The sequence below is a fragment of the Mytilus edulis genome, chromosome 14 (assembly GCF_963676685.1).
Source record: "Mytilus edulis chromosome 14, xbMytEdul2.2, whole genome shotgun sequence".
Taxonomy (NCBI): Eukaryota; Metazoa; Mollusca; class Bivalvia; order Mytilida; family Mytilidae; genus Mytilus; species Mytilus edulis.
The window spans coordinates 31,895,061-31,967,149 of NC_092357.1; the positions used below are offsets into that span (position 1 = coordinate 31,895,061).

At 32.5% G+C, this 72,089-nt stretch overlaps 4 protein-coding genes and 2 long non-coding RNA genes across 6 annotated transcripts in view; 5 read left to right on the top strand and 1 right to left on the bottom strand.

The window, feature by feature from the left end:
- Positions 1-173, top strand: part of LOC139502494 (prolyl 4-hydroxylase subunit alpha-1-like) — a 17,294-nt gene extending 17,121 nt beyond the window's left edge. Inside the window, exon 14 of the mRNA XM_071291978.1 lies at positions 1-173. This exon is cut by the window's left edge and continues 69 nt beyond it. Within this exon, the coding sequence (XP_071148079.1) occupies positions 1-26 (26 nt within the window). The 3' untranslated portion in view covers positions 27-173.
- A 12,296-nt stretch (positions 174-12,469) lies between these two features.
- Positions 12,470-19,309, top strand: LOC139502415 (microfibril-associated glycoprotein 4-like). Its single transcript, XM_071291866.1, has 5 exons — positions 12,470-12,646; positions 13,317-13,441; positions 14,338-14,434; positions 15,872-16,036; positions 18,420-19,309. Exons 1-5 carry the CDS (start codon positions 12,574-12,576, stop codon positions 18,680-18,682), a joined length of 723 nt encoding a protein of 240 aa, XP_071147967.1. The 5' UTR covers positions 12,470-12,573; the 3' UTR covers positions 18,683-19,309.
- A 1,791-nt stretch (positions 19,310-21,100) lies between these two features.
- On the bottom strand, positions 21,101-45,378 carry LOC139502414 (prolyl 4-hydroxylase subunit alpha-1-like). The gene is made up of 14 exons (XM_071291865.1): positions 45,091-45,378; positions 43,137-43,288; positions 37,886-38,034; positions 36,942-37,130; positions 35,845-35,896; positions 34,865-35,019; positions 34,045-34,209; positions 32,663-32,727; positions 31,471-31,588; positions 29,928-29,978; positions 28,491-28,559; positions 27,082-27,150; positions 24,120-24,216; positions 21,101-21,316 (listed from the first exon to the last, which is right to left on the bottom strand). Exons 1-14 carry the CDS (start codon positions 45,279-45,281, stop codon positions 21,231-21,233), a joined length of 1,608 nt encoding a protein of 535 aa, XP_071147966.1. The 5' UTR covers positions 45,282-45,378; the 3' UTR covers positions 21,101-21,230.
- Positions 45,379-52,398: 7,020 nt separating this feature from the next.
- On the top strand, positions 52,399-62,801 carry LOC139503868 (cytochrome b-c1 complex subunit 7-like). Its single transcript, XM_071293828.1, has 4 exons — positions 52,399-52,552; positions 58,357-58,419; positions 61,052-61,218; positions 62,516-62,801. The coding sequence occupies exons 1-4, from the start codon at positions 52,456-52,458 to the stop codon at positions 62,666-62,668; spliced, it is 480 nt and encodes a 159-aa protein (XP_071149929.1). The 5' UTR covers positions 52,399-52,455; the 3' UTR covers positions 62,669-62,801.
- A 5,220-nt stretch (positions 62,802-68,021) lies between these two features.
- Positions 68,022-69,681, top strand: LOC139503869 (uncharacterized). Its single transcript, XR_011659208.1, has 2 exons — positions 68,022-68,328; positions 69,363-69,681. It is a non-coding gene; the product is annotated as an uncharacterized lncRNA (long non-coding RNA).
- Positions 69,682-70,036: 355 nt separating this feature from the next.
- LOC139502853 (uncharacterized) lies at positions 70,037-72,058 on the top strand. Its single transcript, XR_011658958.1, has 2 exons — positions 70,037-70,583; positions 71,554-72,058. It is a non-coding gene; the product is annotated as an uncharacterized lncRNA (long non-coding RNA).
- The last annotated feature ends 31 nt before the right edge of the window (positions 72,059-72,089 follow it).

The window sequence follows — 72,089 nt, forward strand, 5'->3', positions numbered from 1 at the left end:
AACATGTACAAGATACACATTTATAGCATACTAACACTACTATTTTATCTAATAGTCTGTAGCTGATAATCAAAACTTAAATACACTGAAAGGTTGAACATGTTAATTTCAAAAGCACTAGAACACACCCGTGATATCGCGGGTCCGTGACTGAATTAAAGTTTATAACTATGCGTAAGCCTTATTTTAGTATTGGTTTTGTCATCTGATAAAGTCATGCCGATTATAAGATACACAGTTTTCTCTGCTTTCAAACTCTTTCTGTGTGAACCCATCGACCTTAAACTTATCAAGTATTGGTAATATTAATTATTTGGAAAACAAAAGGTCCTGGAATGGAGTATTGTTTAATCAACAGCAGTGTCCTATATTAGTTATAAATAATTGAATTCTTTGATTCGCTGTTTTAAGTCATGCCCGCTAACAAATTGAAAACTGTACCTATACGCCTTATTTAAGTCCAGATTTTTAGTATTCGTATTGTTATCTTAGAAAGTCTTACTGATTAAAATACTACAATAGGGAACGATTTCACAATTATTGAATTTAGTAGTGTCAACCCTGTGATTATGACCCGTGTATATAGCAAAATCCTAAACACACCGTTAAACTTTGGTGGTGCGCCTGTCAGATGCGGAACATACAGATAAGATAATAGGTAACAGGTGAATATACTATTGGTATCGGTATCGGGTTCGACCCGGAACTTGTTAATTATTGGCAATATTAATTATGTGGAAAACAAAAGGGTCTGGATTGGTGTGATTTTTAATCTACACCATTGTCCTATATTAGCTATATATAAAGTTGAATTCTTTGATTTGTCGTTTTTACCCGATGAAGGCTGACACATTGGACCTCGTTATTTTAGTATTATAGATATGCTATATGTGTGCATCGTTCTTTAACATCTGTTTCTTTACTTGTTAAATCCTGTAATATAAATATAAGAAGTTTTTTTTGGCTTTGCCATATTTATTTTGTATACTTTATTCTTAATGATATCGCATGAATATGCATATAATTATCAGAATGAGGTAAGAGTCATTTTCCTGGCAACTGAACCGATAAACAATACAGCAGGGGAACATAGAACTTAACGGTCCGTCTGTAAATATCAGTTGTATTCGTTGTATCCATATTAATGCATCTAATAATCCATAATAAAAAGAACTCATCAGAGCCTTGGAACAAATGAAGTGTTCCATAGGATATTCGTACAAAACGTGTACTATAATGAAATTAAGAATGAACACAAATGCGGCTTTTTTTTTTTAAGACGGAAACCGTCTAAAATTTAACTAAAATGCTAAAATTGTGAAGATATCAGTAATTTAGCACGACTTAATGATGCTAGTACCGGATATATGTGCATTGTATTGTCAAAAACAGCCCATACTTATGTAGCAGAAGCATACTGTCCAATAAATAGCTTAAAGATAACATTTTAACATTTTGTAAAACTACTATATTTTGGGGCCAAAAATGGGGTCTTACTGAACCTACTCCTTTGTTTAAACGTACACACTCAACAAACATTAAAAAAAATCAAATATATAAAAAGAAGATGTGGTATGATTGCCGATGAGAAAACTCTCCACAAGAGACCAAATGACACAGAAATTGATGACTACAGGTCACCATACGGCCTTAGTCAATGCGTCAAGTCAATGCCTCATTGTCAACTGTAAAGGTACCGAAATGACAAATGTAAAACAATTCAAACGATAATGGCCTAATTATCTACAAAAAAGGAACATAACACAAATGTGTAACACATCAACAAACGACAACCACTGATTTCATGCATCGACTTGGGACAGGCACATACATACAGAATGTGGCGGGGTTAAACATGCTTTCGGAAATTTTAAAGTTAGAAAAAACCTTTTATGAAAATTTATATAAAAGTACAAATCCTAATGAAAATGAAATAAAAAAATATATAACAGAAACAATCGTGGATAAAACTCTTTCTCATGAGGAAACTCAAAATCTAGAAGGGGAGCTTACCATAAAAGAATGTACAGAAGCTATTAAATCTATGAAACTAAATAAATCACCAGGCATCGACGGGCTCAGTGTAGAATTTTATCGAACCTTCTGGACAAATTTAAAAGAAATTGTTGTTAAAGTTTTTAACACATGCTATCAAAAGGAAGAAATGAGCACACTACAAAAAATAGGAGTAGTCTCTTTATTATATAAAAAAGGAAACCCACTTCTTTTAGACAACTATAGACCAATTACTTTACTCAATGTTGATACAAAACTTATTGCATATTCTTTAGCACAACGTCTTAAGGTAGCACTACAGTCAGAACTTTCTGACTCCAACCAACACTCTTTAAAGATTAATTCCTCCAAAACTACTCAATGGATTTTTAAAATCTTTAGCTCATTATAAAGGTGAAATATTAATTCTTCTTAATCTGTAGATAAATTAATTTTTGATATGATTAATCTCAAATTATAGCTCCTTAATTGCCAAAAAAGTGGTCTTCCAAATCGGATGAAAATGACACATTCAGGTCAAATGGTAGTGAAAAATTGTTTTCATCGCTTTAATCAACCATACACTATAAACAAAACTGTGTCTCAGATTTTTGATATATGCCTCCATTAAGAAGATATATTGATTTAACTGCTGGGTACCAAACCTCATTTCACCTTTCATCTTTGGACAACTATAAATTCATTTAGAAACAAATTATCCAAAAACTGGGACACGGTATTGTAGAAAATACTCCCTTTAATCACATATATCAAATTCAAACCAAAAGGGGTACCAATGAAGTTTCAATTTTCATTTTTTACTAACAATTCTCATGAAAAATTGTTCAGAGAAATTACCTAAAAACTGAATATCCCCCTTAGAACCCCTATAAATGCATCATTAATACAAAAGTTCCACTGAGAACACCCAGGAGTGTTCTGACACCATTATTTTATCAATATAACCACACACTTTGCGTCTTTGATGCTCTAATACTGTAAATTTTGAATTATATGTACACTGACCAACACTAACTTAGCATTTGGCGGGAGTTTGACGTCACAGATTTGACCAACATCTGTGATGTAGTAATTAAATATAGACAAAGCTCCGCCTCTATCCAGACAGTCTAAGATAAGAGAATAACAGGAATGACAAGCTGCATATAAACAATTTTTAACATCATTATATTCACTATAAAGAATGATTTCATTTGTATTTTAAAAAGAAATATACTGTGAAATTAGCTAGAACATTAAAATTGTGCAATAAAAGAAATGTTTAGAAAAAAGATCAAGACCATCCCCTTGCTGAAAATAGATTGCCTCACATGATTAATGAGTTTTATGGAATTTAAAAATTTCACATAAACTTAAAATTGGTTCAAGTGCCTGAAACTCCTAAAAAAAGACAGATTCAGAGACATATACTTTTTGTTAGTAGTAAGAACCTTAAAAGTTTCAAGTTTGTCAGAGGCTTTCAAAGATACTTTCACACTCTTATCCTATATATACATGTAGTTTTGTTCATTTTGGTAAGATTTTTTTCCCTTTAGATTTTCTCCTTTTTAATAACTTTCCCTTTTCTCTGTTTACTTCAAAGTTACATGAATTACCTTTGTTGCAATACACATGATACAATGAGATAAGATCACACTATTTTTCTTGTGGTCAGTGATTAACAGCTGGACACTGGCATCAACAGATGATTGACATATTAGCCCCTCCTAAAGGCCTATATATTTAGATTAATTACCATGTGCCTTTATTTACATAATTTCATTATCAATTTACTCCCTGTTGTGATATGATAATGATTTTTAGATTTTTACAAACTGTGCAGAATAATACTTACTTTAAAATTATGTGATAAAAAAAATATCTTTAAAAAATCACTGTTAGACTGTAGTGCTACTTTAAACCAATACTAACTAAAATCATCCATAGTGACCAAAACGGTTACATAAAAAATAGGTATATTGGCTTCAACATTCGTCAAATTCAAGACATAATAGACCATGCAGAATACTTTAATATTGAAGGAGCATTGCTCTTCATAGATTTTTCCAAGGCCTTTGCCTCATTGGAATTGCCATTTATGTATGAAGCACTCAAGAAATTTGGCCTTCCAAATTCTTTTATTAAATGGGTTAAAACTCTGTACAAAGACATAACTGGTTGTATGTTAAATAATGGGTGGGTCTCATCACCATATAACATTAAACGTGGTATTAGACAAGGCTGCCCGTTAAGTTCCCTGATTTTTATTATTGCTGTAGAAATTTTGTCCTGCAGAATAAGACAAGATAACAACATCAAAGGTTTTCAAATTAAGCTAGATACTAAAACGCACAGTTTAAAGATTTCTCAATTAGCTGACGACACAACACTTTTTCTAAAATCAAAAGATGAAGTACGTCACACTCTTAATATTATTGAAATCTTTGGAACACTGTCAGGTTTAAAATTAAATAGATCCAAAACTGAGGGCATTTGGTTAGGAAAATTAAAACATTGTAAAGATAAGTTTGAAAATATAACATGGAATAAAGGACCAATAAAAAGTCTAGGAGTTTATTTTGGAACAGATCGAGCTGAATGTGATAAGCTGAATACTGAAAAAATAATACAGAAATGTGACAAATTTATAAGTAATTGGAAAAAAAAGAAATCTTACAATGATAGGTAAAATAACAGTTGTAAAATCTCTTCTTATACCAAACCTTACATATTTAGCTTCTGTCCCAAACCTACCACATGAATTCATTCAACAGTTTAAAACAATTTTATATGGGATGGTAAACGAGAAAAAGTCAAACGAACCACACTAAGCAAAAATACTACTGAGGGAGGGCTTAAGATGACAGATATAGATAATTATATAACTGCACTACAAATAGCATGGATCAAAAGACTTACTGCAGATGATTTTGCTAACTGGAAAGTAATTCCGACATTTTACTTTAATAAATTTGGTGCTAATTTCATGCTACTTTACATGAATCTAGACAACATTTACTCAATACAAAATCTTCATAAAACTTTACCAAAATTCTACTTAGAAATTGTAAAGTCTTGGTTCAAAGTACAAAATTTAAATAATACCAAACTCAATATGAATTTTAAAAACATTAGACAACAAATCTTATGGGGAAACAAACTGATAAAATTTCAAGGAAAATGTTTAGTTTTTATAAATTGGGTAAAAGAAGGTATTATATATGTTAATGATATAATTGACCAAATGGTAATATCTCTCAAGAAATAATATCTAATAAAATATCCTCAAAATCCAATTTAATGTTTGAAATTTCAAAACTTAAATACGCTATACCAAATGAATGGCTCAAGGTATTTAAATCAGAAAAATTAATAAAATCAAAAGTAAAAAATAAACTTAACCTTTGCATTAATACTAAAGAACAAAATAAGATAATAAGTTAACAAGTAATGGAAACAAAACAGATATACACACACATTAATAGTGGAAATGAAGACACGCCTTCAGGTTTCTTTAAATGGAAACGTGTCTTAAATTTAGATTCTTTAATTCCAATTAAATCAATGCTAAACTTTGTATTTACTTATTTAAAAGATAACAGATTAAAAATATTTAAATGGAAATTGCTGCATCATATCCTTCCTTGTAACCAACTGCTTTTTCAATGGAAGATAAAAGAAGACAGTAAATGTGACTTATGTAATGTAACAGAAGATTATAAACATTTTTTTCTAGAATGTCATTACTTTAAAACTTTTTGGGAAAAGATCAAAATACTATTGAATAAAGTTAAAATAGGTCATCATATCCTAAACTACAGAAATCTCATTATAGGATATAAAATCAGTGATATTAATTATTATGATATAAATCTGTTGGTGACACTCATCACATTTTCTATCCACAAGTGCACCCACAGTTCAAATTATAAAACTACAAATTTTGATGTGTATGCCCTGTTCAAAAAAGATTTTTTGAACTACTTAAATATTTCGACACTTTCAGGTGGTAAACATGGTAAAATTTTGAAAGAAGTAAGTTTGTACAAATAATTATTATTCTTGCATATATGTTATATTCTATATTTAAGCAGCAATACATGTGTCTCAATATTATTTAATCTTAAAACCACGTGCTGTGGACTTCGTCATGATCATGATCAGCGACAGTGGTAAAAGATTTAACCCCTACTATTCTTGAAGCATCCTTCATGTAATATATCACATATTCATAAATAAATAAACTTATATAATGTACTTCAATTCGCAACCAAGTATGTACACCTACATAATTAATATATATAACAAACTGCTTCTCGCTTCGAATGTTAATTTGCCTCCATCGTGTGATCCTTGATCAATAGTTCATGACCAGGTCAACTAGCATACATACAGAGTCAAGGCGGTTCACGAATGTAATTTTTCCGGAAATTAATTTCTGTAGTAATCTGTATACATAATATTGTTACATGTAAATCTAACCTTCTATTATCATTATTTATTTACTGAACAATCTTACTGTTTGTTCAGTAAAACTAACACTACAGGGGTGCCCTGTCAAATGCTGTAGACATGGTATTCATTATAACAGCAATAGTGCAATAAATCAGATTTTAGATAATAAAAAAAAACATGCTTTCGGAACCTCCCTCCCCCTAACCTGGGACGGTGATGTAACAGTAGATCATAAGAACGAACTTTAAAAATCAGTTGAAAAAGGATTAACTCATCAAACCTCATATACATTAAAACCCAAAATTATAGTCTGCTTCAAGAGTATTCAAAAGTAATCAGGTTATGGTTGCCTATTTATAAGAACATGAGGGATCGACAAGTGTTAATTTATATCACGTTAAAACATTGTTATGTCCTCCTTCTATTGTTACACCCGTTCTTTATTTCAGTGATTGGACTATCATTTACCTGTAAAAAACCATTATGTCACCTTTAACTGTCCAATAATTTTAAGAATAGCCCACCTCTTTCTTAAAAATATTAGACACCTGAAAGTAGCATAACTGGTGAATCTTACAGGTAAATTGCAGTTCAATCACTGAAATAAACAAAAACCTATTAATTACCCCACCTGTTTCATCATGTGAAAAAAACATACAACCAAAGAACAAATGACAATTAAAAATTTTGTTTTTACTTAAATTAAAAGAAGTCTTCCAATTCAACAATTTTGTGCCTCATCAAAACGGTTTCTTGAGAAAGAAATCACTTTCAATATGATTTTAACACTACCAATACTTATATCACAGCCATTTTTCTCATGTTCATGGGTTGTCTCTTTTAGCAGGAATTAAATTGGTTGATAATGCTTGTTACTGTTGCTTTTATGAATTTCTTTTTCCAAAAGATCTAGATGTTTCCTTGTCCGTCTTTGTTTATCAAAATTGACTTCTGGTGTTGCTCTTATTCTTCCTTACATTATTTTTAGCTACAATGAAAAAAGCAAGAAAGTAATGAGTCTAACGTTTGATAGATAATGCCGCAATACAAGGGCCATAAACAACCTAAACCTTATCCTGTGTACAAAGTGCAAATCTAGAACTTCCTTCATGAATTAGGGGACTATAATAAAAAAATATATATAATTTTCAGGTTTCGGCGTTGATTTACAAGTTGTTGTTTTTTAAGTCTGATATTTTTGCTTAAATATGAATATAATGCAATACTTCGCTTATGAACGACGATGAAAATGAGAAGCAGAATAAAGGAAGACATTACCGCATTTTATCTGTCAAACAAACCAAGTGTGTGTCCGATTCGCACTTTATTCGCAGTGATCGTTTAATAAAAGGTTTATTTTCAAAAGAAAATCGAGACAAAATTACATATCGGTAACATTTAAAAAACGCAAGGGTCTCAATACACAAACAAACGAAAAAAAAGCGACACGACCTTGCAGAAAGAAAAAAAAACAGAAAAGAGAAAAAGAGGGGTGATATTCAGGTGGTATCTTTTGGGTAAACAATAACAATCCACTGGAAATCCCAACAAAAGAATATAACTGATTGCATGTTGTTGTCTCTTTATGTTGTTCATATTAATTATATATTCGAAATAAAATCGACTGCGGTGCAATCGATATGGTTTAACAAGAACCTGTCTTCATATGCTATTCTTTTTTTTTCTCATACACCTAGTAAAAAATAAAACCCGAGAAGAAACAAGAAACTAATAGGAAAGGATTACATTTTGAAAATTATATATATAAAACTTACCCTTATTTGCTGGTTTGACTATATCATCTTTGTAATCCACACTGAAATAATGTATCTGAATAATTTCGGAGTACACATTTGATTTTAATCCAAAGTTTAAAACAACACAATCACTACAATCTAATTACGATATCTCTTTCTTCGTTTTTGCATTTAGGATTTACTTTCATCACTTTATCCTTTTTGAAACACAAAAAGCATGTAAAGGTGTTCACGGAAACTATGCGCGGAATTATGAGTAATCCTTGCGGACGCAAAAATTATTATACTCATATCCTGTGTCTTATTGTTCATGTAGCAATACATGTTGTTTACCTTCAGCTGTACTTTCATTTTGTCTATTTATCGAAGTAAAAATACTGTTTAAAGGGGCCAACATGTAGGATAAATTTAAATGTAAAGAAAATTTATTCACAAAAACAATTTTCCTACTTAATGAAAATAAATATTTGCTTGTTTTTTCTTTTGTTTTACCTTTTTCGACGTGTTAACAATGTTTTAAGTAAGATACAAGCCTCTAACAGTCCATTCTTCAAAATATTGACCAAATATTGTCCAATATCTTACAGAATAGACTGTTGTCAGCTAATTTCCCTTTTGGAAAAGGATGTACTTATATGTTACAAATATGTATTTAGATAGAATTGGATGAATTTAAATGATACGTCTACTTATATGTCTAAATGTATAAAAAACATGGTTTGTAACACATTTTAGCGTCGTTTGTTATGCACAACATTTTTGATGTTATTTATTCATTATTATTCATTTATTAAAATAAGAACTCGAGATCCACAACCGTATATTTATATTATGTTGCGAAAACAGAATTAATTATTCAGTTCTTAAAAAATTAAGATTTCAGTTTATAACGCTTCATTGAATATTGTATTGTTTGTCATTGATTTATACTAAGTAGTGCAATCAATCATCTATGTTCAAAACATTACCTTTCTAATTGAGAATAGTGTACAATAAGCAATATTATCACGTTTTGATTGGTTTAAAGCCTTCACGGGGGAAACCCCATGAATCCGTAGGGGTTAGTAAATTTCATATGGGGTACATAACGTCACATCTATTGTTAATGGTGATGTCATCTATACATGCTATTGTGTTTCGTTGTTTATTTTGCAACAAAACGCAGGAGAAAAAGTCCAGCATCAGAGTACTATGGCCTCACCCTATATGGATTTTACTAACCCTCTATGGATCCGTTAAGGGTCAGTAGCGAACCATATAGCTTATAACAGCATGTCTGTGCAAGACATGTTGAATGATTATGTTCCAATTATTATTATGCGACTGATCATTAAAGATTTTCATATTTCTACTTGAACAAAACTTTTAAAGGGACAACTTTAACTATTTAAGGCAATTCCTAAACTGATGGATTCGTAATTCAAGAAACAAAAAGAAATCTTACACCCCTTAAAACTCGTCTCCTTGACCAAAACGTAATTCTCCAAAATTCCCAATATATACTCCTGGTCAAGTGGCGCAACCAGTTACTTATATTTGAGTGTGCTTCTGATAAAGTGAACTTATATATCATGCATACTAGTTCAAATCCATGAAATATTGTCCTTTCAATTATGTATAATCAAGTGGTTGTGCATGACGAAAAACAACCCTTTGAATGGTATAGATGATTAACAAGCGTTTCAAAGCAAGCATTTGTAAATTCCACATGTTATTAACTATTCATACTAAAGTTTACATAATATCGGAAAAACTATTTCATAGACGAAACATGTGATGGAAGTTTTGATGAAAGGCTTGGCTTTCATAATTTTCGTAACTTTGTACCATCAATATAGATGTTTATTGGAGGAATTTTGTGAACAAGATGACATCGAATGCCGCTATCCCAACAACATAGATGGTATTAGCCATATACAGAATGAGAGAAGTCAGCTATCTAATATACTCCGTCGGTTACAGCAGCTTAGTTTGATAGAATGTGTTAAGGAATGTTTTTTGACATCATGGTGCGTCGCTATAAATTATAGAAAGAATTGGAAAATATGTGATGTACTTGGTCTACCTACTGCTGGGGAAAATCTGCAGACCGAAGCAGGGAGTATCTATACTAAACGATCATCATGGTCTAAGGTAACTTAAGGTTTCATTTTTTTTTAATTGACAATGCTTTGATATTGTATATCCTTTTTGATTCAATTGTTCGAAGATATAACAAATACGAATTTATTTGAATGATAATTCGTTGTCATCTCTATAAAATTAGCAAGCTATTCATGTTAATTAGCTATATCGATTACTTAATTCAAGACTTAATTTTTAAATGAGAAAACAATCAAAATTGCTTTAATAATACATGTATCCTAAACGAAACAAATAGTCCTAGGGTCCAGTTTCACGAAGCTATCCCAAGACCCGTCATAGTTATATATCTTAGGAAATGTCTTGTTATCTTCGTATGACTATCCTAGAACACCTCGACTCAAAGCTGTCTTCGGATGATCTTAGTTTTAAAAGGTGTCCTAAACCTGTCGCAAATTCTTTAAATATAAATATTTACATGGATTTATGGAAAAATTCATGTAAATGTAGCAGGTATGATCAATGATTTTCTAAACGCATTGATTAATATTCCATAATTAGATAATATAGAATAAAACATTAGTGTAGTTTATATGAAAAGTTTATGAATATCATATCAATATACACATAAAAATTCAAATACAAATTTGAGAGAGAAAAAAAAACAATAGTCTAATGATTTATTTTTTGTACAAGTGAGTTTAAATCAGTTTGGCACTGTATCAGTTAAAATAAGGTTGAAGAATAAAATCAAGCATTCTTGATATAAATACATCGAATGCTCATTGTTGATAATCCGTCAACCTATAAAGATTTAGTTACGGAGAGGAAAAGAAGATTAGATTATTAAATAATAATTACATAACTTGCAAAATGAATAGAAAAATAAGTGTACTTTATATAAATACACGTATGACTAGCCTAGGACCTTCATACGATTTTCAGAAAAAATTCAAATTTGCTATGCTTAATATAACTCTTTTTATAATTATTGTATCGGTACATTTGTTTATTTTTGTACAGTCTGTAGCCGGATCCTGTGCAGACCATACTTGTTTTGAGGGAGAAAAATGTTCAAAACTAAGAACTGGTGGAAATAATTGTACACCTGCATGTAAGTGCAAATAGCAACAACATATTAGTCCACGTCTATTGTTTATACGAATTTCGATCTCCATTTTCCTTGAAAGTTTTAGTTCGAATAGGAGGGGCGAATAAAACCAGAAGGACAGTTAAACTCATAGATCGAAAATAAACAGACAACGCCATGGTTAAAAATGAAAAAGACAATCAGACAAATAATAGTATACAAGACACAGCATATAAAAAAAGACTAAGCAACACGAACCTAACCAAACACTGGGGTGATCTCATGTGCTCCAGAAGTGTGAGCAGATCCTGCTTTAAAGGATATCCATTTTGCATAACACTGATCTATACATCTGATCTAAAAAAAAAATGTATGCGCGTTGATTCGAAAGAAATATTTGGATACTGATGACTAAATTTTAAACAGATGTACCGTATAGCGAGTTATTTATGCTGGGTGTTTATTTTTGCTTATTTTGTCGGGTCATGGTAAATCGCTATTATAAACACCGCAAAAAAATTATGCACACGTTCAATACTTTTTTTAGCTAAAGCGTTTGATAAACTATCTATTTTATTTTTGTTCCACAAATAAATAATGGTTTGCGATAATTTACACATTATTCACTGTCAAGTGTTAATTAGTTTATTGGTTACGTTATAAAATATTATAAAATAAATAATAATATAAGAGTGTCAGATACACTGTCAGTTATTTTGTTCATATGAATAAGTGTCAAATTATAAGTCATTTATAATAATTTTATAATAATTTTATAATCTAATTTGTACATCCAAGGTCCGGTCAATTTCATAACTATAAACAATAACATTTGCATGAAGATTTATTTACCTTTGACAAATAACTACGTACCGATATTGTATTGATTAACTGTATCAACAAATAATTAATAAATAAGATGGCATGCAACTGCAACTACTTCAGTATCCTCCAAAAAAAAACGCCAAAATATTTTGTATACTTTGTTGCCCCTATATCGCACAATCTTACAGCCGCGAAAATAATCTGCTATACGGTATTTGAACATTATATAATACTCCAAAATGTTTATGTCTATTTTCAGATTGTAAAGATCCTGTCCCGATAACAGATAACTCTGTTTGTATTGAAACGTTTGGCTTATATAGAAATCTGAAAGCTGGAAATCAATTTAAATGTAATGCAGGATATTACATGAAAGGACCTCCCTTCATAGTATGTAATGAGAAGGGGAAATGGAATAAGATGTTCACGTGTTCTGATAACGGTAAGTTGTCTATATGTCTTTGTATATCTCTTCTTTACGTAATCGCCTCTGTACTTGTACATCTCTTCATTGTGTTATTTTACTATGGCAAATTAATGCCATATTGTGTTTCTTATTAAAATATCTGGGTTTATTTTAGATATTTTAAAAGATCACAAAACAATGTTGATTGCTGTATATGTGACATTTTTACCTTTTATGTCTGTTTGTTTAGTTCACACATCGTTTTCAATTTAATGATATTTGATGGGACTGTCATACTTGTAAGTGAGAGGATTAGCTGGCTATAATCCCCCATTTTCTACATGAGAAAATGCCTGTACCAGGACAGGAGTATGAACGTTGTTATCCATTCGTTTGATATGTATTATTATTTAATTATAATATTAGATTAGAGAATTTCCGTTTTGATTTTCCTCGGAGTTCAGTATTTTCGTGGTTTTACTTTTTTCCACTGCTTTTTTCTGATTTGTTAAAAACTTAAAAAACTAGTTTGCTGGTTATTACAAAATGTTATTTTTTTCTAATCCAGATTTATAACGTTATCTATTAAAACCCTATGACAAAAAGCAAGGCAGCAGTTTGTCATAATTTTCTTGTTTTTCAAAATAAAAATAAATCATTTATGAAATCAACAAAAGATAAACAGAAATGAATATATGTTTTACAGAATTTGTTCCACGTGATTGTAGCGACTTTCCACAAGGAAGTATATCAGGAGTTTACACAATTTACCCAAAAGATACAAAATTCGATGTTTACTGCGACATGGAAACAGCAGGATTTGGATGGACGGTACGTAAAGTAAAGGTGTAACAATATAACATACTATCATTATTATCATTATCATAATTATTATTATTATTATTATTATTATTATTATTATTATTATTAGTAGTATTATTAGGTACATTTTTGATACCAATATTATTGTTATCTCTCAGAACAAAATATAAAACAATCAGTTTTGTTTCGATAAATATGTGTTTTAATCGTCGGATTTAGAGAGTATAAGTTTTTCAATTCTTTAAAACCGCATGTTTACCTCATCAAAAGACAGTTTTTGTAAAGTGTTCTCACTTTTAAGATTGACATTAAAACACACAAGTTTGTAGATTCAGCATAACGCAGCGTAATGTCTGAAATCGAGCGTGCACTTGAAATATAAGGATTTTCAAATATTCTTCTACAATATTTTTTTTTCAATAGCAGTAGTACAATTGAAATGACAATATAACTTTCGCTTTCCCCATAGGATCGATATTTATGATTATAACTCTAAAATGTAATCACACACCTTAATATCATTTACAACACAAGAAGTTTGCATAATGCATAATTTATTCATCCCAAAATATTATAGAATCATCGCAGAGGTATATAGTGTCTTGTAATTATCAATTCGATAACAAAAGTTTCTTTCGTTTTAAGTAATCCACCTTTAACTACCACTTCTTTATGAATCTAAAGTTTCACGCGGATTATTTTCCCTAATCCTCGAGTTATCTTTCTCTGATCATCCGAAAGTCCGAAAGTCCGATCATTCATCTACTTTCGAGTTATCTGCTTTGATTTGATAAAAAATCAGTTTTAAATTAAATACACAATACTCAATATACGCATTGAAGAATTGAAAAAAGTCATTGATACATGTAATTAATTGCTTGGGCTTGTTTTATTTTTGCTTATAGGTTTTCCAAAGGAGAATAAACGGCACTGTCAATTTTTTCAGAGGATGGTCCGATTACGAGGATGGATTCGGAAATTTGAAATCAGAATTTTGGCTAGGTATTTCCTTTTTTTCTTTTCCATATTTTCAAAAATAAGTCGAATTAAAGGACGAATATGGTACGTCATTGTCCATCTGCCTTTCATCTGTAGATAAATTTGTCATACAAATTTCGTTAAAATACTCAAATGTGTTTATGGAATTTCAACACAACATAGAAATTGATAGAGAAAGCTTCTTTCGTTTTTAAATTTTGTCTTTGTTAAATTAAGCTTTCTTTTACCAATGCACTAGTATGCTTGAATTAAATAGACACACATTCCGTTATAGTTTTTCTTTCGTTTTTAAGGTAAAAAGGTAACAATTTTAGCTGTATGAAAAATTTGAAGAAAATCACTTGCCGGCAAATTCTTAATGGCTTATATCTCGAAAACAAGTACTTAAGGGTGTTCGCCTGTCATATTTTGGACTTTTTGTCTGATTTTCAAAAACCTCATGTTTCATGTGTTATATCCATTTAAAGATTCAGATTCAATATTTTATTAGAGTCTCACCACTCGCAATACATATAATATAATCATCATAATATATACATTGAATAAAACAATAATTTTATGAAATTTTTTCAAAAACCTCATGTTTCATGTGTTATATCCATTTAAAGATTCAGATTCAATATTTTATTAGAGTCTCACCACTCGCAATACATATAATATAATCATCATAATATATACATTGAATAAAACAATAATTTTATGAATTAAAACACAAGTGCCATTCTATAAAGAATTAATGCCTTAAAACTTTTTGCCCATTGGCCCTCATTTTTCTTTCTATAAATTGTTTACATGTTTAATTATAATTCATCTTTTAAAAGTTGTATAAAATCTTTGTTATTTTTAATAGTTTTTAAGAACTTAAACTCGTCAATGTGTTGCTATGAAAAGTCAAGAGAGAACATTATCCCGCTAAATTTGCAATGGCTAATATCTCGAAAACTAGCACATTGACTTATATTTTGCTCTTTTAGATCCTTTATTTATTCCCTATAAATATATACTAGTGCTAAGAAAAGCTTGTTATTTTGAAACTGAAAAGTGATCTTTCTTAACCAGTTATTGTTTTCTGCAATAAGTTCCTTTATCTGTAAACATTCTTTTTATACATGTAACTGTGACAGTTGTTTAAAAAGCTTGTTCATTTGAAACCGAGTAGCAAAATCCTTATCATTAAGCTTCACTGCTATTTTCCTAACTTTAACAAAAATCTTTTGGTTTCACAAGCTTGGTTTGGAATATACCTTGCATGTCATGAAACACATGCAATTGCCTAGAAAAATAGTGATTAAGCCGTCATAACATCTTATCTCGAGGCGATTCCGCTATGATGAAAAAGTAGCCGGGGATATTCATATTGTACAACCTTGCATTCTCATAGCATTATTTACAATCTATATCTTTTAGGATTGGAATAATTGAGTTTTTACTTTTGAACAGGAAATAAGTTTATCCATCTCCTTACATCTACTGCAAGATACAAGCTTTACGTTCACCTTGAAGATTTTGATGGGAATTCACGAAACGCAGAGTACAGCAAATTTAGTATCGGAGATGCTGTCAGCAATTACATTTTGAATATTGACGGTTATAGCGGAGATGCAGGTGAGAATTTCCACCTAATCATTTTCTGGAATGATACTAATACGCATTAATGAGGGTATTAAGTATAGATAATAACATGCAATTTTCCATATCTTCCCGAGACCCTCATATCTGCCCGAGGCTTAAGCATGCCCAATATGGAAAAGACATGTTATAATCTTTTTATCACATATTTAAGTTCTTTAGAAAAGAGAGAAAAAAACGTACAATTATAACAATTAAAAAGAAACATAAAAGTTAAAATTTTAAACATTACATCTCAAAAGTGTTATTAATTGTCGTGAAGGATTAAATGACGTCACGTGACGTTATTTGGAATTGGGGCATAATAACAAATAAAATCTTTTTTTAGCCCGGGCAATTTTGAGGTTATTACATAAACGGAGATGCTGTCAATAATTATATTTTGAATGTCGAAGGATATAGCGGAAATGCAGGTGAGAATGTCCACCTAATCTTTTCTGTAATGATACTAATACGCATTAATGACAGTAGTAGGTATAGATAATAACATGACATTTTCCATATTGGCCCTGGTATCATCTCGAGACTCCCATAACGGCCCGAGGCTTTAGCAGTGCCAATACGGAAAAGACATGTTATAATCTTTTTATCACATATTTAAGTTCTTTAGAAGAGAGAGTTCAATTATAACAATTAAAATGAAAAATAACAGGTAAAATCTTAAACACTTCATCTCTAAAGTGTTATCAGTTGTCGTAAAGGATGCAATGACGTCACGTGACGTGACGTCATTTGTAATCGGAGCATAATAACCAATAAACTCTTTTTGGCCCCGGGCAATTTTGAGGTAATTTCATATGCGGAGATGCTGTCAATAATTATATTTTGAATGTCGAAGGATATAGCGGAAAAGCAGGTGAGAATTTCCACCTAATCTTTTCTGGAATGATACTTATACGCATTAATGAGAGTAGGTATGCCCTTTATCGTCAGTCGGTCAAACTCTCATTTTCGGTTACCGTAAGCGTCAAACTGGTTATAATTTTACCGTAATTCGTTAAAATATCCATGTCGTTATTCTTCAGATGTCTCATATAATTATCGTTACCGTAATTTTTGGGAACAAAATAACGTTATTCGTCAAAATCAATCGATTTTTATATCGTTTTGAAGAAAGTGATCATTCTTATCGTCGTTTGCCAAAAGTTACCGTTAACGTTAACTTGCAAGGTATCCCTATTACAGACCTCATTAATGCTATGTTATCATTGATATGTACACAGATGCCCTACTTGCACTTTCATTTTCTATGTTCAGTGGACCGTAAAGTTAGGGTAAAAAGCTTTTGATTTTGTCTTTTGATTGCGGACTTCCCTTTTTGAATTTTCCTCGGAGCTTGGTACTTTTGTTATTTAACTTTATTTTTAGCAAGTCAAATATTTAGAGCTAACTTTAGGTAACTTCAAGCAATTGTTTTAATGTATGATATTAATTCACTGTTTTAAAGTCTAACTGACCATAAGTTAACTCATTATCCGTACCCTAAAATGAAAACTACATCGCGTCATTGGTTGACTTTTTATTTTGTGTTTGACGTTGTCAGCCAATCGACGATTTTTTTGGTGTAGGTTTTTGAAAATATTACCCAGAACGTAATACATTTAAAAACGGCAAATTCGTGTTGTGTACTTGTGCTTCCGTTTAATAATCATATTGTTAAATGAAAGTGATGCATTTTTTAGAAGTCATGTTCTTGCCTTTGTTATTTTTGTATTGTTCTTTTTTTTATTAAATTTTACTTCATTTATATGTTTTTGAGTTTTATGTGACGTCGATTTTTACTAAACTAGAGCACAACTGTATCTAGGGAGTAGCGGAGGGCCAGCATCGGGTAAGATATGTTCTTGCTGCGTTGAAAACCAATTTGAGGTCTTCAGATGTTGTCTGCACATTGAACGTCTTGTTGTCTCTATGACATGTTCCCAATCTTTATTCTTAATTTTATTCAGAAAATATAACTTGTACCAGGAGGAACTAAAATCTCGTTATGATCGTTATAGTCTTATCAACTTTTGGAATTTCGAAGGCGAATGACTGCACTAATGTCGTAATATTCTTCATGTTTCTCATTTACCGTGATACACCACACGACTGGTGCCACATGTGGAGCAAGATCGGCCTACCCTTCCGGAGAACCTGAGATCACCCCCAGTTTTTGATGGGGTTCGTGTTGCTTAATCTATACTTTTCTATGTTGTGTCTTCTGTACTATTATTTGTCTGTTTGTCTTTTTATTTTTAGCAATGGCGTTGTCACTTTGTTTTCGATCTATGAGTTTGACTGTCCCTCTGATATATTTCGTCCATTTTTTAAGCCCTTCACATGTTAATTTTAGTAATTGTTTGTTTCTTCTTTATAGGAGATAGCCTGTTGTATCGTGGCAAACAAAACCATAGCGGCATGATGTTTTCCACCATCGACAGAGATAACGACAGATATATATCCAACTGTGCATCTGTGTATAAGGGAGCATGGTGGTACAACGCATGTTATAGGGCTAATTTGAATGGAGAATATTTAAGAGGACATTACTCCACTTTTGGCAATGGGATCACATGGTGGACATGGAAAGGATTTCATTATTCGCTGAAGTCAACTAAACTTTTGATTAAACGACATTAAGAGACGTTTTATGAGTTCAAATTTATATATTCGACAAAAAAAGTACGCTTTCTTGAAGTGGGCAATGCACATATTTTCATAATAATACGCAAACCGTTAAGCAGATTTATTAAGTGGCTCGAGGGTATAAATCCATTTTTGTAATAAAGGATTTCGCTATTATTTTTTCTATAAAGGATCTTAATCATATACTTAATAAAAAAAAATGGTCACTGTTCATTTAAACTCACAATCTGCCTTCGAAAGAAGCATGCATTTTCGTTTAGGTACTTTTTTCTGTTGAGTTAATAGGAGAAAAAGAGGTAATACCATACAAACAAAAAAATAGAACTAAACTACAGAAATCGCTTAAATTTTATAACTGTTTAGTTTAAGTACAGCTTTTTTAAGAAAAAAATTATAGGTCGCTGTTGAGTTAAAAAAAAGATATTTCAATTTAAATGCAAAAAATGGCAATTTTGCACCAAAGCGAAATGATTTGAAGCTTTTTTAATGATAAAACATTCTAAAAGTCATCTGGGTCCAACACGAGTCCATGTTTTTGGTTAATTTTTTAACAATAACATTAAGTGACAACTAATAGTGTAATAAATCAAATTTGTAATGAAAAAAACGTTTAAAATCTTGCTAAAATTATGTACCCTAAAGTCTCTTTAAGTCGGTTTCACATTAAAAAAAATACGACTAAGATTGGTCATAAGTCAATACAATTCACTGTACCTACGATCAATCGTTTTATGAGTTTTGAACACATTTCATAAATTAAATCAATATTTCATAAATAAAGGAATTCAAAAAGATATATGAGCAGTTTCATTATGTTTCGACCGATGAAGAATTTTTTCATTTTGTGTATATGGTTGGTGCAAAATAAAGTGTCTCCAACACTAATAGACCTAACTAAAAATTGGTATGGCCTACACGTACTAGGTACTATAAAAATAGCATCATGATTATAGATCGTCAGATTATCGGAATTCCAATGGGGACTAACTGTGCACCACTTATTGCGGACCTGTTTTTGTATTGTTATGAGTTACAATTTATGACAAAAATAAGCAAAGACCCATCGAAACAACATCTGATAAACAAATTTAATAATACTTTTAGATATTTGGATGATATTTTGGCTCTCAATAATGACGACTTCAGTATGTATATTAATGAAATTTATCCTGTTGAACTTACTTTAAATAAAGCTAATACTAACAATGACCACTGCCCTTTTCTCGATCTTGATATCTATATCACTAATGGAAAGCTGAATACTAAAATTTATGATAAAAGGGATGATTTTTCATTTCCTATCGTTAATTATCCGTTTTTAGATGGTGACGTTCCCTTGTCACCATCTTACGGTGTTTATATATCTCAACTTGTACGATTCGCTCGTGTATGTAACAATGTTTTCGATTTTAACGAGAGAAATTTATGTATTACTGAAAAATTATTACACCAGGGTTTTCGATATCACAAACTAGTCAAAACATTTACTAAATTTTATCATCGGTATAAAGACATCATTCGTAAATATAGCTCAACATGCAGACTTCTAATACGTTCAGGTATTTCACATCCAATTTTTTATGGTAATATTCTTTATAAAGCACAAAGGTGTCAGTATTCACCTCAGAAACTTACAAAACCTTTGAATAGACTTATTAAGAAGGGATATAATTACGATACTGTTGTCAAGTCATTAAAGATTGCATATTTTGGCGTTAATATTGAGTCACTGATAAGGTCTTTGCATCGGAACTAAACACATTTATTCTAAAAACAGTTGTTGGCATGACACGGGTTATGTTCTTCTCATATATGTTATGATGGTATGATACTAAACCCCTAACGGGAAGGATTGTGCCTGATGTTCATATGATGAAATCATAATCTTTCAGTCAGTTTAATTGAAGTCTGGAGCTGGCATGTCAGTTAACTGCTAGTAGTCTGTTGTTATTTGTGTATTATTGTCATTTTGTTTATTTTCTTTGGTTACATCTTCTGACATCAGACTCGGATTTCTCTTGAACTGAATTTTAATGTGCGTATTGTTATGCGTTTACTTTACTACATTGGTTAGAGGTATAGGGGAGGGTTGAGATCTCACAAACATGTTAAACCCCGCCGCATTTTTGCGCCTGTCCCAAGTCAGGAGCCTCTGGCCTTTGTTAGTCTTGTATTATTTTAATTTTAGTTTCTTGTGTACAATTTGGAAATTAGTATGGCGTTCATTATCACTGGACTAGTATATATTTGTTTAGGGGCCAGCTGAAGGACACCTTCGGGTGCGGGAATTTCTCGCTACATTGAAGACCTGTTGGTGACCCTCTGCTGTTGTTTTTTTATTTGGTCGGGTTGTTGTCTCTTTGACACATTCCCCATTTCCATTCTCAATTTTATTTATAACATAATACATAATCAATGTTATATTTGTTTAATGATAATTTTACATGTTTCAGTAGCAAATAGTTGTGAATAATGAAAACTGATATTTCTTTTTTAACAAATCATATAAAGCATAAACAAGTAGCTTATATTACTACATATTTCAAAGTCTTCTTTCTTTTGATTTCTTTTTCAATCCGCATGGTCTTTTAAACATCTGTCCGCGTTCTCGTATCCACTTGTTACTCACTGAAATTTATAGATTTGTTATAAGAAATAAAATCACAGTTTAATCCATTCTGAAAGACATAGAACAAAATATAATTGAAAGTACGTTTGCATTAGCAATATTCCATTACTGGGACAATAGTTGATAGTGGACATTTCGTTCTGTACATGTAGGGTATCATCACTCAATGCTAATGCTTATGACACTAAGGCCGAGTTCACATTGACCTAAACTCGGTGTTGTGTTAGTGTAACTCACACATAAACTAAACATAATTACGTTCCCATTGATAAAACTCACACATAAACTAAACATAATTACGTTCCCATTGATAAAACTCAATGTTTACATGTAGTTTAAATCATGTTTTGTCTACATGAAGTCGATAGTCGATGTAGGCCTTGTGTAGGGTCAGAACTTTAATTTTCTCCTGTACATTTAAAAAAGAACAATTTTTATATAAAATTGATACTTATAACATTTATTAATAAAGTACTACAGAAATATTTGTCTAAACTTGATATATTTATTTGTTATAAAAACACTTTACGTAGACTTATTAACCCCTAATCAAGACTCAACCATCATCATTGCCGAACACATAATTCATTTGAAAAGGTCTTCCCGAATCGATTGGACGTACACACTGACAGAAATATTTGCCACTGGTCTTTATACTCAAACAACGATTCACTCATACGTGCATAACTGAAAAAAGGGTGAGGTTAATTGTTTGTTTGTGTAGTTTCTCAGATCCGTTAAAATACAATAAGAAATAAAATTAAAAAAATATTACCCCTTCCCTTTGCCAAATACTCCTTGGAGAAAAAATACCATTTGAAACAAACAGAAAATATAGAAATGTAGTGATCCTTAACATCGCAATTCTTTTTCTTCGTCTGTTAGCACGCTGATGGCGAGCCTACGTTTTTAATGCATAATCGAGACATCTTTAAACTACTGAAAATCATCCAAAATGACTTTCTTAAAGGAGCAACCACTTTACTTAAAAAAAGGGGGGAGGGGGGGGGGGGGGGTCTGAGTCCGATTTTTTTTCTCGCGCGAAAGTTTATTATTAGTTTTTTTTCGATGGTACCAATTTAATATTTAACACTTTAATGTATGGGGAAACTTTGGATTCATAATATTTGTTCATTCTAATCATCTGAATGACCCGATTTTTTAAATCAAATTGTGGAAAAATCCATCCCCCTTTTTGTTTAAAGTCAAATGGTCGTTCCCTAAGTGCTAGAAAAATTTGAATTTGGTTCTACGTAATGATCATTTAAATGACATATAGTTTACAAGTGTGAACAAGTATTATGTACAAGTATCTAAACAAGGTTTATAGATGTGAACAAATTTAATGTGAAACTAGTGTACATTACATTAAACCAAATGTAAACATGTTTACTGTGCACTGCGTTTGGTGTGAACACGGCCTTAGATGAATACTAAAGTACATATCATTTTTTTTTCGAAATATAGTGCGGGTTAAATAAAGAAAATTATTATAAAATAAAGGGTTGTAACTCCTTCAGGCAAACTTTACATTCGATGAATTTGGGTGCAGTTGGTCACCAAGAACGTCATGCTGTTATCCGCTCAGTGTCAGTGAAGATATAGCACGAACATAAATACTATCGTATAAATGTATTTCTGTTTCTTAATTTTGCATTGTTAATTTCGGAAATGTGTAGGAAACCTAGGTACAACAACCTCAGGCAAGTTTTACCTTAGATGCATTTATCGATATTATCAAGGTGCAGTAAGTCATATAGTTCCTCACGTTTTCATTAACTCAGTGTCAGTACATATGAATACTATAGAATATAACATATTTCCTTTTGTTTTGTTCAATTAAGAAATGTTGACGATATTTAGGTCCAACTTCCTCAGGTAATCTTTACCTCCGATGAATTGGCTATACTATTCAGGTGCAGCTGATCATCAAGTACTAGTGTAATGCACGATTTCATTTATAAAACTATGGTTTCAAATGAATAGGTTTATGTGTTCGTCATAGAGGTTTTTCCCGAATCATATGTTATATTAAAATTTTGTCTTTGGCAATTCACAATTTTACAATAACAGCATTCCCTGCCAAAGACAAAATTTTAATATAACACATATAAAAAGACATTTTCTATTTTGTATCTCTTTCCTGGTTCAGATTTAGGTTTTTTGTTGATTTGTTAAACAAGAAAATACCAATATTCATGTCTGATAAAAACGCTAACGGGCATACGATTCAGGGGAGGTTATAACGTTGGTTATGTTAATGTTATCTTTTCTGACGTTAAACTTTGACATATTGCGCTCAAGAACCATTTTTCAACTGAATTTTACAAGTAGCTAGAAAACAAGTACACAAAACCTTCTTTTCGAAATTGCTTTTTGCTTGTAATCAAATTAATGGTATCAATTTTCTTGCACCAGATGCGCATTTCGACAATACATGTCTCTTCAGTGATGCTCGTGGCCAAAATATTTGAAATCCAAAGCTTACATAAAAGATGAAGAGCTATAATCCAAAAGGTCCAAAAAGTATAGCCAAATCCGTGAAAGGAATCAGAGCTTTGCACGAGGGAGATACATTCCTTAATTCATAATAATTTCTATCATTTTGTAACAGCTTTTTTTTATGTGGGCACATTATTTGTACCATGTTTTATAATAATAAAAAAAAGATGAACAATTTCACATGATATTTTCAAATAAGACAAATATACCACAAAAAATGCTAGGTTTTTTTTAATCATGAAACTTCTACAATAATTGAATTGTTTTACACAATCGTCGAATAATATTTTGCATACTTACCCCATTTAGAACCAACAAGAACAGGACAACCAGCATGCAACATGCGTTGGTCTATCTCCCCGTTTAATTCCAAGTTATACCAAAAAGCTGCACTACCCTGAGAAGATTAATATGATTTGATTACTATTAGATAAAATAGAGATACCGATGAGATATTCAAACTCATAAGTTGAATAACTAACAGAGCCATATAAAAATCGACAAACGATGAAACGACAAAAATTATTTGCAAAACATAACAACGAAAATCAAGACTGAGCAATACCAACTGCTTCAAAAACAGTGGAAATCATAGGTGCTTTACAAATGGTTGAAAGAACATGTTTTACATGTGTTATCTACCGTGTCCTTCTTTTTTATAAGTCATATCAAGTCAGTTAGTATTACTCAATAGCGATTGGTACTCGACTCTTGTCTAGTCCTAGGACATGACCTAATATATATACGACTATAAAAGAGGGACAAAAGATACCAGAAGGACATTCAAACTCATAAATCGAAAATAAACTGACAACGCCATGGCTAAAAATGAAAAAGACAAACAGGGATGATTTCAACTTCACCAGAATATAGGTCATGTAAATGGTCCAACTGAGAAACTTAACCGAATAAGAATTTTTGAATTTTGAGCACGTTTTCCACGACAAAGGACAGATAATTCTATTATCTGTATGAGCAACATAAGCAGAAGCACTTACAACTTAAATATAATATAAAAGCAACTCGATTCACCTTTTAAACAGACCAGAACAAAAACACTTATGCCATGTATACACTGTTTATTTCAATTTTGCATTATATAAACAAATAACAACGTCTTATGCTGTTTTCACTGCATACAAGAAGTATTTGGACCATAACCTGAATGAGGTATATACTATTTCGTTGACTTCAACTGATTGATTCATTGCATTATTTACTCTAAAATACAAACAACAACATGCATGGACTGAAAGAAAGAATTGCCATCCAATAGACTAGTCCCATATAAATTTTTCTGGTCACATTTTGACATGCTAGTCCCCAGCATGCGATCAGTTTGTTTAGATTTTGTTCAGATCTGCAGTCAATTGAGTTTTATATTTGCTCCGTGTTGAATGATTCAATGTGATTCTGAGATGAAGAACAGCATTAAAGCCGATTTGTTTTGTTTTTAGTGTGTTTTGTCCTGTGCATGCACTGGTTTGTGTGTCATGGACAAGTATCCCTTTTGGATTTTTTTTTTTTGTTATCCGAAAAACAAATCAAAATATTTATGTTTTGTATTCTCTATTTCTGATCGATTTTAAGATGTTTAATTTAGTGGATTTAGCTGAGTCAATATCTATTCATACACTTCAGGTTATATACGATACACGAATGGTGAGACTTAGAGTGTAATAAACAAAACAAAAACGATGGGTAACATATTTTCATTCTAATTTGAAAGACATAATCCCATATGGGAGTGTAATCATGATTCAATTGGTGATCATGAATTACAAATTTTTTTTCCAGCTAATGGTTTGATATCTGCTTTAATTGAAAACATAATGATTAGTGAACGATTCTTTAAAAGTAAAACCTAAGCAACAATCAATGATAATATATGTAGAAGATTCACTTGTATTTGACTGTACTGTTAGTATGATAGTTTCATTTTGTTTTCCAACTACGCAGAAATATAGCATACCAGTCGCTATCTTTGTATATTGTGTTTTGTGAATTGGTTATTTTTCTGGTCCTTTTATTATATGTTATTGTCTACTTCAATTAAGTTTGAATATCCCTTTGATGTGTTTGTCCGACTTTAATACATATGAAGAGGTGTATAATACTTTTTTATTTAATTATTCATCCCATATGTTCTTATTTCTGTGAAATCACTTGTGTTAAAACGTCTTTTGATTGGAGTAAACCATTTCAAATCTATAGTGTGTCTTTCTATGTTGTGATGTTACACTATTGTTTCAGATAAGGTTGAAGGTCTGGTATCATTAAAACGTTTAAACCTCATTTTCGAAGGCCGTATTGTAACAAGTGCTTGCTTACGTCAACACTATTGTACTCTAGGGGATAATTGTGTTCTTAGCAATTGCACCACATAAAACTCCTCCTTTTATTGTGTCTTCACTTGTTTAACATTATATTCAAATTATCTGAGCTTTTACTTTAGGTTTGGGTGAAGGTTGGAGCCTGGTAAAACGTTAAGACCCGTTCCATTTGTTTACACCTGTCCTAAATCAGGAATCTAATGTTCTGTAGTTGTCGTTTGTTTATGTTGCGTATAAGTGTTTCTCGTTCCTCGTTTTTTATATAAATTAGACCGTTTGTTTCTCAGTTTGAATGGTTTTACACTAAAAATGTATGGGGCCCTTTATAGCTTGTTGTTCGGTGTGAGCCAAGGCTACGTGTTGAAGACCATGCTTTGACCTATAATGGTTTACGTTTATAAATTGTGACTTGGATAGAAAGTTGTCTAATTGTCACTCATACTACATTTTCTTATATCTATGTTTGCCTATTTATCAAATTGAACTCTTAAGGTTTCACTTTGTCTGAGTTTTTTTTCCATTTATCTTATATCTAATGTGTAAAATGATACAAGACTGAACAACACGAACCAATCAAATCCGACTGGTGATCTTAGAAATTATCTCTTTTAAACTTAAGATATAATTGAACGTTTGTTGCTGTAATTATGAAGCCTGCTATGAGGACGTAAAATCACAAAAATACTGAACTCCGAGGAAAATTGAAATCGAAGTTCCTAATCAAATGGCAAAATCAAATGATAAAACACATCAAACGAATGAACAACAACTGTCATATTCCTGACTTGGTACAGGCCTTTTAAATGAAGAAAATGGTAGATTGAACCTGGTTTTATAGAGCTAAACCTCTCACTGTATGACAGTCGCATCAAATTCCATTATAATTACAACGATGTGTGAACAAAACAGACATTTTGACATAAACTTACCTTCTGAACAGGAATTCTTGTCTTTATGTTGGGAAACACTGTCGCTCCACCATACATCACATGTGATAGCTGTAGAATACAACAGTAAACAATGAATCTATACTTGTTCATGAAATATTCAGTAAATGAAACATTGAATACTTATTTGTTTGTGTTTGTTATGCAAGATTTGTTTTCGGCAGTCACAGCAATTAACCATCATTTTTCATATTACAATTATCATCGAATTTCATATAAAAAAGAAGATGTGGTATGATTGCCAATGAGACTCTCTACAAGAAACCAAAATGACACAAAATTAACAACTGTAGGTCACCGTTCGGTCTTCAACAATGAGAAAAGCCCAAACAATTTCAGGTTACCAGAATAATGAAAACTACATGTTATAAATTCCATGCGTGCGACGCGCTTTTCTGCAGTTAACCTTTAAACTTATCGTGTTAATTTTGAATTGAAATCATCTTTAAATCAGACAGAATTGTATGCACGACCGTTTTTGTCCACTGGTATATACCAGTATTTGTTTGCTCCGATTAGCTGATGCTACGTAAATAGAGCACCTCAATTTTTTGACTATATAATCAATGCAAACCAATATGGTACATTTAACATATACATAAGCACTCTGAATTAATCTTTGAAAAATAAAAGACACGATTGATTAACTGTCAGACTGTTATCGTACCCTGAATATTCCATTTATTTGTAACTATTTTACTCTCAAAAATTTGAATCAAAACGTGTTTTATAGGAAATATATGTTTGCCATATCCAAATCTGAGAAGCAAATGTATTGTAAATCAAGACGGTCATTTTTAAATTGAATCTTATCATCTGAAATGTCTGATTTAAACATTGTTAAGTCATGTACCTCCGTTCGTTTACTCGTTAATTTTCTTCTCGGTAAATCTTGTATGGATCAGCCTGTATATTGTTATCAGTGAAGAGCTGATTAGTCGTGGTTTGGAAAGAATAGTGATTGATTGTTTTGCTTGTGTACTTGCTATATCAAAGTAAATGTTACAGGCATTGATTGTTGTTGACTAGAGTATTAAAAATAGAAAAAAAATGTAATAAATTTAATGCAAGTATAGTGTCTGGACAGTACTGAATTTACCGCAGTTGGAATATCTGCCAATAGACTGAACAGTAACAACATATTTTGTATTTTGGGATCCATCCATATCAAACTAACTGTTTTTAATTCAAATTGTATGCATGAATTCAGGGGCGGATCAAGCCATTTTAAAAATGGGGGTTCCTAACCCAGGACAGAACGGGGGGTTCAAACTACATGTCCCCATTCAAATGCATTGATCGTCCAAAAAGAAGGGGGTTCCAACCCCCGGACTCCCCCCCTGGATCCGCCACTGATGAATAAGTGGTTTTTTTTTCATTTTATTACTCACATAAAACATAATTGTAGCTATTCTATCTCCGGAGCCTCTGCATTCTCCTGGGAATATGGAACGGTCCGACTGTAACAAAAATCAGAATGTTCAGATGGAGCCGTATCTGCTACTCTGTCGGAGCTCCTGAGATCAACCAAGGTTATGGTGGAATTTATATTGCTCAGTTTCTTTATTGTGTTTTGTGTAATTCTGTTTTTTACTCTTGTTTGCAGGTGTTGTTTTGTCATGACAGGTGTATTGGTATTCGACTTATGAGTGTTAATGTCTATTTGATATATGTCGCCTATCTTTTTGATATATCTTTTTAATCTATACAAATAGTAAATCTCAAGTGAAACACATTAGTCCTGTTGTTGAAAGTTTTGTTGTTATATGTAGTTTCTGTCAGCATAAAAAAAGCGGAAGACAACATAGTAAAAATCGAAAAAAGGCCAAGACAAACAAAATTACACAAAACAAAACATAGAAAACTAAAGAAGTTCAATATGAACACCAAAATAAAACAATGGTTCTCTTGATACTTTACAACAATAAAAAAGATAAATTACATGTTCTAGTGTTTTATTCTACCTCATTTGTTACTATATTTCATGTGTGATGCTTTTGTTATCAGGTTTGATTATCATTGGATACCTGGCACAAAATATGTAAGACGTTTCCAATATACAATTGTAAGACGAACATTAAACTTGACTTGAAACAACCTACACATAGTAGGCATGTTGATCCTCTCAAAATATAAAGGCGGATTATCTGTTGAATGCAATGTTTCTTCCATTGACACGATCTGTGAACTCACAGTCACGACATTAAAGTTAACATGCTTCGTTATCTTGAGTAATCCGCGTTTAGTCTTGTGATTTGCTCAATAATAAAGTGTATAAAAACACTCATGACTGTTAAAATTATTGATAATATGACAAATGTTTTATGCTACTATAAATCTTTAACCTTAGTTTAAGTTGATACATTTTGGCAATAAACCACCCTCGTTAATAAATGCTTATCGATCAAGCAAATATGTGAACGTTTAGTTTTGTTAACCAGTAGCAATCTACTCCTACCGCCCGCGGTTAATATCTATTTGTAAAAAATTTATGTATAAATATTTTTACTACTCATATGTCGTTTTTTCACAAACCAGTTACATTTACAGTGAACGGTTATCATTTAACTGTACCCGAGGATTTCGACATGTGATGCACAATAAGTGATGCATGTGCCTAAATATTTGGAAACACAAAAACCTATTTAAAACACTAAATATTGCTACTTCGCTACTTACAGAAACATTTGAATTGGGTCTAATGGTTTTAAAGGCCCGCAAGCATTTCCCTATGGCTCTTCTTAGTGAAGAATTAAAAATAAAATATGTGAAGGTCGATTTCAAATGATTTATATTGAGTTTTTATTCTGTGTAAATCATAAACTCACCAGCGGATCAACATGTGGTTTATACATTCCTCCGACGCCATAATTAAGAATCTAGAAATAAAATAATTCTTATATAAAAATGTAGCTGTCACACTCACGCTTTAAAACATTTCGTATATAGTGCAGAATATATCTTTAACAAGTGTTTAATACAGAAATTGCTAAAGTGTTAACACTTTCTTGTTTCCACAATCTATACTATTAAACCAAGTTACCAATGGTGTAGAGTCTTTGTGTTTTGTTTATTCTCTTATATAAAAACAGTTATCATGCTTCGTTATCTTGAAGAAATAGCTTATCTGCGTTTATTCTTGTGATTTGATCAATAACAAGGTGTATAACAACACAGGCATGACTGTTAAAATTATTGATAATATGACATATGGTTTATGTGATCAAAATGTAAGGGGAAGCCAAAGACCATTGTTAAATTGATACTAAATAGGGAACGGCGTAAAGACAAACAAGAGTCGACAAACCAAAGCTGAAACTATAATATTGGTCGTAAAGTTAAGGTTTCAGGTATTCCTATATATAAATAAAACAATTTAGATACAAAACAATTCAACAGCAGAAACAAATTACACGCACTAGAGGACCAGTGTCGCTCACCTGTATCTAAATAGCCTATGTGCATTGTACACTCTCCAACATTGTAAACTTAAATAGAATTCATGATTGAAATCTCTTTTTTGTTGATCTTTTATTGTTTCTTTTTATCTTCTTTAGTTTTCCCCCAAAAACACAAAAGACAGTTGGCATTAAAAGGCATGGATCCTTGAAGCATCAAATATCGTATATGCTATTACTTGATTTATTGAACTTGACTGGGGTTTGGTCATCATAGACAAGCCCATCTATAGACTGGTGTTTTGGGATAAACTCATCAATGAAGTGTCCAGTTATTCGTCCCATATCATACACTCAGTTCATTTGTATATCCATTTGCTGACACTAATAGGTGATTAGAAATCAATAATAGTTATGACGGAATGCATCCTTATCACACACATCTTCTAATATAAAAAAGAAGATGTGGTATGATTGCCAATGAGACAACTATCCACAAAAGACCAAAATGACACAGACATTAACAACTATAGGTCACCGTACAGCCTTCAACAATGAGCAAAGCCCATACCGCATAGTCAGCTATAAGAGGCCCCGATAAGACAATGTAAAACAATTCAAAGGAGAAAACTAACGGCCTTATTTATGTAAAAAAAAATAACGAAAAATAAATATGTAACACATAAACAAACGACAACCACTGAATTACAGGCTCCTGATTTGACTGTCAATATGCAAATTAAAACGTAAGCTCCGTCCGATCAGTTGAATTAACATTGGTAGTCATTTATTTGCAGATGTACGGCATCTTCTACAGAAAACGGACACCAATGTGGTTGGAAAAGATCATACTGGCCCTGGCAGAGTATATTAAGCAGGAGAAAATATATGGAAGAAATATACCTTTTTCTAGAAATAATTTGATGCTCAATTCAGCAGTCCGGTTTTACTTTTTTTTAAGTGGAATATATACCTGATATTCTTCAGTATTACTATAACGTGTCCTGAACTCTGTCTCCAGTCCTGTTATAAGTTTTACTCGTAACGTCAATTTCTTTAATTCCAAAAAGTCTAGATCACTCAGCCAGGCACTGTTTGAATAAAAATAGAGCTAGATGAAATCAATATATCTATAACTGGATTCAATCTCTTTGACCTTATGTTAGAACCAACACGATCGGGATCATCCGTTTTATTATTTTTGACACCACTGAAGCTATATGTTGGCTCATAAAATCATGAGGAAATGTCATGTCTGAAATGCTTTAATACTAGTAAAGTTAATGAAATGTTGAGTAGCTTACATGTTCTGTATTTCATTTTTCATGTTACCAAAAATTAATGATCTCTATTTCATGATTTTGTGACAATGTTCTGTCCACCATTTTTTTCCGGAAGTGAAGTGGGGGTAAAAAAGGACAAAAACAAGTAGACAATCAAAAAAATTTGTTCGAAAATCCAAAATTGAAAAAAATATTTTTTTTCTTAAAATTTAGGTTTCTTCCGACTCAAATGATCACAATTCCTAGTGTAAAATAAAAATGCAATTGTTTTTCTTCAAATTTAGTACATCCGAAGCGAGTTCCTCTATTTACCTTCAGGAACGCTCCAATCCAAAACTTTTAATCAACAATCAAATTCGTAAGAAGTTAAATGTACAAAACGACATAAGAACATTATTGTTGAAGGGCCTGCTGAAGCCCAACCTTTCGGTGTCGAAATTTGTCGATGCATTTAAGACCACATGGTAGCCTTGTTGAGTTTTCTTATCTTTGGTGGCGTTGTTGTCTCTTCACTGTGTGTATTTTCTAATCTAAGAAGAATACACCTTATCGCTATTTGTTCGCCATTACTGGATATCACACAGGTTCTCGTAAAATGTTGACGTCTTAAAACAAAATATCTGACGCCACAATGGAAAAGTGATTGTTGTATGCGTCAAAACTTCAAGCGGCCGGGTCAGCCGGGATTAACGATAAGGTGTATATCCATCTACTGTACAATTAAGATTAAACGTAAACGTTTTATACAAGAACCAAAAAGGACATAACCGAAATAACAGAAACAACCACATCTTGTTAGGAAGAACAGCTTGATTTAAGAACAATCACTGAAGATTTAGCCACAGATCGTCACGTGTAAATATGTATTTCTATATTACTTACGTATGACTTATTCTGTCCTCTGAACCGATCATCCCCTGCTTTGTCATTGTTGTAGATCGTGATAACTAAAATGATATAAATACAGCGTAATTGGACACTTACTCTGAGATCAAATGAGGCCCCTCATGGGGGGGGGGGTCCTAGTAATCACATAATCACCATTTTTTTGCCAATATAATCACATAATCATTAAATATTTGCTGATCTTTAGTAATCAAATAATCATAAACTAAAAATACAGTCCTAGGTAATCAAATAATCATGAAATATTTGGCTTAATAATCAAATAATCATTAAAAAAACGGCCAAGTAATCACATAATCAAAAACCCCATGAGGGCCCTCTCAAATGTAACTCTAATATGAGTATACTTTATGATATTCTGGATGGGGTGTATAGTAAACGAAAAGAGAATATTAGGCCAATACAACTGAAAACAAAAACAGAATGAAAAAAAGTCCAAAAAGTGAAGAATAGAGAATAGTATAGCTGAATAGATGCTAAGATATTTGAACGAAAGAGAAAATTGTATAAAAAGTTGAAAAATAAAGAAATTGTTTATCCCTTAAAAAGCCGGCTTATGAAGACACTCATACATTAGTATTTTATGACTATGGTGTTTTTTTTTATGATTGTTCATTACATAAGCCTTACAAAACATTACAAAATTAACAAAATCTCTTGGATAAAAAACATCTAAACAATAATGTTTTACCTGTTGTCACAAAATCTTAGTTTAATATAACAATAAATGTTTAATCAGATATAAGAAGATGTAGTATGCGTGTCAATAAGACAAATTTCCTTCCAATTCTAAATTATTAAAAAGACTAAACCATTATAGGTCAAAATACGGCCTTCAACACGGAGCCTTGACTCACACCGAACAGCAAGCTATATAATGCTCCAAAATGACTAACGTAAAACTATTCAAACATTAAAAACAACGGTTTAATCTGATTTTTTTTTTTAAACGAGAAACAAGAAACAGGAAACACTCATGACCAATATCAACCATCCACAACCGCTGAACAACAGGTTTCTGACTTATGACATGTGCAAACAAATACAACGAGTTAAACGTTTAAAAAGGCACCAACCTTCACCCTAATCTGAAGTCAACCCTTAGATAACTAGAATATAAGGTAAAAACAAGTAAAGACACAATCAAACACACACCAAAATCTGAATAAAAATTCAAAGAGGTAACTGAATGAATATTAATTATTGAGATCACTGTGGTGCAATTGCATATTTCAAATATTACCGAAGTAGGTCATGCAGAATGTGGAGGAGTTTAATGTGTCTATGGGCAACATGTGAGATTACTTGCAGTAACTGAAAATTTGTTCTGACATGTTCTGATCTGTACATAAACTTACTTGTTTTTCACTTATGTTTCGTAAAAATACTATTTCATCATCAGATATTATATCATGAAATAGAAATATTCGTGGCTGTAAATTTGCTAGCTCTGTTTTTACAAAATAAAATGGATCATCAGTTGCTTTATAATAACAAAACAGTCTTGACAGCTCTTTAGGACTCTGAAATAAAATCAAATCAAATAAGATAGAGTTACAATTATCATGAGTCAAACTGAAAACTTCTTTCGTGAAAGGACGGAAATGTCAAGCATGGTAGGTACAAGCATGCACTGCCAGGTAAGCTAAATATACGGGCCAAAAATCTATACTCAATAGGTACAAATTAAGTTGATAAACTTAAACGTCATGTTCATGTTGACACAATTAAAATCAAAATGGGCATCAGGTTCATTTGAATAATAGAAGTATGGTAAATCATATTACCATCAATTACAGAACACTGGTATATAAATTTGTATTCACGTAGAGTAAGTCTATGGACTCTGACATCAAAATAACGATGATATAAATAAGTCTTCATTATTCCTTGCGATAAGTACACAAAGTCATGTCTTTAAAAATCGATCGAAACTGGTAACATTGCGCAGAGTAATAAACTAAACCGATCAGCCATTCCATCGGAATTTTCGCACCGATATTGTAGCGACAAGAGAACACAACAGGGGTCCAGTTTACGGAATTAACTTTCGATAGTAGTAATAAAGCGTAAAGTTTGATGAAAAAGACTGACAGAAATGCTGATCATAATATACCGATCAATTCGAGCATTCCATTGCTTTTCATTTCCAGTTATCATATTTGTGTGTGTCCTCACCTTTAAACTACCTCTACACAAATTCTCATAATCTCTCGTCATATTGTCTTCTGCTTCTGCTTTATCAAAGGCCGTCACATTCTCTAGTTTGGATATACTTGCTGCCCTCGTTTTGAAATAGTCATAATCATTGTGTAGTCTTTTATTTCCGGGTTCTGTGTTAAAGAAAAATATTTGAAACAAATTAGACCTCTTAATTTCTGAGGGTTTCGGTTGGGATTATTAAATTTTCAAGCCATTTTCTGTATTTTTTATACATTTTGCTCATTATTCTCTATTTTTTGTTTAAACATATTTATTTATAGTGGATTGGGAAACAAGTTTTGCAACTTATATTAATCCCTTTCCACTTTGCGTATGCGAGTGCTGCCTTGTAGCGGCATTAGCCTGCTTTTTATCGAAATCTACAAGGGTGTCTTTAACGTGCAAGAGATGTGGCTCTCTCTTAACACGGGTCAGTCATTTATCGTCCCCGTCCGACGGACTATTTTCTATATTGAAGCACCCCATTATTTTTATTCTTTTTTTTATTGTATGACTTTTCTTCAGTTTTTATTTTAAATCCTATTCAGGTTCTCATTTTCTATAAAGTAGAAGTTTCTCGCTTTGTGTTATGAGAGGAAACCTCCTGCCATGTTAACTTAATATAAAAAGGCAATTTAATTTAAGTATGTGATCAAATGTCAATACATGTCTATAGTATTTCATTGTAGTATCATATCATTATACCATACTGGCTACTAGTACTGGGTATTAGTTCTAGTGTAATATCAAAGACTCGATCCTCATAAAAAGAACCCAATAGAATACAGACAACAGTATTTTCTTCAAACTTACTTTGGGAACCAACTGTATGGACTTATCTGTACTAAATGATTATCAATAATGTTATCAATAGCATTTTTTAACTGCTTGTAGGCACGAGCCTATATATGCTATATCACAACGTTTATTCATGAGAAAATATTGGTCATGCCTACCTGCTTTTGTACACTCCTTTAAGATTTCTACTGATTTCCCAGGCATATCATACTACAATAAAAACATCGTATATTAAGTAATAATAGTAATATTATGCATCAGTAATCTTCATAGGCTATTAAGGATGGTTCTACTCCCCTGTTGAATTCAAAACACAGTGCTATTTATCAGATTAATGAATAAATCAATGGAAAGACTTAAGAAATAATTGATGCAAGTAATTATACTTTATTGTAGTTTTAACATGGGTAGGCATTATATTCGTGATTATTTTGCCCGACCGCCGGATAATGAGGGCTAAAATAACACGAATATAATGCCTACCCATGGTAAAACTACAATAAAGTATAGCTTGCATCAATTATTTCGATTCTGAATACGACAATTAAGGTAATTTCTATGTCCGATACGCATTTATCTAGTTTCAGGACATTAAGTTGTGTAAGTATTTAAATTGCTCTGAAATTGTCCTACAATATTTAATACCGTAAGTAGAAGGTTGGGATTTATTTTAAGGGTTATGGGACAAACAGTCTATGAATAAAGGGACAAAACGGGGTCAAAAACAAGCATATAAGTGTAAAAGCGTTTGCGTAGGCTCTTCCATGAACCTCCCTTTTTTGTTTTTAAAAAGCAAACGGCTGGCACTGTGATTTTTCAGAGGCAGGAGTTTGAACAGCCAGCACGAACGGTTGACGCATCTAGGTCAAATATGTCAATTTCGGAATGTAACAGTCACAATAAATGATTTAATAACATCATGTGTACCATTTTAGAGTTTGAACGTGTTTTAAAGTTAAGGAAATATATTAAGTGCTTGATAATTTGATAAAATTAATTTTGCTGAAGAAGTCAATATACGCATGTGCAAACAAATTTTATTGGATTTAGACATGGGTTTGATCACAAAGCGAAAGAAGCACGTCATATTAGAATATTTGTTAATTTTTGCATGTAATTAGGAATCGTAACTTGTGGCCTGATTTGTCTTTGAAAGTTCAGACCAAATTGAACATGTGCCCTATAACAGCTATACGTACATTATTATACAATTTGTGACGTAACAAATTGTGACTTAATAATACACAAAGCTTACTCTGTTATAAGCTGCAGCAATTATCCTCGATAATGTCGTTGGAGTCACGTGACTGTTCGGAAACTTTCCTTTTTTTAGTTCGTCTAATAGAGTTTCTAAGAATTGGATGGAGTTGTACATATTATTGAATTCTTCTGCTTTGTTTGCAATGTAAATAACATCGGCTGGAGTGAATGGTTCTGTCTCAAACTGAAATTTAAAAAGGACACGATTTCCCGGTATATATACATAGTATCGTTCTTCATTCAACATACGAATACTTATTGTTTTACTTTAAAACTACTGCAAAGTATTGTAATCTCTCTAATTTTTGGCCTTAACAGTTTGTATATTTTTCTTCCTGACGTGGACAGCTATTTTTTCAGTCAACGTGTGGTTTGTCGCATTATATTTTCAATTCGTCATTACAAGAAACTCTATTATTCATGCATGATGGCAATTGTTCTTGCTTTTTCATAGAAAAGAAACAATATTTTAACAAATCAATGAACAAGAAAGATAAAATGTGTCTTCATTTCGCCTTAATCTCATTTGAGAAACGCCGGTATATGCTTCAATCGTATTTCGTGAGATGCTGACATTTATCCACTCCCGACAGTTATACTTAAGTTATTTTAAACACTCGGCAAGCATCCTTGTCTAAAACCTTTTGGTCTAGTGTTTTAGACAATTAGGACAAACAAATATTTATACTTGTTTCATATTTCTTGGCAGAAAAAAAGGGAAGAGGGTACATGTATATAAAATTGATTTTAAACATTTTACAAGGACTTTTTAGGGATGTCATTGTGTTCTGGACGTAAACGCTGAAATACGCTGTTCAATATGCTGAAGATTAATCCAACCATCAAGCTCAAAATGTTGGATTCATATTTAAAAGATCAAACCGAAAAACAATAGATTAACGTAGCTTTCAATTGCTTAATAGTTGCATCTTTGTTTACCTCAAATATCTTCCCATGGAGAAACTTATGTAAATCAAATTGATAAAAATTCCAAAGACGGAATATGGCAGAGACAGCTGCATCTAAGTCGGTTTTCTGTGGCCATCCACCAATACGCTTCTCGACTATGCCTCGGGTTAAATTAAAATCTGAAAGAAAAAAAACAGAAATTGAAACTGATCACCAAGAACAGGGTGAAAATTTATTTTAAAAGAAAGTAACAACATAAGCCAAATAGACCAAAAATTAGATAAGACATTATACTATATTATTATATAAATAAAGGTTCAATCGATCTGATTTGTCGATTCTTTTTTATACTGACCCTACGAAACAAACAAATACATAGAGATAGGTCACATCCATTTCTGGTCTAGAATCATATACATTAGACTGAATTTCAAAGTGATTGCATTTCTCTCTACAAGCAGATCCAGAGTAACATTGAAATGGTAGTCTGGTCAGAATATCAACGCAAAGAAATTAGTTACATCTATATATATATAGGGGGACGGCTGCAGTGCAGGCGATTTGGTGTCACGATATCACAGTAGCATGGGTTCGAATCCCGGCGAGGGAAGAACCAAAAATTTGCGAAAGCAAATTTACAGATCTAACATTGTTGGGTTGATGTTTAGACGAGTTGTATATACATTATGTACACAGCCATGTATCACCATCATTGATGGCGATCCGATGGATACATCTGTTGTAGGGTTGTCACTGACTCAGACGTACTTATGAATATAATTATTTTCTGTGACTGTATCTTACATTAATTTGTAGGATCCTTTACTATAGATAATTTAGCTGATCTGTAACAATAACATCTTCATGCCTTATATATCATGTACTGTAGTACGCCGCTAGATTAAAACTGACGTGGAAAGGTAAAACATGCCCACCGAAAGCTCTTTTTTTTTGAGAGCCCAGGTGGTCGTGTGGTCTAGCGGGACGGCTGCAGTGCAGGCGATTTGGTGTCACGATATCACAGTAGCATGGGTTCGAATCCCGACGAGGGAAGAACCAAAAATTTGCGAAAGCAAATTTACAGATCTAACATTGTTGGGTTGATGTTTAGACGAGTTGTATATACATAATGTACACAGCCATGTATCACCATCATTGATGGCGATCCGATGGATACATCTGTTGTAGGGTTGTCACTGACTCAGACGTACTTATGAATATAATTATTTTCTGTGACTGTATCTTACATTAATTTGTAGGATCCTTTACTATAGATAATTTAGCTGATCTGTAACAATAACATCTTCATGCCTTATATATCATGTACTGTAGTACGCCGCTAGATTAAAACTGACGTGGAAAGGTAACACATGCCCACCGAAAGCTCTTTTTTTGAGAGCCCAGGTGGTCGTGTGGTCTAGCGGGACGGCTGCAGTGCAGGCGATTTGGTGTCACGATATCACAGTAGCATGGGTTCAAATCCCGGCGAGGGAAGAACCAAAAATTTGCGAAAGCAAATTTACAGATCTAACATTGTTGGGTTGATGTTTAGACGAGTTGTATATACATTATGTACACAGCCATGTATCACCATCATTGATGGCGATCCGATGGATACATCTGTTGTAGGGTTGTCACTGACTCAGACGTACTTATGAATATAATTATTTTCTGTGACTGTATCTTACATTAATTTGTAGGATCCTTTACTTTAGATAATTTAGCTGATCTGTAACAATAACATCTTCATGCCTTATATATCATGTACTGTAGTACGCCGCTAGATTAAAACTGACGTGGAAAGGTAACACATGCCCACCGAAAGCTCTTTTTTTTGAGAGCCCAGGTGGTCGTGTGGTCTAGCGGGACGGCTGCAGTGCAGGCGATTTGGTGTCACGATATCACAGTAGCATGGGTTCGAATCCCGGCGAGGGAAGAACCAAAAAAGCAAATTTACAGATCTAACATTGTTGGGTTGATGTTTAGACGAGTTGTATATACATTATGTACACAGCCATGTATCACCATCATTGATGGCGATCCGATGGATACATCTGTTGTAGGGTTGTCACTGACTCAGACGTACTTATGAATATAATTATTTTCTGTGACTGTATCTTACATTAATTTGTAGGATCCTTTACTATAGATAATTTAGCTGATCTGTAACAATAACATCTTCATGCCTTATATATCATGTACTGTAGTACGCCGCTAGATTAAAACTGACGTGGAAAGGTAACACATGCCCACCGAAAGCTCTTTTTTTTGAGAGCCCAGGTGGTCGTGTGGTCTAGCGGGACGGCTGCAGTGCAGGCGATTTGGTGTCACGATATCACAGTAGCATGGGTTCGAATCCCGGCGAGGGAAGAACCAAAAATTTGCGAAAGCAAATTTACAGATCTAACATTGTTGGGTTAATGTTTAGACGAGTTGTATATACATTATGTACACAGCCATGTATCACCATCATTGATGGCGATCCGATGGATACATCTGTTGTAGGGTTGTCACTGACTCAGACGTACTTATGAATATAATTATTTTCTGTGACTGTATCTTACATTAATTTGTAGGATCCTTTACTATAGATAATTTAGCTGATCTGTAACAATAACATCTTCATGCCTTATATATCATGTACTGTAGTACGCCGCTAGATTAAAACTGACGTGGAAAGGTAACACATGCCCACCGAAAGCTCTTTTTTTTGAGAGCCCAGGTGGTCGTGTGGTCTAGCGGGACGGCTGCAGTGCAGGCGATTTGGTGTCACGATATCACAGTAGCATGGGTTCGAATCCCGGCGAGGGAAGAACCAAAAATTTGCGAAAGCAAATTTACAGATCTAACATTGTTGGGTTGATGTTTAGACGAGTTGTATATACATTATGTACACAGCCATGTATCACCATCATTGATGGCGATCCGATGGATACATCTGTTGTAGGGTTGTCACTGACTCAGACGTACTTATGAATATAATTATTTTCTGTGACTGTATCTTACATTAATTTGTAGGATCCTTTACTATAGATAATTTAGCTGATCTGTAACAATAACATCTTCATGCCTTATATATCATGTACTGTAGTACGCCGCTAGATTAAAACTGACGTGGAAAGGTAACACATGCCCACCGAAAGCTCTTTTTTTTTAGAGCCCAGGTGGTCGTGTGGTCTAGCGGGACGGCTGCAGTGCAGGCGATTTGGTGTCACGATATCACAGTAGCATGGGTTCGAATCCCGGCGAGGGAAGAACCAAAAATTTGCGAAAGCAAATTTACAGATCTAACATTTTTCGGTTGATGTTTAGACGAGTTGTATATATATATATATATATATATATATATATATAAATATATATATATACTAGAACACACCCGTGATATCGCGGGTCCGTGACTAAATTAAAGTATATAACTATGCGCAAGACTTATCTTAGTATTAGTACTGTCATCTGATAAAGCCGGTCATGCCGATTATAAGATACACAATTTTCTCTGCTTTCAAATCTTTCTGTTTGAACCCGTCGAACTGGAACTTATCAATTATTGGTAATATTAATTATTTGGAAAACAAAAGGTCGATTCTGGAATGGAGTATTTTTTAATCAACAGCATTGTCCTATATTAGTTATAAATAAAGTTGAATTCTTTGATTCGCTGTTTTACGTCATGCCCGCTAACAAATTGAAACTTATTTTCAGTCCAGATTTTTAGTATTCGTATTGTTATCTTAGAAAGTCTCACGGATTAAAATACTACAATAGGTAACAATTTGACAATTTAGTAGTGTCAACCCTGTGATTATGACCCGTGTATATAGCATATTAATCCTGAATACACCGTTTGGTGGTGCGCCTGTCAGATGCGGAACGTACAGATAAGGTAATAGGTAACAGGTGATTATACTATTGGTATCGGTATCGGACTCGACCCGGAACTTCCTAATTATTGGCAATATTAATTACGTGGAAAACAAAAGGGCCTGGAGTGGTGTAATTTTTAATCTACACCTTTGTACTATATTAGTTGTATATAAAGTTGAATTCTTTGATTCGTCGTTTTTACGTGATGACGGCTGACAAATTGGACCTCGTAATTTTAGTATTATAGATATATATATCGGTCCAGAACCAAATAGAGTATCCCATTCCATGATTGGATCTTCACCAGACATAATTTCAGAAACTCATTTTGCACAACAAAGTATACGTAAATCAAATAAAACTATAATAGGCCATGCACATCAATTGTTAGGTCTGAATCATATAAATTAGAAAGTGGTTTTATTTCTCTCGACAATTAATTTCAGAATAACAATGAGATTATAGTCATATAGTCCCTCTAGTCAGAATATCAAAACAAAGAAATTAGTCACAATATATATATGGCAAGCCGTTCACGTCAAAACTATGTTTAAACAATTTTTGGAAACATTTACGCACTGAGAATTAAAAACAAACACACTCAGTGTGTAATTTTTTCGAAAAAATGGTTTAAGTTACATAGTTTTGACGAGAACGGCTTGCCATAACAATATACGTGTATCTAGGTCGTGCATTTGTCAATAATGTACCCTTTCCCTTGATTGGGTCATTTCAACTCACAATTTCAGAAACTTATTTTTCACAAGTAAACGTACGCGAAAGAAAACCCTATTTCAAAGATATTTCGTGATCATCTGGTTTTTTTTATATTTGCTTCTTAAACTTATTTTAATGTGAATTTGGGTACCCTGTTTTGTTCCGACATTATATACATGTATGTACTTGTGTGTCCATTCGAGCTTGTGGCAATGAAAAATCTCCTGATTTTACCATACTATTTAGTTATTATTTAATGTTTTGCTTTGTTTTATAGAATCTTTGCAGAGGCCAGTTTACTTGTTGCTTAACTTGTGTCGATGTCACTGCTAGGGAGTGTTTATTCCCCCGAGGATATCACCAGTCCTGAAGTCAGCACTTGTGTGTTGACATGAATTATCATTGATATGGTAATAATTATAAATTAACTGTTTACAAAACTTAGAATTTTTAAACACTAAGGCTTTTCTACCTGAAGAAAAGATTACCTAAGCTGTATTTGGCAAAACTTTTAGGAATGTTTTGTTCTCAAAGCTCCTCAACTTCGTACTTTATTTGCATGGCTCTTTTAACTCTTTTTTTTTTTCGAGCGATGAGTCTTTTGTAGACGAAACGCGCGTTTGGCGCAAATACAAAATTTCATCCTAGTACTTATTATGAGTTTATTTGGTTGTGAATTATCTTGATCAATATTTACCTATGTGTGGTCCATTCATATCACAATCTGGGCAAATCACAATATCGAAACATTTCTGCCAGTCCTCAACCCATCTTCTCAGTAGATGGAAAGCATCTATAGGGTTGTCTATTCCTTTTTCACTCACAGTACCTTCTGTTGATCTTAAAAATCTTTAAAAAAAAATCAAAAGTACTTTAAAATTTTATTACAACAATGTTAAATGAACCATTGTCTAAAGAACCCGGGCCTAAATGTAGACATAAAATTAATTGCAATCAGGGTGAACAACTGCTGCAGTATCGATACAAATAACTCAAGATAAACTGGTATCATATTGAGGTTTGAACTTGAAATCATAACAAACGGACGGACGGACGTACAGTCATCTGCTGTATGTTTTAATGCTAGTAGCTGGAAAGTCTAAAAAGAAGGGTTAGTAGGGGAATGATGTATCTAAATAGATAAAAGCAGCTTGCTGTCGCTATAACACAATTATCCCATAAGTATAGAAGTAAGATATTATAGACAATCCGTGAAGTGTGATTCTTGGGATGACTTGACCATACACGGTAGCATAATGATTGCAGTTTGAATACATAAATTTAAAAACGATTTTTTGAGCGAAAGTTATTCCAGGGTGGGGGGACGGAAGAGATTGTTTGCTTACTCTAATAGTATGGATTGATTGACTGCTAGTTGCTGAAAATCCAGTGGCAAATATTTCATGCATGTTCAGGACGTAAAATATATAATGAAAGTTCAGAAGGAGAAATTTATAAAAAAAAATCTTTTGATATAAAACAGATTGCCTATGAGACAACTATCCACCGAAGTTCACATGAAGTAGATGTTTAAGCAATAGTTGTAGGCATCCGGCCGCGTGACCTTTAACAATGAGAAAACCCCATATAGTATAGTTGATAATTAGATAAAAGACCCCTACATGAAAACTAACGGACTCGTTTATAACAAAACATTTTACATAAAACCAATTTGACAGGTACGAACCAACGACAACCACTGAACTACAGGTCCCGGACTTGAGGCAGCCACCTTAAGAATGGGGTGATGCTAAACATGTTTGTGCGTGTTCTAACCTCGGACAGTGGTGTTACAGCACAATATAAGAAAAAACTATAACAAAACAGTTGGAAAGGGCTTAACTCACAAGATCGATAGAAAGAGAGAAATTTCTACAGAGCGCACTTGTCTAAATCGATCGTCTCTGTATGTTTCCTTTTCTTTTATTATAACAAAATAAACACCCTCAACAAGGATCATGATGCAAGACAGTTAATCTAACAGCATCTTATACTCTTGCCTACATGGAATGTCAACCGAAAAAAAAAACACAATATGGCCATGTACACATGCAAGTACCTCGACATTGGCATCATTTTTTTTTTCAAAGACAGTGGAGGCAAATGATAGAAGTATTATAACATAATGGTGCATGTCACAATTTTACATCCCATGTCACTGTATCATATGTTTCCAAAACAAACGTAAGTTATGTGATTGTGGTATCTTATTTTAGATGAAGCAAATGGATTTATTGAACATATACAATGTAGTACGTAATAAAATACGCTATCTTGTAAAGGAGATGCGAAAAATACCAAAGGGACATTCCAACTCATAAGTAATTAAGCAAGCATACATTTGGCTATACTCGCAAACATTAGATGTTTTAAAATGTTTGTTTGTTCACAGTTAAACTTATTGATTTGTGGTATATACCTTATCAGGGCGGATTTAGGGAGGGCAGGGGGCCCGGGCCCCCCCCCCCCTTTTTGGGAAAAAAAATTGGTTGCTTATATAGGGAATCACTGAAGCGTGACTGAAACGGGCCCCTCTCAGAGCAGTCAGTGGGACCCCACTTATGAAAATGACTGTCTACTTAAGTCCTGCTTCAGTAATTTCCCACCCTACCCTCCTTTTTAATCCACCTCTGGTAAAAAAAAGAACTTACTGTTTCAGAAATTTGTCGACATCCTCTTCCTGTTTTTCTTGTGTAACTATAAATCTCCGTAAGGCTGACACTAATTTTAGTTCGTTCTGAGAAAGTTGTGTCAATGTTTCTATTGAAGAGTAAAAATCAGTAAAAACGTGTCTTATTTCCAAGTCAAACAAAAATAAAAAGAATACTAAGTTCGCCTTCATTTTATTATATTTTAAAAAACGTTTTTTGTCACTTTTTGTAAAATTATATGTATTTATCAACTGACTTTTTTCACCATGCAGCGGAAATAGAAAGGGGTGCGAAGTGTAATGGAAGATTAGATATTAATTAATCCAATCGAAATACAAAACTGAAATTAAAAAAGAAATAAAAACATGCATTTAGAAAATTTTAGATAAATCAAATGTAACAAAATATGAAAATATTTATATAAAAAATAAAATGAAATGAAATAAATCCTCTTGAGTACCCCTTTATTGACTTGGAAGATTGAACGTGTACGTTTGGGTGTAACATGTGTTGTCAAACAAATGGTTTAGAAGAGGACGAGCTTCTATTGTCAAGTCCCTCAGTCGATATTATAATTATATGAGATACCATTTATTGAATCAGGTGATCGATTTTTATCCTTTTTTAACACGTACATCGATAAACGTGTAATTTTAATTCAATGCAAATGCGTGTATAAGGACAGCGGTGTGGTTTTCTTTACATTGCGCTAGATCGCTTATTGAGTAATTGCTTTTTTTAACCTCCACATTGCGCCCGATACATGACAGGTTTGTGTCATCAGAGCTCAAAAAAACAGAAACAAGATGAACAATTAATAATTCGGAAAATCAAATAATGACAATAAAGATGTTAGTGGTCATTTGAACAGTACTTTTGCATGTGATTTAGAAGTGGACGAGCTTCTATTGTCATCATGTCCGTCAGTAAATATTAAAATTATCTGAGATATTATTTATTGCATCAGGGGATCGATTGCGTCTTCTTTATACACATCGATATAAGTGTGTATATTTTCAACTCTATTCAAATGCGTACGCGTGTACAAAAAAGTAAAAACACAAAAATACTGAACTCCGAGGAAAATTCAAAAAGGAAAATCAAAAATCAAAAGGCAAAATCAAAAGTCCAAGCACATCAAACGAAAGGATAACAACTGTCATATTCCTGACTTGGTACAGGCATTTTCTAATGTAGAAAATGGTGGATTGAACCTGGTTTTATAGCTAGCTAAACCTCTCACTTGTATGACAGTCGCATCAAATTCCATTACATTGTCAACGATGCATGAACAAAACAAACATACTCAAAGAGTAAAAATGTCAAAAATAGGGGTACAACAGTCAATATTGTGTTATCATCTTAATATCACCACATAAACAACAAATGTAACAAAGTAGCACAAAAAGGCATACATCAAATTCAACATTCTCATTTTGCTTTTCCTATACGGCTGAATTTATCTATGTAAAGTCTACCCATAAATGAAAGAAGGTTTTCATTACTGGTGTAAAATTGCGCGTTTGAAATTCGCACAGGTAGACATAAAAATAATTTTGTCGTATGACGGCATACATAAATGCAGACTCACGTAAAGTAGATATAACAAAAAACAGACTTACAGTAAAAATAATAAATAAAATAATGGTGTGGTTCAAAGTATGACGGGATACATAAGTACAGTTTCACGTCAAATACGGCTGAATTTATCTATGTAAAGTCTACCCATAAATGATAGAAGGTTTTCATTACTGGTGTAAAATTGCGCGTTTGAAATTCGCACAGGTAGACATAAAAATAATTTTGTCGTATGACGGCATACATAAATGCAGACTCACGTAAAGTAGATATAACAAAAACCAGATTTAACAGTAAAAGTAATAATAATAAATAAAACAATGGTGTGGTTCAAAGTATGACGGGATACATAAGTACAGTTTCACGTCAAATGTATATCATAAAAAACAGACTAAACAGAAAAAGTAGTCTTATTGAATAAAATAGTTTTGTCATTCATAGTATGTCAAGATCCTTAAGTAAAAGTAATATCAATAAATGAAATAATTTTGCCGTTCAAAGTATGTGGTTTTACATAACCACAGAGTCACTTCAAATGAATATCTAAAAAAGACATATAAAAGAATACTATAATACGTAATTAAGATGATAACAAACGTCAGTACGCAAAATCTATACTTCAAGACCATCTTGTATTATTTGTGAAGTTGATACGGAATATTTATCAACAAGTTCTGGGTATCTTCCGATGAACTTTTTTAGAAAAAGGACGAGACGTTCTTTGACATATCCCTGGTTCATCAATTTTCTGCTCAGACACTGGTGACGTTTTACAAAGTCTGAATAGGAGCTGCAAGCTCTTGAATACCTAATAAGTTGGGAAATGTATATTCCATATGCAGGTGAAGTTGGTATATTACTACTAAGGTGGGGGAAATTGATAATTTCAAAATTAAAATCGTCTCGTTTGTCATAGATTCTGGTACTGAGATGACTGTGTATGTCAAATTCGAGGTATAAGTCTAAAAATGAGGCAGAGGAAGTCGTGTCTGTGGTCTCTTTAATTTCTAGTTCTGGTGGGTATATTAATGGAATCCAATCAGAAAAGTTCGGATTGTTAATGGAAAGAACATCATCAATATATCTGAAAGTGAAATTAAATAACCTGGCTTCTTTGATCTTCTTGTTTTTGACAAGTGTCTGAAGGAACTCCGATTCATATGAAAATAAGAAGAGGTCGGCAAGGAGAGGCGCACAGTTCGTTCCCATAGGAATGCCGACAATTTGTTGAAAAAGTCTACCTCCAAATTCAACAAATATGTTGTCAATAAGAAACTCCAGCATACTGATCACTTGTTCCTCTGTGTAGTATGTTTTACCCTTTTGTTCCTTATTAACAAAATATGCCTTGTGGTATCCCAAAGTGATAAATTTATAGCGTATGCTACCATTTTTATGATGAAAAGCATTGTGAATTATTTCTTTTAGACGGGTTTTCAATTTCACATGGGGAATGGTTGTATACAAGGTTGAAAAATCAAAAGTTTTAATAGAACTAATTTCAGAAAAAGACCGAGATTTAAAATTATCCAGAAGTTCTTTAGAGTTTTTCAGAATCCACATATGGTTAATACCACTACGTGAGTAAACAGTTTCACAGTATATCTGAAGACCCTCTTTAACTGCGGACAGAATTTTAGTCAATCTAATGGACAATTCTTTAGTAGAACAAGCAGATGAGCCGGCAATGTACCGTTGTTTGTACGGAATTTTGTGAAGTTTAGGTATCCAATACAAACAAGGTAAGTCCTCCGATTTGTTGTTCAATGCAATGTTCATAGAAGCCATGAAGGACTTATGATTCGCCAAAATCTCATCCTTGTCAAATGATATGTTTTTGTATGTGGGATTACCTGAGTGTTCATTTATTCCTAATTCTTTTATAAGACACTCGTAGTAATATGATTTACACACAAAGACAATATTATTTGAAGCTTTGTCCGCAGGCACAACAACATACTTATCTTGAAGAGATGATAGACATTTCACGGCCTCTTTGTCACTGAAAATGGACTTAGGTCGATCATTCACACAGTTTTTCAACTTATGAATGCGACGTTTTATCAGAGACCTGATTGTTTTGACCCATTCTGACAAAGTGTCCAGTTGAACTTCTTCTCGCTTAGCCCATGCTCTGGCGTAGTTCTCAATGGAATCCATAATTATTTTGAAGTTATGGTTCCAATTGATGTGTTGGGGTTCTCTAAACTTAGGACCACGAGAAATCACCTTTCGGAGATTTTCATGTTGAATTATGTTTAGATCCCCAGTAATAACATGGCCAGATGGGCTGTAATTGTAAGGCGAGTTGGAACAGTCACATGTCAGAGGTTTATTTAGGTATTGTTCTAAATCAAGGTCCTGTAATGCTTGTTTATAGTTAAATATTTTGGGTGCAATGGTTTTGGTGTAACTGTAGGATACAATAGGAACAGACTGATTTTGAAAATAAATAGGAATTTTAGATGTTACCTCCTTGTGATGTAGAACGTTGCTGATGTTGATTGCATCAATTCCTATATTGTTAAAGTGAACAGGAAGGAATTTCCTCTTTTCCTCATGTAAAGGTTCCGATCTTACTGGTTTAAAGAGACGGAAAAGAGCTACATCACAAATTATACTGACAAGTCTGTATATTGGAGAAAATGTATTAGTACCTCCTTTGTCAAGTGCATAATCTCTCAAACATTTTAGAAAATTAACCGGCAGTGAAAAAAGAATAGTTCTAATGTAATGTAACCCTAACGGATGATGCAGATGAGAAAGAAGGTCATCAAAGCTTCCAGAGGCCGATCTCGATTTGGAAGACTTTTTTACATTAGGCCGATGGTAACGTTTTTGTCCATGACAACGTTGGTTTCGTAAGGTAGTATTAAATAAACTCATTACATTAACATCACTGCAGGCTGGACTTGACAAATTTCCTACTCCTTTGACATTATCATTGCAACCATATGGCATTGCAGTACCTAGTTCCCTTATCCAGAAATTTTCTCTATCTTTTCGGAAAGGAGTACTAAGTACTGGACTATTTGTGTGGTGATAAATTTTCTCGATGATGCGTACTTTCATAGATAACGAAGGATCATGGTCCGGTTGATTAAAGTGGTTATAAAGAACCCTGAATTGCGGATCTTTATTATCAGACCGGTGTTGATTCATCCTTTTACGTAAAGTTTGTCGAGTTTCACCAACATAAAGTAGTCCACACAAAGTACATTCGATTCCATACACTACATTGTCCGTGGAACAGTCCAGAGGTTCGAAAGAGATACAAAGACAAAGTTGTGGTTTTCTTTGCTTTGCGCTCCAGCTTGATTTGATTTTTTTTTTTAACTTTGCGCTCGCCCGATTGCAGTTATTTTTTTCATTTTTTTTTTTTTTTTTGTTGCGCCCGCTAAATGATAGGTTTGTGACAGTCACTCAAAGCGTAAAAAAACAGCAAAAACAAGAAAAAACATTATTTCAGAAAATGAAATAACGACAATAATGATTTTAAGGGTCATTTGAACAGTACTTTTGCATGTGAACTAAAGGGATATAAAAAAAATAATGAAATATTATGTTTCTCAACCGTTAATGAAAGTGAAATAGTGAATGATAATTCGTTTTTACTAAGGGAGCTACCATTTGATTTTTATGGGGGGTCTATGATGAAATTTGAAAAAAAAATAGGCAGGACAGGAGTTTTGAGTAAAAAAAAAAGCAGGATGAGACACTTTGCAAAAAAAAAAGGCAGGATGACAATTTAGGTAAAAAAAGTTAGGATAAACTATGAAAAAAGGCAGGACCGAATAGAGTGAAAAATAAAAAGGCAGGACAGAGATTACAACTAAAAAAAAATGCAAGACAAAATTTTCATCCTAGCCCCCCCCCCCCCCCCCCCCCCCTAAAAATCAAATGGTAGTTCCCTAACCAGTTTACTTCGATTTTGTCAAAATAAGCTAAGAAACTTGGATGTTCAATTATTCACTTTATACAAGTCAAGGCTTCCGTATTCATGTCACCTTTAATGTAACCAATTTGCTAGACATTGCGCTTAAAGTATATATTTATATGTGCGTAACCATGGTTACGCACATATAAATATATACTTTAAAAAATTGATTGGCTAGATGATCACAACTATTTATGTTTATGTTTATATTGGGTTATGTGACCGTCGCGGCAGTTTTAGGAGGTCATCTCGATAATACATAATTACATGTGCTTTTTAATGATGCACAAAATGAATTGTCAGTTTGAAAAAAAAATGTACATAAACAATGATCGATGTGTATAGCATTGTATCCAACTATACAAATCCTTGACTCTGACTATTCTAAACGGAAATGATTTTTATAAATATTCATGTTTATTTTTGCTTCTTCTTCTCTTTTGTATTTTCCACCTTTTTCATATTCCTATAAAAAAAAAAACTAGTAATTACGATGCGAAATATGTTCTAGTTACTCGATCCCCTTTGACCAATCATTTAATATTCTCACTTAACTGATTTTGCTTTGTGTTCACTCTACTTTCAGTTGTATAGTGAATTCCTTTTCCTAGTCATTACATTAGAATTCTTTAGAGTAATCAGATCGAAAAAAAATTCCCACCCTCCCTCCCTTTTTATTTTTTAATTAAAAAGTTTTATTTTATTTATTTTATTTAATTTTTGCATATTTTGCATCAGTAACTTATTAGGCGGATATTCAATGTTTGTGGCCCGCCATTATGTGTATTATTCTAGTTTGACTGAATAAGTATTAGTATTTGTATATGTATTGGCCAGTAATTGTTCTTTATATTATTGTGAAGACATGTATGTAAATATATGTTTTCGGCCAAATAAATTTATATTATTATTGCAGTCTTTTATCAAGCCAAAAGTAATTTATAAATTTAAGAGTACGTCAGTATATACATTATTGTATTGTTCAAAAAGTGAACTATGATTTGAGAAAAACATTTTTGTAAAATGAGACAGAGTTGTAACAGCAAATTTGCTGGTTTCTGAATCCTTAATATTTATTTCATTTGTATCATATTGTCTAGTAAATGTTTAAATTCATCTGAATAAATATTGTTTAAACTAAATAAAATGATTAGCCGATTTAATTCGGTGCCGATTTGACTCTTTCTATAGATGCCGAATTGACCAGGTGCCGATTTGGCTTGTTTACTTTGGTACGTTGTGGTATCGGGTTTGTTCGCCCTGATTGCATGTTCGCCCTAGGTTCGTTCGCACTGAGTTTGTTCGCCCTGATAGTCCGTTCGCCCTGGGTTCGTTCGCCCTTACTCATTTATGATATGTATATGTTACATAGAATATTTGCCAAATTTATATTAATTAAATAAAATTCTTGGCTGCATTGTTACACTTTAATTTATAATTACTTTTAATTAATGTTGATTGAATTTTGATTGCTGATTAGGTGTCATTTCATTTGAAACCTTTGATATCACCAAGGATTCGATAGTATCTTACTATACAAATCCTTGATATCACTGATTGTTATATAAATTGTCTTTGATGGATTAACAATGAGAATAACATTTTTCTCAAATAAAATAGTCAGCTTGGATCCATGGTAATATAAAAAATTAAAAAAAAGGATGAGTTAAAACACTGATGACAAGTGATCAATGTAGCAGCAAGACAACAACTTAGTCGTACGTTGTGCTATTGAATTTACGTAATATTAAAAATGGTATTTGTATATACCTTCAAGACGAATGCTGGTTTCCTGTTTACTTTTCCTATTCCTCCTTTTTACACACAGACGGCTTCCAGTAGACACAGCAATGGCGTTGAGAAAGCTCTGCCAGGTTGGGATCGGGTCTTCCCGTAATTATTGTACAGCGGCTAAGATCGAAGCCAGAAAAGAAGCCTTAGCAACCAGTAGGTACCTTGTACTAGTACTTGGAAGTCATAACGAATGAATAACATGGAAACTGGTGATCTAACTGAGTGAAAAATACTAGAACAAACCAAGGTCAAATGGCCTGTCCGCATCTTACATATATGTTTTATAACTTTCGTTTGAATTAGAAATTAGCTAAATTGAAGATAACGTTAAGCCATTACAAAATTCACAGAGAAGAATGACCTGTCCAAAGTTTTTTTGCCTTTCGATTTAAAACTGAGCACTGTATGATCTGATTTATGACCAAAGACAAAGTAAACAAATATTCAAACAGCAAAATTTCCCTTGTTTTTATAGAAAACTGGGTCATACAAGTGTTACCAAGGATTTATAGGCTTAAAGGATAAGATTCTTATCATCTGATTTGGCTGAAAGGTACCAGGTCCGTTTGTACCCTAAACTTACACATCTCACAGTTTTAAGTTTAGCAGGACAAATGATGTTTGATTGTCAATGGCCTTCCCTATCCATGACGGTTGATTACCTATATAAAATACCAATACACTCTATTTGTCCACCCTTGATACTGGAACAACAAACTAAAGGTTCCAGTAAAAAGTTGACATTGCAATTAAAAAAATTGTGTCTGAAGTAACAATTTACACAAAGGACAAAGTGATTGATGTACAAGTAGTCTAACAGCTTCCCAATAGCAATAAGGTTTACAGGATAGCGACCAACATTGACAGAAGAACCTTATCTGACCCACAAAGCACCCAAGGAGTAGAGCCAGCAACACCCCCCCCCCCCCAAAAAAAAATATTTATGTATTGGTAAAAGAATATGGAGAAAAAATGTAAGACTACTTAAAGAGACCAAATTACAAATGTTCATTTTTTTTTGTAAGTTATACATGTTATATAAATAATTATTTTCAGAATATTCCTCAAAAGTAATTTAAGGGCGAGGGGTTATGTTGCTGTTAACACTTTCACTACTGAATTTATTTTTTTCGCGGGATTCCCTGGCCGAAATTTATTTGCACGAGCCGTTTGCCTGACCGGGATTAATTTCACATGTGCTTCAGCAAAAACGACCTCGTAGTTTTGGTCATTGAAAACTCGGGAACTGTAGCGAGTTGTGCGGTCAAATTTTGATAAAATGTAGATAAATATCATAGGTTGAGCGTCCGTAACCTTTTCATAGAGTGAAAAGCAGTTTACCTTAAAAACGCGTGTCGAAAACGTAGATTGATTGAATCGGAAGATAATTTTTGTCATTGCCTACCGTATATCACTTTCACTTCCATTCGGAAACATTGTTAAGCACACGTGTGTTTCAAAATTCTATTTCTATGAGCTACTGAATTATTTTCTTTCAAAACCCGTTTCCGTGTTCGTTTTCTTGGCAATAATACTTGTAAATCGAGACTGTCGTTCACGTAGATTTTGGCCGCCATTTGTTTACGGTTTCGAAAGAAGAAAGATAACTCGGGCTCGATAACGGACAATAACTCTTCGAGACGAGTTGTATAATACCCCCAGCGTTGATGTGCGATTACTGAACTAATTAAAAATAATTGTTAACTGCAATAATAATCGATGGGACTTCATTACTTTATGACTTAACCCCAGTAATGCCTTAATTCTTCCACATGTGAATGAGATAAAGCTTTCCAATAGATAAAATAAATGAACCCAAGAAGTGATTTTTTTTTTTAAAGTTCTAAATCCATGACATTTCCAATAAATTTGATTTGAGTCATGGGGGTTGTATAATATAAAAAAATATTTAAGCATTAATAAATGTACTACAAATAAGCAAATATTCAGCTGTATCTCAAGATAAAGAGCCTAGTGAATTTTTTTTTTTTTTTTGAAAATTGTTGAAATTAAATTTGAACTTTGTAGTCAAAATTTAGGATGTATAAGACAACATAAAATTGACAAATACATCAACTGATGTTTGTTAAAGCAGCACAAATAAATACTAAAAGCTAGCAATTAATATTTTATAAAATTTTCATCATAGTTAAATTTATTAATCATATTCAGTAGAGGTAAAGAAGATAATATATGCTGACAACTACTGGGTACTGTTTTATTTAAACTCATGATATGTAGACACAGATGCAAGTCGTTGAAAACTATTGCCAAAAAGGGATTAAAATACATCATGTACATGTTTTACTGCAAAATGCAGTTTTAAAATTTATTGATGGAAAGCTACACCAGGGAGCTGCATGATATAGTTTGTAATAACATTTGGAAGCTATGAAATTTGTTTTAGTTTATAATGCTGCATACTCATTGAATAGGAGGATTCATATCATAAATTTTGATTTTAAAATTGAGTGAGGACAATGGAAACTATTTTTTTTAATTTTCTGTTTATATTGTTGGGTTAATTAATGGAATGGTTTGTCAAAAAGTGAATAAAAATTACTTGAGTGAGGTTGTTATACTATAACCATTGTTACCAGTCTATTAATTAATCTTTTACATCCAGCAGCAAGTGTTACTTACATATAAGCCTATATATTAATGTGGTATGAAGATACCTGCTTATGTGTACTAGTCCCATAAACAGTGTTAATTTAAGAAGCTGACTTACAAGGTGACAGCTACAAGACCCTAATGTGGTCCCATTATCCCATTTCCAATTTGATCAGTTTTTTCTCTTACTCCTTACTACTACATGTATATGACTTGGCATCTGAGAGAAGAAGCAATTTATATACCATTTGAAGTCCCTTTTTGAACACAAAAAAGATGTTTCCTAGTGTTAAAAATGGTTGCTTATATTGGCATTACAAATTGTAATAAACTTTAGGCACTGCCGCACTGGTCATTCATCTTTTGTGTTAGTGTGCTACATGAGCGGGAGTTCTTCCTCATAATTTCCAAAACAAAAAATTTAACCCCTATATTGTTTTCAGAAACATACAGGAACAGTATTATTTTACAATAATAAATGATGCCATCTCAAGATTAATCAGAAGCAACAGACAACACCTTATGTTATTTCACTTTGGGGAAAAAAATCACTTCCCTCCAGCAAAAAAAAATTTTTTTTTTCCCCTTTCCAATTCTGAAAAAAAAATTTCCCTTCCCTTCTAAAACAAATATAATTTTTTTCACTTCCCTTCTTTGACAATGTTTTTTTTTTTTAAATGAGAAAGAAAACAATTTATTACATAAAATAATCATCTTGGCATCTTTCAGGATTTTTTTACTCTCTGTCAACATTATTTGTTTTTCAAAACAACTTTTAAAATTTTTGTATGCTGAACAAGACTTTTTAAAAAAAACCTCTGTCACAAGACAAGATACATCATGGAAAATAATTTACAATCGATTAAAATACGAATAAGATTGCAGAATATTGTCTCATCTTTCGAAACCACTTTTATGTAAAATAATAAATCTATGAGATGTAACAAACACGTGTTTTTATGAACCGCACTATTTATAGACTCAGCTGTCAATTTTGTCAATATCCGGTTCTATTTAAAATAAAAGTGGACTTTCGTTTTGTCGACCTACATACTGCAGTACAGCCTTTCAATGAAAAAAAATAAAACCCGTAGTACTACAGACTCCTGAGAGTGTCTAAAACGATGATAAAAGACTCTGACTCAATCGGTAATGAAAGGTTGACTGTCAAACGGCAACGAGAAATAATTATTTACAGTCGTGCACCTGATGGCGACAATCAAAGTCTCGATTTCAGGTTGTTTTACAAGTATCCTTCTCACAACTCCAAAATATACGTACAATCACTACTTTTGTTCAATTTAAACGACTTTCATGACCGCAGGTTAAGTTTTCTCAATGTTTCAACTCGAAATGAAACTCCTGACCACGATTGTTTATGATTCCGCCATTTTGTTTTTCACGAGGTTTTTTTTTTCTCAACAATCTTTGAAAAAACATATTTTAACAGTGTTTTTACGCCCGATACTAAAATATCGAATGCATTTGGTGTTTATCATAACACCCATGGAGCAACGGGGCCAAGAAACATGTTTAAACGTTATTTTTACTGTTTGCACTGTGACCGTCTAAAAATAGAAATCTATGTATCCTTAAGGATACATTCGGCATCTACACGGGGGTGCCAAAAGGATACATTCGGCATGCGCGCGGGTGTGCCAAAAGGATACATTCGGCATGAAAGGGTTAATGGGGGAAAAAATTAGCATTAGTTTTTCCAAATTATCCCAAACATCCGGTTTTAATTTAACATGTTAAACAATGTTAGATTTGTCCTTATTTTGTGTATTTCATGTATTTAAAATGTACATGATGCCCTAATGACCATGATGACACAATTGTTGAAAATCTTTTTTAACCCTTTCGCCGATGAGTCCCGTTTACCGGGATTCACGCTTCAGACAGCTGACGATGAGTCCCGTTTTACCGGGATCGGAATACCTCTTTTATATTTCCCGCTCAAAACAGTGCAAACATGAGTTATCTTTTTTTGATGAATACAAGGATGAAAGTGTAAACATGGCGATCCCGTTTGTTGAAAACCGTGTCAAAATCAGAGGAAATTTACAGAATTTATGAGAATTTGAAATGAGGGAACATTTGTTTCGAAAGAATATGGAAGAATTGAAGCCAAACTAGTATACTTTTTTGACATAAAATGTTGTTTTATGTACAAAACACTTGGAATGGACATGTACATCGTTCAGTGTGAGGAATTTGTACAGCCTCATAAAATTTTTCAAAATTTTGCTGTTTTGGGTTAAAAATTACAATTTGGGGTCAAAGAGCAGAATTTTGAGAATTTCACCTAGATAATGCCGAAAATTTGAAAATTTGAATATTTTATGAGGAAAAAATGATCAAAACATGAACAAAACTGTGAACATGGTGTTCATGAATGAAATAAATACACAAATAACTACAAACAAGTTTTTATTGACATTTATTATGAAGATCTCCCACTTGAGTAATAGTAGCCAGGGAAGACATCGTCTCAAAGTAGCTTCTGTCTGGGCAGCAATCGGTGAAAGGGTTAACTGAAACATTCATGACAAATAAATTTATTATTATTAAAGAGGACTAAATTTATTAAAATGGTTCTTTATAATTAATGGTTGCAAACTTGCAACACCTACATGCATATGCTCAAAGGTTTTTAAACATATATATTTAAAGTCTAATTTCCCCTTCTAAAAAGTATTTTTTTCTAAACTGTGATGGCAGTCAGGATTGTCCATGGATGTACCACCAATCAATCATGTCTATTCTCATCATTTAAAAGGGGGTAATAGGATTGAATTATATCACCATTTAATTTATAACAACATAAATATTATTCTTGCATAACAGACAGAAAACCAGTCAGAGCTTTATTGTTTATAATACAATGTACATGTACATGTAAAAATGTAAGACAGAAATTAAAACTCTACAAAATGTCAGAAAATGTTTTACGCTGGAGTTACCCCTCTTTATCCATTAAAATTTGACAAAGTGGTCAGTGCAATCAAGTCTTAGATCATTGTAGCATGGGTATTAATATTAATTATAAGTAACATTTTACATGTAAAAAAGTCTGTATTAACAGTAAGAGTTGAATATTGTCCAAAAGCCAACGATGGTCACGCTGCACACCAATTTTGATTTATAAGTCAAGTTTCCATATGAGACAGCAAACAAAATTGTTAAATTTTTGGTCAGGTTAAATTTTTCAGTTGCCTTTATACAACATGTCAGGCACACATTCCAATGTTTCAAGAAGACTGATGAAACAAGTATGTGTGTATACTATATATTATATTTATTTAGATGTAAATTTCATTATATGTTATTATTTTTTTTAGGTCCACAATGGTTGGTCGGACTCAGTAGATGGGCTTACTACAAATCTTATTTTCCAACACTAGGTAATTTGAATTTGTACATGTACATGTTGTAATGTACATGTACATGATGTATATTTATAAGATGTTTATATTTAAGAATATTGTGGAAGCCATGATAGCTTAGCTGAACCTCAGATTAAATTAGTTTTATGTACGTACATTTTCATTGTTTTAATAATCCATTGTAATCATTATATAAATAAGATAAAATAAAACAAAAAAGATAAAACATAAACAAAAACGATAAAGCATAAATAAAAACAAAACTTGCTAAAAGTATCAAAACAAAGACTCAACAAAATTTGTATTTGCAATTACTGCATGTGCTGCACACATGGCACAGCGCTGCAGCCCTAAACGCATGAAAATTATTAGCAATGTGTTTGGGTAGAGTGATCATATGCAATAGTGCAGGCAAGCTCATTAAAAATTATATAACATGTACATGTAATTCATGATGTTATAGGACATCAAATCATATAGTGTACCATGTGTATCTGGTGCTGATGTCATGAATGAAAAAAACTTGTCTAGACAAAATAGCCATTTAAGAAACTCTGTTATAATGATAATACATGTAATAGAAGATGTGATATGATTGCAAATGAAACAACTCTTCACAAATAACCAAATGATACAGAAATTAACAACCATAGGTCACTGTATGGCCTAAAGTTATCATGAAATGAGCAAAACATAATCGGCTATATAAGAGTTCATACATAAATGAGGCCTTTAGTTTTCTCGTATGAATTGTTTTACGTTGTCATTTCAGGGTCTTTTATAGCTAACTATGCGGTATGGGCTTTTCTCATACATAAATGAGGCCTTTAGTTTTCTCGTATGAATTGTTTTACGTTGTCATTTCAGGGTCTTTTATAGCTAACTATGCGGTATGGGCTTTTCTCATTGTAGGAGGCCATATGGTGACCAATAGTTGTTAATTTCTGTGTCATATTGGTTTCTTATTGAGAGATGTTGCATTGGCAATTATACTACGTCTTCTTTTTTATGCCCCATTTATGGGAATTATGTTTTCTGGTCTGTGCGTCTGTTAGTTAGTTCGTCCCGCTTAAGGTTAAAGGTTTTGGTCGAGGTGGTTTTTGGTGAAGTTAAAGTCCAATCAACTTGAAACTTAGTACACATGTTCTTTATGATATGATCTTTCTAATTTAAATGCCAAATTAGAGATTTTACCCCATTAAGGCCATTTTCACGGTCCACTGAACATAGAAAATGATACTGCGGATGGGGCATCCGTGTACTGGGGACACATTCTTGTTTTATATATACATTGTACATTTATGCATGTACTTACTAGGACTGTAATGATACACCTACCTAATGGTACAATCTATAACATGATACACTGGTGAATGATCAATTTTGATACAGTTCATAATCAATACATAACTTTGAATCCTTATCCTTCTTGTCTACACTCTGAAATGTTCTTGTATAGAAACAGAACCGAAATAGGGATGAAATAAAAATCAACCCTGGCAAAAATAACGTAAGTAGACTCTCATTATCTCAAAGTCAGACGGACCAGAGAAATATTTCGAGATACACATACATGTATATATAGTTCGACTCAAACGAAAACCGGAAGTTTGACAAACCAAGGGACACAACTCTTGCTTAACCTGGTGAAACTAAAATAAATCCGGATGAATATGGGAAGGGGATCGATAATCTGGTATCAGATCGATGTATTTAAATGTCATGGTCTCTCATTATTATAATAACATTATTTTTACTTATTCTATTGTTTCAGTTACAATATTTTCCTATGGCTTTTTTTGATAGAGTAATTTCTATTAGTTAGTTTCGTTATTCATGTTGGTTATAGTTTACAAAATTGTTTATTCTCGGATACATCAAGTACATGTGATTTCAGAAAATTTAGATTTCTCTTCATTTTGTTTAATCTCACTCTTTCTTTTCAAAAGAAAATATAACAAGATTAAAGACACGTATTCAGTAGTTTTTAGGTGATTATTTATGGAGGTCATAGTCTTCACTTTATACACACCCAAGCTCATTAATAGTATAAATCACAATTAATTGTTTTGTAACCATTTTAAATACTTTCTAATAAATATTAACAATGTATCACTAATTATTTATATAATTTCTTAGGTAAACACTAGTGGAAATAGCATGTCATAAATTAATACCGCGGTCAGTGGCCGAAAATTTAATTACACGTGTATTGTCAGATTAACTCTTCGATCCATTCAAATGCCGGAGGTCATGTTTGGACATACCGTATGTGTATAAGTTCGAGATAAATAATGAATTTTGAATGCTTTTGTTAACGTTGGGACTGTAAATTTAGTTCGACTCAACTGAAATTTCAACTCATCAGGAGTCATACTACATACATTTATATGGAACAAATTTTGGGACCACTTGAAAACTTTGACTCATCCCAAATTTCGAGTCAACCGGGTTCGAGACAACGAGAGTTAACTGTATTTCATTTTCACCACTGGTTCTTAAATATGTGCAATATCAACTTGTTCCTGTGCAGAGATACTGTTGACAATGGTTGAAGGATTGTCTTTTGGATGTTCATCATTGTATTTGATCAAGTCATAAGCATAATGATATAAAGATGACTGTTTGTATGTGAATCTATTTTTTACAGGTTTGATGAGAGATGATTGTTTATATGTGGATAAGTATGTGAAAGAAGCTGTTGAAAGACTCCCCAATGATGTTAAAGTAGCTAGGGAATTCAGAATGAGTAGAGCCCTTATTCTCAGTCACAGCAAGGAAATATTACCCAAAGAAGAATGGACAAACTATGACGAGGTATGAAATAATGTAAAGTAATTATATAAACACAAAGTTCAATTTGATACAAAACTCTCAATTTTCACATATAATCTGGTTAAGGAACTACAATTTATTTCAAGCGTAAGAATAATTATTCCGATCCCAAATTTGATGGAGAAAAAAAATATCAAGCAGATGACAAAAAATTCTGAATCCAGATTCTCACCATACCATGCATACATGCCATACCTTTGTTTGTTAAAATTTTGAAAAAAAAATATTTGATTGATAGGGTCTAAAAATTAAAACATCTGAAATTTCTGACTCAGACAAAACACCATACCTCTTCACCCTTTATGTTAAATGGTACCTCCCTAATCTTTTGATTATTCTTAAATAATTTTTTTGTATTGTAGAAGGCTTTATTGCTCTTTTTTTCTAGCTAGATATTTGAATAAATAGTGAATTCGGAATACATATCTTCTTTCATTCTTATATATTTTATCTGTAACATTAAGGTCAAGATTATTTTATTTATTCATATTTTAGGGAAATAAGAGAGGATCTATAAACTAAAAAAGCTTTATTTACTGGTAATTGTTAATAATTTTTGTATAGAGTTATCTCCCTTTTGTAGTAATTTCTGATCGATAATTTTTACTTTCATGTGAATAAGGTTATTAAAGAATCATCTTTCATTATTTTTGAATTGCTCTTGACAACATTGCTATACATTTTTTGCATTGCATTGTTTGCCTCTTTTATTCTTGACGAATAAAAAATTCTGTAGAAAACAAATTAAAAAATTTCATTTGTCTGCTATAAAAAAAATACTGTCTATTTAAAAGCCTAGTGAGAGCCACTGTTACATTGCAAGTTCAAGCTCTAGACAGTGAGTTGAACTAAAGGAATACATTTATTTCTATTAGAAATGAAAATTCATCTTTAATTTGTGTCTTCACCTTAGAAATCAGAATATATTCGAAAAATGAAACATAACCTTTGAATTTCCAACTAAGAAAAAATATCACAACTGTCTCTTAAGATTTATTGATACTTTTTTGTATATTTTATTTAAAGAATGAATTTGAAACTGACAGATGTATATATAATATATATAATTTAAACTAACTCAGAATATCAATATTATTTGATCATTAGAGTAGCATATAGGTCTAAAAATACAACCGTGCATCAAAAGACACAAGCAAAATACTATACATTGAAAAATTACATTTACATGATTGTATATGTAGCTTAAATAATCAAGTTCGAAAATTATTTCTGATCTTTTAAAAAATAAATTGTTCTTGATTTATATTTTTAATTTTAGGATGTTGATTATTTATCACCAATAGTTGAAAAAATTAAGGATGAGCACCGACTTAGGAAGATCTTAGATGAGAAAAACGGAACAAGGAAGACCCAGGGAATTTTCGGTACCATTGGACAACTTTTAGGATTGCAGAAAACTATTGATAAATGAGAGAAAAACTGTTATGACATGAAACAATATTTAGTTTAAATGTTTTTTATCTTGTGAGAACATTTTTAATTTATGAAAAATCCATCTAGATTTTTGAGTTCAGGAAGTTGTTAATAAATAAAATAAAAAATTCTTTTGTTGATTACTTGTATATCTATACTCATTTTTGGTGTCGCTTCTCTTCTTTCCACAATAAATTAATCAACACGCCTCTGTGTCCTATAGGTACAGTGCATAGTCGCATTTGTCATCCATTCATATGATTATTCAGATTGAGTTATTTTAGGAGAAAAACGAGAAAAAAGGCATCCGCGTATTGTCCCGTCATTGTACGAAATTTTAAGTCAGATTAGACTTCCGGTTTGTGTTTTTCTGTATACTTTGAACATACATATACTACGAATAAAGTGTATATTCAGAATTTTATTTGCTATCATTTTCAAGTTTACTATCCACGGCAGTCACAGAGTTTATTAGATAGAGAGGGTCTGTATACTACATCAATGATCACCATGGATTGATTAGTAAACTTAGAATTGAAAGTAAATACGCTTTATTTATATAGTAATGAATGTTCATAATATACAGATAAGCGCTAAAATTATTCATGTTAACTTTTGATACTTTTTCTGAAATTCTCCAGTCATTAAATCTTTTACAAAATTCATTGATTACAAAAAAAAGAAGATGTGGTATGATTGCCGTGTTGAGACAACTCTCCACAAGAGACCAAAATGACACAGAAATTAACAATTATAGGTTACCGTACGGCCTTCAACAAAGAGCAAAGCCCATACTGCATACTCAGCTTCAAAAGGCCCCGAAATGACAATGTAAAACAATACAAACGAGAAAACTAGCGCCCTTATTTATGTACAAAAAATGAACGAAAAACAAATATGTAACACATAAAAAAACGACAACCACTGAATTACAGGCTCCTTACTTAAATAAATGTTCATAACATACTAAATGTATGTTCATATTGAAATTGATAGAAAACCAAAAATTGTGAACTTTGGAAATAAAGGTGGAGGGTAAAAAAAACATTTTCCTGTCCCCAATAACCTATGACTTATGATACTTTTGCTGAAATTCTCCAGTCATTCTGTATTTAACAAAATTCTTCCAACAACACTTTACATACTGATACTTTAAACTACGCTCTGAATGCCCCCGATTTCGCGGTGTGTTCTAGTAGCTATTGAAGGTACCAGGCATATTTAATCTTAATAAGATTATGTCATTTTTGGGAGTTACCCATCCAAACAACCAGTTAGCTATTTCTACTTAATCTGCTTCTGCTAGTACTTATAAAATGATCTTAAATTCATCCAAACTTGCACAGATTCTCTGACATGACATTGAACTTGTTCACCCTTTATTTAAATTTTTAGTCTGTGAATTTTTGCCACAGGTGGTAACTGTTATTTCTGTGAAAGTCAGAAGGCATGGTCTCCATTTATTTTCTGATATCACAACAGCCAAATCCGATTCAGGTCAAAAATATTTACATTGAAATGTGATCAATGAGAACTGTGATTGTTGGTGCTGTATCATTCAGACAAAATAATTAATAATGGACATTCTAGTTCTGGTACAAATCTGTTTAAATGGATATTTTAGCTTGACACATAATGTACATGGTACTGATAGATTAAGAGAATTTTACTCTGTAAATGTGTATTTTCGTATAAACATAATACTTGTTATAGACATTTATGTAACAAAAAATATGTTCCGGCGTGACATTTGTTCCGCTGGCAATTTTCCGCCAGAACTGATATCACAGAAAATATGTTCCAGCACTGTAACATTTGTTCCAGAACTAATTTTTTGACCAAATATGAAATAAGTTCTGGAACAAATATCATAGCTCCATGAATTTTGTTCCAGTTAATATTAAAAGTTTTAAATAGTTCCTGCGATATTAGTTTAAGACCAATATGTACATATTTCAAAGAAATCAATGAATAAGTTCTTCTCAAACCTATTTTCACTGAAATAAGTACCTTTGCAACATATTGCACAGCGAAACATTTTCTTGTTACATTTAAATTATAAAGCAAGCTAAATGCTGTACTGAGTGTGCTGGCATGGGATACATGTGCAATTGAAGGCATGACTGTAAAGTTCTACAGGATAAAGCGATGGTAATTTATCATAATTTGTATCTGTGTTATATGTGGTATTCCTCCTTGGTTCCTGTTAACTGTTATGGCCCTGTTTCTAGTCATACACGTACTTGGCATGGAACAGTTTCAAAAGAGTGTGTCTTTTGTTTCTTCTTGTTTTTTTGGAATCATTACCGGTAATCAGTTATTTTGTCCTTTTCAAATTAGTTCATATGTTCATGTTCATCTTTGACTTTATTTTTTTCTGAAAGATTTTTCTTATCCTTCTCTTTCTGGCTCAAAGTGGGACCGTCATTTTGATATTTTTTACGTTTATAATTAAACATTTGCTATAGTCCAAAAGATTCTTATTAGATGATTTACATTTTTCATTTGTTATGTTATCAATACATGTATATCTATGCACTTGAATGATAACTTTAAACTCATTGATGACAAATGTTCAGTATATATGATAACCTGTTTAACCAGTGGAACATATTTCACAGACTAGGAACTTATTTTACCAGGTGAGGAACAAATTTCATAAACCCAGATCTTATTTCACCAGGTAAGGAACAAATTTCACCAACCCGGTACTTATTTCACCAGGTAAAGTATGGAACTTATTTCATAGAGATGGAACAAATTATATTGAAATTATCTATGAAAAAAGTTCTCCCAGAACATATTTCCTGTGATATTAGTTCCACTGGAACTTTTTTCACAGGAACAAATTTTGGCTCACATTTACACTGTGGGGTTGCCAAAGGTTCTATACGCATACAAACTAATACGAATAACTAGCAGAGGACTAAACCTTGTGTGTTGATTTTAATGTGAAATACTTATTCTTTTTCTTCTCATGCACATGAATGAACTTTACTCTTTTATTCTTTTTAAATCCCCACTGGAAGGCCTCTTAAAGACAATAACAGGTAAAAAACAAGGAGTAAACAAAGACTCACAAAACCGAAGGCTGAGTGAGCATAAATTCATTTATGATTCAAAACAATTACCAACATAAGTATTGTGGTTGTCCACCCTGTTACAGGAATACCTCTATTAATTGGATTGGTTTCAATATGACATAATTTTGTTTGGAGTTATTTCCCTTGGCCTTCTTTGAATAGACAAATGAGTTGCTGTCTAATTTTATCAACCAAATTTATACACGTAGTAAGTTTGAACAGAGATAAATCCTTACTTGATGAGAACGATGAATTAAGCTGGACTTAAAAAAAAAACGTTAAAAAAAACAACCCCATATATTAGTACCTAGCTAGTCTAGCAGTACATGTAAAACAAGTAAAAAATGACTGATTTATGATTACAAAAAAGATGCTGTATGATTGCCAATTAGACAACTCTTCACAAGAGACAAAATGACACGGATATTAACAACTAATGGTCAACGTACAGCTTTTAACAATTATGATAACAATTTTGCACACAGATCTGCATCATTACGACAACAGAAAAGTATCTTTTCCTCAAATTAACTATCTTTTTGCTAAAGACTTCATTTTTCATAAAATGTATATTTTTGTTTTATCATGTTAACTGTCTACTTGTATCTCATAGAGTTGTCTTTATTATAATTTTGATATTTAAAATATATAAAGTTTCAAAGAAATTCCCTCTTTATCTGGAAATTTCATTGGCCCCTTTGTTGAAACATTTAAACAACTTCAGCAGTATTAGCGTTTGTAGACAGAATTAAGATGCAATTAATTAAGAATTAAAAAATATCTTAGATAAACTGGGATGGAATGTTTAATATTCATTTAGTCAGAACTGCTGAAAATGAACAGTATAACCCCAGAAAATTAACACCAAAAATCGGCTAACAGAGGCGGATTTAGGAGGGGGCAGGGAAAAATTTGGTTGATCATATAGGGAATCACTGAAGCGGGTCCCCTCTTAGACAGTCAGTGGGCCCCCACTTATCAAAATTTCTAGATCCACCACTGGCTAAGATGTGTCAAAAGGAAGAGGTATATTTATCATTTGTTCGTACATGTACGTTGTTTGTCCATAAACTGTTACTAATAATGGGATGTTGAAATCTAAAAGTTGGACACGGTCTTAAATTATTTTTAGTCCTACAGCTTTTTAAAAATGTGTTCGTCGTCGTCCGTAGACATATTCAAAACAAAATTATTTTTAAAAGTTTAAAACAATGAATACATATAAATTTACGTAAGAGGTGAAAATCATGGATTTCTGTTTAGCAGCCAGTAGCAATTATTACATGGATGCATTTCTTCGATGCCAGTCTATGGAAAGTGCGAATCGAGAATTCCGTTTCTTATGTGGAGTAGCGATATTCTCTTTTGTAAACGAGATTCATTGTGACGAATGTTGTCATTTCGTGGAATACAACAACATTCATCGGAGAGAACTTGCTTATTTTTTTTAAAACATAGACGTACTGAACAGGACAAAATTATGTACATACACATTAATTGTCATTTATTTTTTTTAGTTAACCCAAGTATGTCATATTTATATAGTAGATACGCATTTCCATTAAATAACACCTATTTGGACAATCTATAATTTTGAGGTGTCCAAATATTAAAGACAGTTGAATGGCCATTTAATTAATTATTCGATTGCATTCTGCACCATACTATTTATTGACTTGTTTTAGGAAACTAATAATGCTATTTTTTCTTATATGAATGCAAGTAAATTTTTAGCGTGCTAGTTCACAAAGTAAAAGTCAACAGGAAGACAAAAACACGTTCCTTTCTCGTAAAAGACCAGTATAGCTCCTCCGTCTAAATGCCTTGCATTGGCAGATCCAGGGGGGGGGGGGGGGGGGTCCGGGGGTTGGAAACCCCCTTTTTTTGGACGATCAATGCATTTGAATGGGAGCATATAGTTTGACCCCCCCCCCCCCTTTTACTCTGGGAAAGCATTTTTTGAATTTGATAAAAAAAAAAAAAAAAAAACAACAAATAAACCAAAAAAAAAAAGGCAACACGATATTTTGAATCGAAACGCAATGTTAAGCAATGAAAAAAACATTTTATCTCCACTATACTTCTGAATCAAATTAATGTTTTCAAGAAATTTAGAATAAATCAATTTGTTAATTTTGTCCCCTTTTTCCAAAGATGAATGTGGTCCGAGCCTTAGTGAGCCTACATGTACACATTTAATTTTAAATGAATTGTATTTACAACAACTTCTTGCATTCATTTGTCTTACGGACATTCAGATAAGAAAACCTTCTCGTTTAACTTGACCCATATGTATATTCCCACACATTATCAGTTGGGAACTTCCTGTCGTAGAATTTGTCTACCTATAGTTATAATACCATTTAAAAGATTTTGTTTTATTATCATCGTTATTATTTAAATTTTTTGAATTATTTTGGCGTTGATTGTAACAAAAATGATAAAGGAGGCAGCTGTGGTTTTGGTAACATTATGTTCTATAGTATATTGTTCAGAAAAAGTTCCAATGAAAGAAATCACAAGTGCGTTTAAAGAAATGGATTCTAATGGCGATGGGAAGGTGGTTCTACAAGAAGTAAGTGTTATACTTTAATTTATCGTTATTTTACGAAATTTTCCTTTGATCTTACTGACTGATTTTTCAAGCGAGGAAATTTATTTTGTTGAGATGACCAACCATAATCTAAAAGTATGTCTATGTAATGCATTTTTCGAGCGCCAGCTGGAAGGATCAACAATACTTAATTTTCCATGTGTTTTATATAATACGATTTTTTGTCTTTTGGTCGTTTTTTCATTTCATTTTTTTTTCGGCCTACGGGTTTGAATATTACTTGGGTATCTTTCGGCTTTCTTTTACGGGCTATCACTACGGCAATACAATAGGATCAGTGTGGCCGATTCCGATTCCTATTCAAAACAATGTTTGACTCGTATACATCCGGGTTTTTTCTGCCCTTCAGATTACCATAGAGATTGCAACACATTAGATTTTGCACGCATACATGGCAGATTTTGATCTGTTTACCTAAAGTATTTGCAGTAACGATAGCCGGCGTTGGTAGGAAAGTAATTAATGAATGATGCATCATTATTGGAGGCTGTACGTTGACCTGTTGTCATGCCAGTTGTTGTCAATTGGTCTTTTTATTAGTTGTCTCATGTGCAACCATACCGCATCTACTTTTTTTTTTATAATGTTCACTTTGTAAGCGCCTTTATTGAATATGCTCCGTCAGGTTCGTTCATTTATGACTTATAATTCGGAAAGTAAACTCTGAAACATTATGTTGCTTAGTATTTAAACATCTCTGTAATGTTTTGGAACTGTTGTTTGTCTTTATTTGTATGAAATAAAGCAGAGCTGTCTTTAATTTCAGAACCAGAACTGTCTTTAATTTCAGACTATTACATAAAGCAGAACTGTCTTTAATTTAAGAAGCGAAAATGTCTTTAATTTCAGACTGTTATAACACAGCAGACTCTCTTTAATTTCAGACTATTAAATACAGCAGAACTGTCTTTTAAAATCAATTTCAGTCTGTATATACAACAGACTGTCTTTAATTTCCGACTATTAAATACAGCAGACCTATCTTTTAATTTCAGACTATATCTTACATGGAGAAGAAGAAACAAATACCAGAGTCGGATCACAAAAACATGGCAGAATCTATTTTTACCTTTTACGACAAAAACAAAGATGGTCACATAGTTTTGTCAGAATTTTTACCACATGATGAATTGTAATGTGGACACATCGTACAGCTGGAAAAACATTAAAAGAATGAGTGCGTGTATTCAAAAAAGAACTCGAAAGACATGCGCTCTTTACAGATTATATATCCGCCACTGACAGCTTGGCCTTAAAGCAATGTTCTTTTCATCTTGTTTTTTGTTTATTCATAATTAAATTATATCAACTTGCGTTCAAATAAGATCTTATTCGTATTATAACTCTTAGTTGTTGATTACACCAGCAGCATTTTAGAGAATAGGAGCTTTCTGAGTATCTAGCTTATTTAGCTGATAGAAAATAGAAAGGGAGAAGGTTGACTGCTCAAAATCTAATTGAACCCCCATACATATGTACATGTGCATGTGCGGTCCAAAATCAGGCTCGTCAACGTTTTTTATTTATCATAGCAATACCTTTTTTTGTGATTTTGGTCCTGCATGGTTGCATGTATGTGATCGTCGCATATACATTTATTCAATACAGTTTCGTTGACATATGTACCCAATTTCTTTTATCGATATTAGAAATTTAAAACTGCAAATAAGTTTTTGAGTACCTATAACATTTATTAAAACGAGGGCTGGAAGTGGATGATATCAAACCTCAAAACAACGGCTTACATAGCACAGACGGCAATAGGTCTAATTTTGTTTCGGAGTCTCATAATTTTTAGCACAATTTAATCAGAAGTAGTAAAAGGGAAATTGTTCCATCTGCATATCTGATTAATAAATTTCATTGATAAGTTTTGACCTTTTGAAGAATAATAGACGTATTACATTATCGACCTCGAATATGATAAGAATATTTGAAGTGTTACAGTAATTCTTCCACGTGTATATAGATTGGTTCCAATTTGCATTGAGGATTTTTTTTTAAGACAATTAATTTTGTCAAAGTATTTTTTCATAATTCTTTGATTTGTTGACTTGATTTTACTAGTATTTTAAATGGCATTGATATTCACTGTCTTAGTTTTGACAATATTATGCACTGTGGTGACCGGTGAGGAAAAGGTCAAAATATCAGAAATTAGAAATGGTTTTATTGAAATTGATGCCGATGGTGACGGAAAGGCGACTTTAGAAGAAGTAAGTAAAAAGCTTTTGCATCGCTTTATCTAAATCTTAGAAATAAATGCGCCCGAGCTTGTATTGGAAGTTATATATATATTTGATTTTGTTTCTTTTTCTACCCACTGTGAACATAGTGCATATGGGACATTGTAGTTGAATTTGGTTTTTTAGAAGTGCTTATTTCTCCTCATCCTTGCAAGAAACTTCATACATACCAATAACTATTTCCTATACATAGGTAGATCCGGGGGGGGGGCGTCCCACCCCCCTTTTCGTTGGAAAAATTCCCTGAAACGTGACTGGAGCGGTCCCCCTTACAAAAAGTTCTGGATCCGCCACTGCTATAGTAAATATAGGTGGACATAACGTTTTTGAATAAAATAATTCTATTTATCATGCCCTATATTCATTACTCTTGCTATTTTTTGTTACGTCAAAACCCAAAATTAATTAAAGAAATATTTATGTAATCCAAACGTTAAAATCACAAATCTGCAAAACGTCTCATCAGTATAATCAAGTTCATTTACAGTGTATACATTGTGAATGAGACAATACTTTACCAGAGACCTAATGCCACAGAGGTTAACAACAATAAGTCACCGTACGGCCTTCAACAATTATTTAAACCTATAACGCATAACAAGCTATATGTATAAGAGGCACATAAATGACGAAAGTAAATTTTAAAGATGACCTTGTACAATTCCAAATTTTATTTAGTTTGTTCCTAACTTGCAGTTAACCAAATTATATTGATACCGACAAAAATGATATTCAAAGATCTTATAACAGTGTTGAATTGGTAACCTTTAAGCATACATTTATTTAAAGGACAGTAAGTTTACCCGGATTGTATCTTAATGTACGAGCTAGGCAAAGAACATCACCGTATACATTAGGGATCATTATGATGTGCTTTATGTTTAAACTTGATGGACCGATCATTATATAACATTTTTGATGCCAATGGTCTATATTTCAGATTGTGAAACATATTGAAACCAAGAAAGAGTTACCGGAAGCTGACCACGAAGGAATGGCGCAGTCTATATTTGAATATTATGATAAGAATAAAGATGGATTTGTAACACTACAAGAATTTCTACCCCATGATGAATTGTAATTTCAAAAGTGTCAAATGTTTAGTAATCTGGACTATAAAGTATTTGAATAGTTAAAACATTTGTTTATATGCACCATTCTGTAAAAGGTGACAAGTGAATTCTAGACAATTGATAATATATAATACACCTGGTACAATACTGTACAGTATATGCTTTATTATGTATAAATAGTTAATATATAATGCATAACAAATTTGAGATACATGTATCAGAAAAAAATCTCAACGTTAATTATCAACTATCATGCCTATCTGTCAAAATGTTATTTCTGTTGTTGCTCACGTGTAATATTGCACTTTGTATTTGATAGAAACTGTTACACTGTACATATAGCTATTACAAAAAAAAGAATGAATCCCAGGGTCTTTTAGTTTTATTTAAGACATTTTAAGTA

What these genes read in the sequence shown, in the direction of transcription:
- LOC139502415 (XM_071291866.1), top strand. Translation starts at nt 12,574, where the DNA reads ATGAAAGGACCTCCCTTCATAGTATGTAATGAGAAGGGGAAATGGAAT. An exon ending in GTTCACGTGTTCTGATAACG is followed by an intron (nt 12,647 to 13,316) that starts GTAAGTTGTCTA and finishes TATGTTTTACAG; the next exon opens with AATTTGTTCCACGTGATTGT. An exon ending in CGGTTATAGCGGAGATGCAG is followed by an intron (nt 16,037 to 18,419) that starts GTGAGAATTTCC and finishes TCTTCTTTATAG; the next exon opens with GAGATAGCCTGTTGTATCGT.
- LOC139502414 (XM_071291865.1), bottom strand. Translation starts at nt 45,281, where the DNA reads ATGAAGGCGAACTTAGTATTCTTTTTATTTTTGTTTGACTTGGAAATA. An exon ending in TCCATGGGAAGATATTTGAG is followed by an intron (nt 37,131 to 37,885) that starts GTAAACAAAGAT and finishes TTTAAATTTCAG; the next exon opens with TTTGAGACAGAACCATTCAC. An exon ending in GAGGACAGAATAAGTCATAC is followed by an intron (nt 31,589 to 32,662) that starts GTAAGTAATATA and finishes TTATTCAAACAG; the next exon opens with TGCCTGGCTGAGTGATCTAG.
- LOC139503868 (XM_071293828.1), top strand. Translation starts at nt 52,456, where the DNA reads ATGGCGTTGAGAAAGCTCTGCCAGGTTGGGATCGGGTCTTCCCGTAAT. An exon ending in ATCTTATTTTCCAACACTAG is followed by an intron (nt 58,420 to 61,051) that starts GTAATTTGAATT and finishes TATTTTTTACAG; the next exon opens with GTTTGATGAGAGATGATTGT. An exon ending in AATGGACAAACTATGACGAG is followed by an intron (nt 61,219 to 62,515) that starts GTATGAAATAAT and finishes TTTTAATTTTAG; the next exon opens with GATGTTGATTATTTATCACC.